Below are 61,969 nucleotides of genomic sequence, written 5' to 3'. Positions count from 1 at the left end.
AGGGAAAGGAAGGACCAGGGGGAAGGAGTCTGAGCAGGAAGGAACAGAGGTGATAAGCAGGTTGGCGGGAAGGCTCGTTGAGGTCAGGGCACTGCCCCCATTTAAGAAACAGCCAGATAGTGTGATGGGAAGACAAGTCAAGTCAGGGACAGGGAGGGTGGGATCAAATGGGTCAAACAGCCATCTTCGTCCAAACATATCTCGTCCATAACAGGGCCCGAGTGGTCTCCCCAGCTCATTGCGGTTAACAGATGTTACATTGCAGCAGAAAGCTTAAAGCATCCCAACTACGAGATCCTCATAGCAGCTAATCGTATCCATTGGTGGCGGGGTGTTAATGTCATTACAGATTGCACAGATTGTGTCCCTTCAGACTCTTGTCCACTTTCCCCAGGCTAAATAAGGTCTGCCTCGAGTACTTTGATAGTGTTTTCGTAACAGTAATTTGGCAGGTTAACTGGTCAAGGTTCTCTTTCCCAATTGGGCTCCATCGCTTATGGGTGGAACCGATATCAATGACCCAATGACACACCATTGGGTCTACCAGAACTCTTGGAGACAGATATTGTTCCAAAGCAAGACTAAAAACAAAGGGGTAAAGTATTGATATCAGATCCCAAGGAGCACCCTTGATAATCCAGTTCCAGGTGTCAGACCTAGCTCAGTGGGTAGCACTCTCTCTCTCAGCCTCTTGAGCCAGATTGTCGTGAGTTTGAACCCTCACTTCAGAGACTCAAGCCCCATAATCCAGGGCTGACACTCCCTGGCGCCAGTACTGAGGGAGCGCCACACTGCCGCCTAGGGGGCAGTGCTGAGGGAGCGCTGCACTGTTGGAGGTGGCAGTACTGAGGGAGCGCTGCACTGTTGGAGGGGCAGGTAACTGAGGGAGCGCTGCACTGTCGGAGGGCAGTACTGAGGGAGCGCTGCACTGTCGGAGGGGGCAGTACTGAGGGAGCGCTGCACCTGTAGGAAGGGCAGTACTGAGGGAGCGCTGGCACTGGTGAGGGGCAGTACTGAGGGGAGCGCTGCACTGTTGGAGGGGCTAGTACTGAGGGGAGTGCCGCACTGTCGGAGGATCAGTACTGAGGGAGCACTGCACTGTCGGAGGGGCAGTAACTGAGGGGAGCGCTGCACTGTAGGAGGGGCAGTACTGAGGGAGCGCTGCACTGTCGGAGGGCAGTACTCTGAGGGAGAGCCGCACTGTCGGAGGATCAGTACTGAGGGAGAGCCGCACTGTCGGAGGATCAGTACTGAGGGAGAGGCCGCACTGTCGGAGGATCAGTACTGAGGGAGCGCCGCACTGTCGGAGGGGTCAGTACTGAGGAGCGCTGCACTGTAGGAGGGGCAGTACTGAGGGAGCACTGCACTGTAGGAGGGGCAGTACTGAGGGAGCACTGCACTGTCGGAGGGGGCAGTACTGAGGGAGCGCTGCACTGTAGAGGGGCAGTACTGAGGGAGCACTGCACTGTTGGATGGGGCAGTACCAAGGGAGCACTGCACTGTTGGAGGGGCAGTACTTGAGGGAAATGCTGCACTGTCGGCGGGACAGTACCCTGGGGTGCGTGCACTGCTCGGAGGGGCCGTCTCTTTCAGATGAGACGATAAACCGAAGACCCTTCTGCCCTCTCAGGTGGACGTAAAAGATCCCACGGCACTATTGGAACAAGAGCAGGGCAGGAGTTCTCCCTGGTGTCCTGGGGCCCAATATCCCCTCAACTAACACCACTAAAAACACATAATCTGGGCATTATCTCATTGCTGTTTGTGGGGAGCTTGCTGTGCACAAATTGGCTGCCACGCTTCCTACAATACAACAGTGATGTCACTGACTACACTTCAAAAAAGTACTTCATTGGCTGTAAAGCATTTTGAGAAATCTCTTTATCTTTTCTCTCTCCCTCTCTCTTTGCTTCTCTTGTTCATTCTCTCAATCTCTTTTTCTCTTTCCTCGCTTTCCTCTCTTTTGTTCTCTTTCTTTCCCTCCTTTGTCTTTCTCTTTCTCTTTTTCTTTCTCTCATTCTTTGTTTCTCTTTCTCTCTTTTTCACTTGCCAGATATTTTCTGAACTCAGTGTCTTGACTTCCGTCGAGTGGTATTTTGACTTGTGAGCATGGTGTTAACTTGACTTATGTGTTTCCTTTTCCCAGGCAATAGGAGATGGAGGAGCCACAGTCAACAACAGTCGAAACAGTCCAGCTTTCGAAGCATCTCACTTTCGTTGCCAAAAAACTCATTAGAGGCAACAGGAGGAAGCTCGTTCAGCCCCCTCGAGCCTGTTCCCATAGGAACAGGGGGAGGCCCGTTCAGCCCCCCTGTTTAAAGAACTGAAAGCTTTTGGTGTAAGAATATATATGTACCTATCCGTCTTGTAATAGTCTTGAGACGGTCTTTTCAGGTATCAGGAGAGAGAGAGCTAGTCACTTCCCCTCATCTTTCTCCGGCCTTCCAGTTAACCTCAGGGCCTGCCTCCGCGTAGTTCGCCTCTAATTGACCGCACAGGAAAGTCACTAGTGTTGTGTATGTACCTTTAAGGGAATAACTGGTCTTAGACTGCTAGTACCGGCAGTGACCACCCCTGTATAAAAGGCCCTAGCAGGCTTCTGTAGTTTCAGTTTCAAGCTGCCTCTTGTTCAGTAAAGTACTTGTTAAACTGTTCTCTTTCCCGAAGTCCGTGTATTATTGAGGCGCTGACTTTACAGTGGCGACGAGTAAGTTCGAACTCACCTGCAGTGTGGCATCATCTCACGGGGATCTCGCCTGAAAGGAAGGTCCTGGAAGGTCGTAGTCTGAGCAACGAGGGCGTCGACCGAGGGCAACCGCCCGAATAATCCATCGGTGTTTGGAGAATTGCGGGAGAGACTGTGGTTCCAGCAAATCGTGCTGGTAGCAGGTAGCGCGCTGACCCTTCCGGACTGCGGCGGGCTCAAGCTCGATCGAGCGGCTCCTACAAATCGGGTCGCCGCGCAGCGTCGCCGGGAAAAGAAAACGAGAGAGAGGGTCGGTGCTTGAGAACAGGATAGCGGAGAGAAACTAAACGGGGGGGAAGGAAAGCGAGACGCGCCGAAGCTGCGGGTCGCTGCCATTACCCCGTAGCTAGAACGCTAGGAGCAGCGTGGCAGTAAGGGGAAGAAGCAAAAGCACGGGAGGCGCCATTTTATCCCGTTGGGGAAGAAGCAAAAGCGCGGGAGGTGCCATTTTATTCCATTGGGGAAGAAGCAAAAGCGCGGGAGGCGCCATTTTAAATCGCCCAAGATGCCGAAAAGTGGCAGTATCACTGCTTTCGACAACGAGGTAGAAGACTGGACCACGTATGTGGAAAGAATTGAAGTGTACTGCAAGGCAAATGAGGTGGCTGATGGAAAGAGGGCATCGGTATTATTAAATCTGATGGGTGTGAGTACGTACGGCCTATTGCGGAATTTAATTACCCCAGCTAAACCAATGGAGAAAAGTTTTGAGGAGATTGTTCATATCTTACAGGAACATCTAAGCCCTACACCACTGCTGATAGCAGAAAGATTCAAGTTCCATAAAAGAAACCAGCACAAAGATGAGAGCAATGCTGACTATCTTATGGAACTACAGCAAGTTATCGAAGCACTACCAGTTCGGAAGCAGGACTGGCAGACACCTTACGGGATAAGTTTGTCTGCGGGCTCCAGAGTGAAGGAACCCAGAAACGACTACTTTCAAAAAAGGACCTGACCGCTAGAACAGGCTTTCAGCGTGGCAGTATCCTACGAAGCAGCAGCACGGGGAGCTGTGGAAATACAACAGAAACCACAAGAATACAGCGCTAGACGAAATGGGCGTATGGAGCCGAAAAGTGCTATCGCTTGCGGCAGAACAACCCATGAGCAGAAGGACTGCTGGTTTAAAGACAAAATATGCAGGCAATGCGGGAAAATGGGACATAGCAAGAGTCTGCAGGTCGGAAAGAAGACCAACACGACAAGAACTACTAAGGAACAGTACAGGAAAGTAAAGAAACTGACAGATAGTAGTTCAGAAGATCAGGAGAGTGATAAGGACTCCGGGAGCAGGCGACTAAGTTGTTTAAAGTTACACAACGTGATCGCAAAAGAAGATCACCGAACCATTTGGGTCACCCTCATGATAGCAGGGTCCCCAGTGAAGATGGAATTGGACACAGGATCAGCCCTAACTGTCATGAATCGACGAGACTATGAGCGGCTATTCTCACACATACCCTTAAAGGACACGTCCATTGTATTGAAGACATACACGGGGCAAAAGGTCTACCCGAGAGGAAAAATAAGGGTGCCAGTTGAATATAACGGAAAGGAAACACAGAAACTATACATGTATATACTACGAGATGGAGGACCACCATTATTGGGACGTGAATGGATCCGAAGACTACAATTGGATTGGCATTCAATTCTGGCACTAACTGTGACTGACAAAAAAGATGATGACGTCACACCTGGACGTCTGTCACAAATTCTATCTGATGCAGAAGAGGTGTTCCAACAAGGACTTGGGACTCTAAAAGGAGTAAAGGCAACCATAAAGATTGAGGATAACGCAACCCCAAAATTTTTCAAGGCCAGACCGGTGCCATACGCGATACGCCCAGCTGTGGAAGCTGAACTGGAAAGTCTGGAGCGCTCGGGGGTGCTGTCTAAGGTGGACTGGAGCGAGTGGGCCACACCCATTGTTCCTGTAATGAAGAAAGCATTGAGCAGCATGCCTGGGGAGCCAAGGAAGGTTCGCATCTGTGGGGACGTCAAGGTGACTGTGAACCCAGTCCTGCACACAGTACAGTATCCGCTTCCGCGGATAGAAGATATTTTCGCCTCACTATCTGGAGGGAAACGTTTTACAAAGATTGACCTGGCTCAAGCGTATCTACAAATGGAGGTGGAAGAAGCATCTAGGAAATACCTCACGATAAACACTCACAAAGGCCTTTACCAGTACAATTGACTGGTATTTGGGGTAGCATCGGTCCCGGCTATGTGGCAGAGGGCAATGGAACAAGTCCTGCAAGGGATCCCGGGGACCCAGTGTTATTTGGACGACATCCTGGTTACGGGTGAAAATGACAATGAACACCTTGCCAACCTGGAACAGGTGCTCACGAGATTGCAGGAATATGGGCTACGAGCCAACCGTCCCAAATGCGAGTTCTTCAGGAGACAAATCTCGTATTGTGGCCACATGATTGATGAGGAAGGGTTGCATAAGTCGCCGGACAAGATTGAGGCTGCAGTCAAGGCTCCAGCACCAGAAAATGTGTCGCAACTGAGGTCGTTCCTTGGGTTGGTGAACTACTACCATAAGTTCTTGCCGAATTTATCTACAATTCTGCACCCACTGAACGCCCTCCTTCAAACTGGTGTAACATGGAAATGGAGTGATGAGTGTAAGCGTGCCTTTCAGGAATGTAAATGCCAAATCACTTCAAAAGAAGTATTTGCCCACTACAACCCAACACTACCGATTCGGTTGGCATGTGATGCGTCACCTTACGGCATTGGAGTGGTCCTGTCACACAAATTCCGTGACGGTTCAGAGAGGCCAATAGCCTTTGCATCGCGCTCGCTAACCTCAGCCGAGCGTAACTACGCCCAGATTGACAGGGAGGCCCTCAGCCAGAGATAGAGTGTTCAATGAGCTTCACGAGGGTCATCTGGGAGGGGTAAAAATGAAGAGCCTAGCCAGGGCGTTTGTGTGGTGGCCGGGAATCGATAAAGAAATCGAGGATATGACCAAGAGATGCACAGGATGCCAGAAGGTCCAAAACGCTCCACCACAGGCCCCGCTACATCCATGGGAGTGGCCCTCATCTCCATGGCAACGGGTACACATTGATTTCGCTGGTCCATTTATGGACTCAATGTTTCTAATCGCTGTGGACGCCCATTCGAAATGGCCAGAGGTCATTAAAATGTCCTCCACCACTACGTAGAAAACTATTGCAGTCCTAAGGACCATCTTCGCCAGGAATGGGTTGCCAGAACAGATCTGTTCCGACAATGGCCCACAGTTTGTGTCTGAGGATTTCCGGAGGTTCCTGAAGAATAATGGGGTGAAACATTACACATCTGCCCCATATCATCCAGCCACAAATGGATTGGCTGAGAGGTTTGTTCAGACCTTTAAAAAGGCCATAAAGGCAATGTATAATGACGACATACCACTGCAACACAAGGTGGATAACTTCCTGTTTGCTTACCGGAATGCGACACATGCAGTAACCAACCAAACTCCAGCCGTACTGTTTTTCAACCGGAGACTAAGATGTCGCCTGGATTTGCTCAAACCAAACATAAGACGAGATGTTGAGGATAAGCAGTTTCAGCACATAAATGAGAAGCCAACCAGGAGCTTCAAGATAGGGCAACCAGTCTTGGCCCGCGACTACCGAACAGAAAAATGGCAGCCAGGCACGATATGCACACAGCAGGGACCACTAATGTACACAGTGGACATTGGAGAGAGCATCGTGAGATGCCATGCTGACCAGATTCTAGAGTCACAGGAACCAGCCAAACCTGTACCACAAGCATGTGCACCTGGTAATGAGCCCGAAGTACAGATTGCGCCTACCTCAGAAGCAGGGGTATTGGAAGCTGACGAACCAACCAATGACAATGAGCCAGAATTGACTCCACCGCCAGAACAGGATACTCGAGAAAGGCGCTATCCAGTCCAGATCAGGAAGCCTCCTCAAAGACTGAACTTATAAATGACTATTTCAGTTGATGTATATATTACTGAGAAAATTGTAATTGTAATTAGTTATTATTTAGTTGTTAAATGAATGTTATGTACTGTTTATCTAAAAGGGGAAGAATTGTTGTGTATGTACCTTTAAGGGAATAACTGGTCTTAGACTGCAGTACCGGCAGTGACCACCCCTGTATAAAAGGCCCTAGCAGGCTTCTGTAGTTTCAGTTTCAAGCTGCCTCTTGTTCAGTAAAGTACCTGTTAAACTGTTCTCCCGAAGTCCGTGTATTATTGAGGCGCGGACTTTACAACTAGTGATGTCATCTTATGCCCTCAAATGGACACACCATGTTACACACAGCTACACCGTAACAGTAGAAACAGGAGTAGGCCCATTCAGCCCCCTCAAGCCTGTTACCATAGGAACAGAAGTAGGCCCATTCAGCCCCCTCGAGCCTGTTACACTGGAACAGGAGGAGGCCATTCAGCCCCCTCGGGCCTGTTAACATAGGAACAGGGGGAGGCCCGTTCAGCCCCCTCGAGCCTGTTACCATAGGAACAGGGGTAGGCCCATTCAGCCCCCTCGAGCCTGTTACACTGGAACAGGAGGAGGCCATTCAGCCCCCTCGAGCCTGTTACTATAGGAACAGGAGGAGGCCATTCAGCTCCCACGAACCTGTTACCTTAGGAACAGGGGGAGGCCTGTTCAGCCCCCTCGAGCCTGTTACTATAAGAACAGGAGGAGGCCCATTCAGCCCCTCAGGCCTGCTCCACCATTCATTCAGATTATGGCCAATCTACTTCAGCTCCATTTACCCAGCCTTTGCTCCATATCCCTTGATACCCTAACCCCACAAAAATCTATCCATCTCAGTATTCAGAATTTCAACTAACGCACAGCCTTTCCCTTCAGTAGAGGGGCCAATAACCAGGGGGCATAGTTTCAAGGTAAGGGGCAGGAGGTTTAATGGGGATTTGAGGAAAAACTTTTTCACCCAGAGGGTGGTTGGAATCTGGAACTCACTGCCAGAAAGGGTGGTAGAAGCAGGAACCCTCACAACATTCAAGAAGCATTTAGATGAGCATTTGAAACACCATAGCATACAAGGCTACGGACCAAGTGCTGGAAAATGGGATTAGAATAGACAGGGCTTGATGGCCGGCGCGGACACGATGGGCCAAAGGGTCTCTTTCTGTGCTGTATAACTCTATGACTCTAGCCCCTACAACCCTCGGTATTTCTGTAACCTCCTCCGGCCCTACAACCCTCCAAGATGTCTGTGCTCCTAGAACCCTCCCTACCTCTGTGACCACCTCCAGCCCCTACAACCCTCCCTATCTCTGTAACCTCCTCCAGCCCCTACAACCCTCCCTATCTCTGTAACCTCCTCCAGCCCCTACAGCCCTCCCTATCTTTGTAACCTCCTCCAGCCCCTACAACCCACCCTATCTCTGTAACCTCCTCCAGCCACTACAACTCTCCCTATCTCTGTAACCTCCTCCAGCCCCTACAACCCTCCCTATCTATCTAATCTCCTCCAGCCCCTACAATCCTCCCTATTTCTGGAACCTCCTCCAGCCCCTACAATCCTCCCTATCTCTGTAACCTCCTTCAGCCCTCCCTATCTCTGTAACCTCCTACAACCCTCCCTATCTCTCTAACCTCCTCCATCTATACAACCCTCCCTATCTCTGTAACCTCCTCCAGCCCCTACAACCCTCCCTATCTCTGTAACCTCCTACAGCCCTCCCTATCTCTGTAACCTCCTACAACCCTCCCTATCTCTCTAACCTCCTCCATTTATACAACCCTCCCTATCTCTGTAACCACCTCCAGCCCCTACAACCCTCCCTATCTCTGTAACCTCCTCCAGCACCTAGAAACCCCCCTATCTCTGTAACCACCTCCAGCCCCTACAACCTTCCCTATCTCTGTAACCTGCTCCAGCCCTACAACCCTCCCTATTTCTGTAACCTCCTCCAGCCCTACAACCCTCCCTATCTATGTAACCTCCGCCAGCCCTACAACCCTCCCTATCTCTGTAACCTCCTCCAGCGGTCCAACCCTCCCTATCTCTGTAACCTCCTCCAGCCCCTACAATCCTCCCTATCTCTGTAACCTCCTCCAGCCCTACAACCCTCCCTATCTCTGTAACCTCCTCCAGCCCTACAACCCTCCCTATCTCTGTAACCTCCTCCAGCGCTACAACCCTCCCTATCTCTGTAACCTCCTCCAGCCCCTACAACCCTTCCTCTCTCTGTAACCTCCTCCAGCCCCTACAACCCACCCTATCTCTGTAACCTCCTCCAGCCCTACCACCCTCCATATCTCTGTAACCTCCTCCAGCCCCCACAACCCTCCCTATCTCTAACCTCCTCCAGCCCCTACAACCCTCCCTATCTCTGTAACCTCCTCCAGCCCTACAACCCTTCCTATCTCTGTAACCTCCTCCAGCGCTACAACCCTCCCGATCTCTGTAACCTCCTCCAGCCCTACAACCCTCCCTATCTCTGTAACCTCCGCCAGCCCCTACAACCCTCCCTATCTCTGTAACCTGCTCCACCCCTACAACCCTCCCTATCTCTGTAACCTCCTCCAGCCCCTACAACCCTCCCCATCGCTGGAATCTCCTCCAGCCCTACAACCCTCCCTATCTCTGTAACCTCCTCCAGGCCCTACAAACCTCCCTATCTCTGTAACCTGCTCCAGCCCCTACAAACCTCCCCATCGCTGGAATCTCCTCCAGCCCCTACCAACCTCCCTATCTCTGTAACCTCCTCCAGCCCCTACAACCCTCCCTATCTCTGTAACCTCCTCCAGCCCCTACAACCCTCCCTATCTCTGTAACCTCCTCCAGCCCCTACAACCCTCCCTATCTCTGTAACCTCCTCCAGCCCCTACAACCCTCCCTATCTCTGTAACCTGCTCCAGCCCCTACAAGCCTCCCTATCTCTGTAACCTCATCCAGCCCCTACAACCCTCCCTATCTCTGTAACCTCCTCCAGCCCTACAACCCTCCCTATCTCTGTAACCTCCTCCAGCCCCTACAACCCTCCCTATCTCTGTAACCTCCTACAGCCCTCCCTATCTCTGTAACCTCCTACAACCCTCCCTATCTCTCTAACCTCCTCCATTTATACAACCCTCCCTATCTCTGTAACCACCTCCAGCCCCTACAACCCTCCCTATCTCTGTAACCTCCTCCAGCACCTAGAAACCCCCCTATCTCTGTAACCACCTCCAGCCCCTACAACCTTCCCTATCTCTGTAACCTGCTCCAGCCCTACAACCCTCCCTATTTCTGTAACCTCCTCCAGCCCTACAACCCTCCCTATCTATGTAACCTCCGCCAGCCCTACAACCCTCCCTATCTCTGTAACCTCCTCCAGCGCTACAACCCTCCCTATCTCTGTAACCTCCTCCAGCCCCTACAACCCTCCCTATCTCTGTAACCTCCTCCAGCCCTACAACCCTCCCTATCTCTGTAACCTCCTCCAGCCCCTACAACCCTTCCTCTCTCTGTAACCTCCTCCAGCCCCTACAACCCACCCTATCTCTGTAACCTCCTCCAGCCCTACCACCCTCCATATCTCTGTAACCTCCTCCAGCCCCCACAACCCTCCCTATCTCTAACCTCCTCCAGCCCCTACAACCCTCCCTATCTCTGTAACCTCCTCCAGCCCTACAACCCTTCCTATCTCTGTAACCTCCTCCAGCGCTACAACCCTCCCGATCTCTGTAACCTCCTCCAGCCCTACAACCCTCCCTATCTCTGTAACCTCCTCCAGCCCTACAACCCTCCCTATCTCTGTAACCTCCGCCAGCCCCTACAACCCTCCCTATCTCTGTAACCTGCTCCACCCCTACAACCCTCCCTATCTCTGTAACCTCCTCCAGCCCCTACAACCCTCCCCATCGCTGGAATCTCCTCCAGCCCTACAACCCTCCCTATCTCTGTAACCTCCTCCAGGCCCTACAAACCTCCCTATCTCTGTAACCTGCTCCAGCCCCTACAAACCTCCCCATCGCTGGAATCTCCTCCAGCCCCTACCAACCTCCCTATCTCTGTAACCTCCTCCAGCCCCTACAACCCTCCCTATCTCTGTAACCTCCTCCAGCCCCTACAACCCTCCCTATCTCTGTAACCTCCTCCAGCCCCTACAACCCTCCCTATCTCTGTAACCTCCTCCAGCCCCTACAACCCTCCCTATCTCTGTAACCTGCTCCAGCCCCTACAAGCCTCCCTATCTCTGTAACCTCATCCAGCCCCTACAACCCTCCCTATCTCTGTAACCTCCTCCAGCCCTACAACCCTCCCTATCTCTGTAACCTCCTCCAGGCCCTACAACCCTCCCTATCTCTGTAACCTCCTCCAGCCCCTACAACCCTCCCTATCTCTGGAACCTCCTCCAGCCCCTACAACCCTCCCTATCTCTGTAACCTCCTCCAGCCCTACAACCCTCCCTATCTCTGTAACCTCCTCCAGCCCTACAACCCTCCCTATCTCTGTAACCTCCTCCAGCCCCTACAACCCTCCCTATCTCTCTAACCTCCTCCAGCCCCTACAACCCTCCCTATCTCTCTAACCTCCTCCAGCCCCTACAACCCTCCCTATCTCTGTAACCTCCTCCAGCCATACGATCCTCCCTGTCTCTGTAGCCCTGAATCCTGGTCTCTTGCACTTCCCCCTATTTTCATCGCTCCACCATTGTGGCTGTGCCTTCAGGCACCCAGGCCCTGAGCTCTGGAATTTCCTCCCTAAACTTCTCCGCCTCTCTCTCCTCCTTTAAGAAGCTCCGTAAAACCTACCTCTTTGACCAAGCTTCTTGGGGTCACCTGTCCTCATATCTTCTTACATGGCTCGGTATCAAATTGTGCTTGATGATTGCTCTTGTGATGCGCTCAGGACCTATTTACTACGTTAGAGGCGCTGTATAAATGCAATTGGTTGTTCCCGTATGACCTCTTTTCCCTCCCCTACTTGTAGGCTACGCAGTTCGTTGCTGGAATAGTTCAGATGGCGTTTGGCATCCCGTTGATTTACACTTCGAACTTCTCAGTTGCAGGCATGCTTGGGACCATGTGGTGGACGGGAGTGTGGGTCTGTCGCCATTTCATTCAAATATCGAGTTACTAAGGTCACATTATCATTGCATTTTGACAACTTGGCAGTCTTCGGTTCTCTGCCACCAACTCTGTTCCCTTCGCCACCGCCTCCATCCTTGGCCACTGTCTGAGGCTGAACCAGACTGTTCGCAACCGCGGCGCTGTATTTAACCCCAAGTTTGAGCTTCCGATCCCTGTATCACTCCCTATCGCTAAGACCGCCTACTTCCACCTCCGCAACAATTGCTTGACTCCGCCCCTGCCCCAGAAACCCTCGTCCGCACCCTTTGTCACCCCCAGACTCCCGGCTATTCCAACGCTCTCCTGGCCGGCCTCCCATTTTCCACCCTCCGTAAGGATGAGCTCATTGAGCACTCTTGCTGCCCCGCATCCTAACTTACACCCAGTCCCGTTCACCCATCACCCCGCACAGTGCTCGCTGACCTACATTGGCTCCCAGTCCAGCAAAACCTCGATTTAAAAATTCTCACCCTCGTGTTCAAATCCCTCCATGGCACACGTGTCCCTCCCTATCTCTGTAACCTCCTCCAGCCCCTACAACCCTCCCTTTCTCTGTAACCTCCTCCAGCCCTACAACCCTCCCTATCACTATAACCTCCTCCAGCCCCTACAACCCTCCCTATCTCTGTAACCTCCTCCAGCCCCTACAACCCTCACTATCTCTGTAACCTCCTCCAGCCCTACAACCCTCCCTATCTCTGTAACCTCCTCCAGCCCCTACAACCCTCCCTATCTCTGTAACCTCCTCCAGCCCCTACAACCCTCCCTATCTCTGTAACCTCCTCCAGCTCCTACAACCCTCCCTATCTCTGTAACCTCCTCCAGCTCCTACAACCCTCCCTATCTCTGTAACCTCCTCCAGCCCCTACAACCCTCCCTATCTCTGTAGCCTCCTCCAGCCCCTACAACCCTCCCTATCTCTGTAACCTCCTCCAGCCCTACAACCCTCCGTATCTCTGTAAACTCCTCCAGCCCCTACAACCTTCCCTATCTCTGTAACCTCCTCCAGCCGCTACAACCCTCTCTTTCTCTGTAACCTCCTCCTGCCCCTACAACCCTCCCTATCTCTGCAACCTCCTCCAGTCCCTACAACCCTCCGTATCTCTGTAACCTCCTCCAACCCCTACAACCCTCCCTATCTCTGTAACCTCCTCCAGCCTTACAACCCTCCCTATCGCTGTAACCTCCTCCAGCCCTACAACCCTCCCTATCTCTGTAACCTCCTCCAGCCCCTATAACCCTCCCTATCTCTGTAGCCTCCTCCAGCCCTACAACCCTCCCTATCTCTGTAACCGCCTCCACTCCCTACAGCCCTCCCTATCTCTGTAACCCCCTCCAGCCCCTACAAACCTCCCTATCTCTGTAACCTCCTCCAGTCATACAACCCTCCCTATCTCTGTAACCTCCTCCAGCCCCTACAACCCTCCCTATCTCTGTAACCGCCTCCACTCCCTACAGCCCTCCCTATCTCTGTAACCCCCTCCAGCCCCTACAACCCTCCCTATCTCTGTAACCTCCTCCTGCCCCTACAACCCTCCCTATCTCTGTAACCTCTCCAGCCCTACAACCCTCCCTATCTCTGTAACCTCCTCCAGCCCTACAACCCTCCCTATCTCTGTAACCTCCTCCAGCCCTACAACCCTCCCTATCTCTGTAACCTCCTCCAGCCCCTACAACCCTTCCTATCTCTGTAACCTCCTCCAGCCCCTACAACCCTCCCTATCTCTGTACCCTCCTCCAGGCACTACAATCCTCTGAGATCTTTGCGCTGCACCAATTCTGGCCACTTGCGCATCCCCTGATTTTAATTGTTCCACCGTTGGCGGCCGTGCCTTCAGCTGCTTAGACCCTAAGCTCTGAATCCCCTCCCTAAACCTCACCACCTCTCTCCCTCCTCTAAGACTCTCCTTAAAACCTACCTCTCACCTGTCCTAATATCGCCTTATGTGGCTCGGTGTCAAATTTTGTTTGATAATCTCTCCTGTGAATCAACTTGGGACATTTTTACTCCGTTAAAGGCGCTGAATAAATGGAAAATGTCGTAAACATGCAAGTTCGTTCTTTCTTACTGAAATGCCAGTCAGAATTAGACATAAAGTGCTGTGATCTCTTCTTTCCCTAACAATATTTCTCCTTTGCTCTTTGACAGTGCTCGATTTCAGGAATAATGAATGTGTTCCTTCATAATTCATCAAACATAACCCTTGTAAGTACACACAAACACATAATCTCTGTAGACAGTTTAATGTCTCATCCGAAAGACCCTGTTCTAACTTCTCTCCATCCACCTCTGCACTAGTAAGAATTAGAACATAAGAAATAGGAGCAGGAGTCGGCCATTTGGCCTCTCGAGCCCACTCGCTATTCGATAAGATCATGGCTGATCTTTCACCTCAGCTCCACTTTCCCGCACAATCCCCACATCCCTTGGTTCCATTAGTCTCCAAAAATCCATCAATCTCAGTCTTGAATGTACTCAGCAACTGAGCCTCCACAGCCCTCTGGGGTAGAGAATTCCAAAGATTCACCACCCTCTGAGTGAAGAAATTTCTCCTCATCTCAGTCCTAAATGGCAGTCTGCACAGAGAGGGATTAAATGGAGTGGACTTGAACAGACTGTTTTATTTGGGAATTCGGAGAAGAGGGGGAAGGAGTTGTTGCTTTTTACCTACACCACTTGTGGTGCTTTGTGTTACAGGTAGATATTTAATTTCAGTACCCTTAATCTAGATCAAGCAAGTAGTCAAGAAACTACACTGTAAACTAAGTTACCTAAATACAAATTTAATTAAATAAAACAAGGTCATATCGGGATGGCAGTGCAGGCGGTGTGCTGCAACTGCAGCATGTGGGAGTTTGTGGAGAGCATTGTGATCTCGGACAACCACGTTTGCAGTAAGTGCCTGCACCTTGAGGAACTTCAGCTCAGAGTTTTTGAGCTGGAGTCTGAGGTGCAGACATTGCAGGGCATCAGGGATGGGGAGAGTTACCTGGACACTTTGATCCAGGAGTCAGTCACACCCCTTAGGTTAGGTAGTGGTACAGGTCTGGTTAGTGGTCAGGGACAGGAGGGTGTGACTGCAACTCAGGCAGGTGAGGGGACCCCAGGTGCAGTGCTGGAGGAGCCTCAGCCTTTGCCCTTGTCCAACAGGTATGAGGTTCTTGCTGCCTGTGTGGATGAGGACAAAGCCTGCAGGATGGATGAGCAAGCTGACCATGGTGCAGGAGGCCATTCAAGTGGGGGAAGTGAAAGGGAATGGAGTTGTGGTGGGGGACAGTATAGTCAGGGGGATAGATACTGTTCTCTGCAGCCGCGACCGAGAGTTCCGAAGGTTGTGTTGCCTGCCCGGTGCCAGGGTTAAAGACACCTCCTTGCGACTGGAGAAGAACTTGGAGTAGATGGGGGAGGATCCAGTTGTCGTAGTCCATGTAGGAACCAATGACATAGGTAGAACAAGGAATGAGGTTCTGCTGAGGGAGTTTGAGGAGCTAGGATCCAAATGAAAAAGCAGAACCTCAAAGGTAATAATCTCTGGATTGTTACCTGATCCAAGCGCAAATTGGCATAGGGACAAATAGAGGTTTAAATGCGTGGCTCAAAGAGTGGTGTGGGAGGAAGGGGTTTCAGTTCATGGGGCACTGGCACCAGGACTGGGGAAAGAGGGAGCTGTTCCGTTGGGACGGGCTCCACTTAAACTGGGCTGGGACCAGTGTCCTGGCGAACCGAATAACTAGAGCAGTAGACAGGGCTTTAAACTAATGAAGAGAGGGTGGGAGGAGTCAGGAAAGAGTAAATTTAAAAGCAGCGAGAGAAATGTCAAGGCTCCAGAGCAGAGTAGAGTTTTGGGTAAAAATAAACAGAGTGGGCCAGGAAGGGACAGAGAGAGTAACAAAGGTAATAAGGCACCAGTGACTAAGGTGACATCAGGGAAAAATAGAAATAAGATAAAGCTAAAGGCACTCGCAACAAAATAGATGAATTAATAGCACAGAGAGAAATGAATAGCCATAGTGGAGACGTGGTTGCAAAGTGGCCAAGGTTGGGAATTAAATATTCCAGGATACTTAACTTTTAGAAGAGATAGGCAAAATGGAAAAGGAGGAGGGGTGGCCCTGATAATAAAGGATGGGATAAAGACAGTAAAGAGAAAGGATCTTGGCTCCGAAAATCAAGAAGTAGAATCAGTTTGGGTGGAGCTAAGAAACAGCAAGGGGCAGAAAACATTGGTGGGAGTTGTTTTTGGCCCCCAAACAATAGTTGTAATGTAGGGCAGAGTATAAATCAGGAAATTAGAGGTACATGAAACAAGGGTTTAATCTACCTATAGACTGGGCAAACCAAATTTGTAGTAATAGTGTGGAGGACGAATTCATGGAATGTATGCAAGATAGTTTTCTAGATCAGTATGTTGAGGAACCAACTAGGGAACAGGCTATTTTAGATCTAGTATTGTGCAATGAGAAAGGGTTAATTAATAACCTTGTAGTAAAGGGGCCTTTAGGGAAGAGTGACCATAATATGATATAATTTTATATTGAGTTTGAAAGTGATTTAGTTAAATCTGAAACTAGGGTCTTAAACCTAAACAAAGGAAACTACGTAGCTGTGAGGGGCGAGTTGGCGAAGGTAGATTGGGAAACTACATTAAAAGGTATGACAGTAGACAAGCAATGGCTAGCATTTAAAGAATTAATGCATAATTTACAACAAATATACATTCCTTTAAGGCACAAAAACCCCACAGGAAAAGTGGTCCAACCATGGCTAACAAGAGAAGTTAAAAACAGTATTAAATCAAAGGACGAGGCTTATAATGTTGCCACAAAGAATAGTAAGCCTGAGGATTGGGAGGATTTTATATTTCAGCAAAGGAGGACCAAGAAATTGATAAAGAAAGGGAAAATAGAATATGAGACTAAACTAGCGAGAGACATAAAAACAGACTGTAAAAGCTTCTATAGGTATGTAAAAAGGAAAAGATTAGCGAAAGTAAATGTGGGTCCCGTACAGGCTGAGACAGGAGAAGTTATAATGGGGAATAAGGAAATGGCAGAGAAATTAAACAAATACTTTGTATCTGTCTTCACAGAAGAAGACGCAAAAACTTCTCGGAAATAGTGGAGAACCAAGGGTCCAGCGAGAATGAGGAACTGAAAGAAATTAGTATTAGTAAAAAAAAGTACTGGAGAAATGAATGGGACTGAAAGCCGATAAATCCCCTGGACCTGATGGCCTACATCCTAGGGTTTTGAAAGAGGTGGCTATAGAGATAGTGGAGGCATTGGTTGTTATTTTCCAAAATTCCATAGATTCTGGAACGGTTCCCGCGGATTGGAAGGTAGCAAATGTAACCCCACTATTTAAGAAAGGAGGGAGAGAGAAAATGGGAAACTACAGACCAGTTAGCCTGACATCAGTATTGCTAGAATCTATTATTAAGGACGTGGTAACAGGGCACTTAGAAAATAATAATAGGATTGGGCAGACTCAACACGGATTTATGAAAGGGAAATCATGCTTGACAAATGAGGTTGTAACTGGCAGAATAGATAAGGGGGAGCCAGTGGATGTGGTGTATTTGGATTTTCAGAAGGCATTCGATAAGGTACCACACAAGAGGTTATTAAAAAGAATTAGAGCTCATGGGATTGGGGGTAACATACTAGCATGGATTGAGGATTGGTTAACGGACAGAAAACAGAGAGTAGGAATAAACGGGTCATTTTCGGGTTGGCAGGCTGTAACTAGTGGGGTACCACAAGGATCAGTGCTTGGGCCTCAGCTATTCACAATCTACATCAATGATTTGGATGAGGGGACCAAATGTAATATTTCCAAGTTTGCTGATGATACAAAGCTGGGTGGGAATGTAAGTTGTGAGGAGGATGCAAGGAGGCTGCAAGGGGATATAGACAGGCTACGTGAGTGGGCAAGAACATGGCAAATGGAATATAATGTGGAGAAATGTGAAGTTATCCACTTTGGTAGGAATAATATCAAAGCAGAGTATTTTTTAAATGGTGAGAGATTGGGAAATGTTGGTGTTCAGAGGGACCTGGGTGTCCTTGTACACGAATCACTGAAAGTTAACATGCAGGTACAGCAAGCAGTTAGGAAAGCAATTGGTATGTTGGCCTTTATTACAAGAGGATGAGTATAAGAGTAAAGACGTCTTACTGCAATTATACAGGGCCCTAGTGAGACCACACCTGGAGTATTGTGTACAGTTTTGGTCTCCTTACCTAAGGAAGGATATACTTGCCATAGCGGGAGCGCAACGAAGGTTCACCAGACTGGTTCCTGGGATGGGGGGATTGTCCTGTGAGGAGAGATTGAGTAGACTAGGCCTATATTTTCTAGAGTTTAGAAGAATGAGAGGTGATCTCATTGAAACATACAAAATTCTTACAGGGCTTGACAGGGTAGATGCAGGGAGGATGTTCCCCCTGGCTGGGGAGTCTAGAACCAGGGGTCAGAGTCTCAGAATAAGGGGTCACCCATTTAGGACTGAGATGAGGAGAAATTTCTTCACACAGAGGGTGGTGAATCTTTGGAATTCTCTACCCCAGAGGGCTGTGGAGGCTCGGTCGTTGAGTATATTCAAGACAGAGATCCATAGATTTTTGAATATTAAGTGAATCAAGGGATATGGGGATAGTGCAGGAAAGTGGAGATGAGGTGGAAGATCAGCCATGATCTCATTGAATGGCGGAGCAAGCTCGAAGGGCCAAATGGCCGACTCCTGCTCCTATTTCTTATGTTCTTATGAGAGACTTAGAGAAGCTGGGGTTGTTCTCCTCAGAGCAGAGAAGGGTAAGGGGAGATTAACCAGAATGGTACCGGGGATGAGGGACTTCAGTTATGTGGAGAGACTTAGAGAAGCTGGGGTTGTTCTCCTCAGAGCAGAGAAGGGTAAGGGGAGATTAACCAGAATGGTACCGGGGATGAGGGACTTCAGTTATGTGGAGAGACTTAGAGAAGCTGGGGTTGTTCTCCTTAGAGCAGAGAAGGTTAAGGGGAGATTTAATAGATGTGTTCAAAATTATGAAGGGGCTTTAATAGAGTGAATAAACAGAAATTATTTCCATTGGCAGAAGGGTCAGTAACCAGAGGACACAGATTGAAGATAATTGGCAAAAGAACCAGAGGGGGAGATGAGGAGAATTTATTTTACGCAGCGAGTTGTTGTGATCTGGAATGCGCTGCCTGAAAGGGCAGTGGAAGCAGATTCAACAGTAACTTTCAAAAGGGGAATTGGAGAAATACTGGGAGGGAATATTTGTACATGGCTAAGGGGAAAGAGCAGTGAGTGGGACGAATTGGATCGGCACGATGGGCAGCCTGGCCTCCTCCTGTGCTGCATTATTCTATGTTTCTATAAGTACACAGACACAAACTTTGAAGGTGGCAGGACAAGTTGAGAAGGCTGTGTTCAACAACAACTGCATTTATATAGCGCCATTAACGTAGAAAAATGTCCCGAGGCGCTTCACAGGAGCATAAATCAGGCTAAATCAGACCCGGAGCCACATAAGGAGATATTAGGACAGGTGACTAAAAGCTTGGTCAAAGAGGTAGGTTTTAAGGAGCTTCTTAAAGGAGGCAAGAGAGAGAGGTTGAGAGCATTAAGGAGGGAATTCTAGAGCTTAGGGACCTCGGAGGGTTGTAGGGCTGGAGGAGGTTACAGAGATAGGGAGGGTTGTAGGGGCTGGAGGAGGTTACAGAGATAGGGAGGGTTGTAGGGGCTGGAGGAGGTTACAGAGATAGGGAGGGTTGTCAGGCTGGAGGAGGTTAGAGAGATAGGGATGGTTGTAGGGCTGGAGGAGGTTAGAGAGATAGGGAGGGTTGTAGGGCTGGAGGAGGTTACAGAGATAGGGAGGGTTGTCGGCTGTAGGAGGTTACAGAGATAGGGAGGGTTGTCAGGCTGGAGGAGGTTACAGAGATAGGGAGGGTTGTCAGGCTGGAGGAGGTTACAGATATATGGAGGGTTGTAGGGGCTGGAGGAGGTTACAGAGATAGGGAGGGTTGTCAGGCTGGAGGAGGTTACAGATATATGGAGGGTTGTAGGGGCTGGAGGAAGTTACAGAGATAGGGTTGTAGGCCTGGAGGAGGTTACAGATAGGGAGGGTTGTAGGGGCTGGAGGAGGTTACAGAGATAGGGACGGTTGTAGGGGCTGGAGGAGTTTACAGAGATAGGGAGGGTTGTAGGGGCTGGAGGAGGTTACAGAGATAAGGAGGGTTGTACGGCTGGAGGAGGTTACAGAGATAGGGAGGGTTGTAGGGGCTGGAGGAGGTTACAGAGATGAGGGTTGTACGGCTGGAGGCGGTTACAGAGATAGGGAGGGTTGTAGGGCTGGAGGAGGTTGCAGAGATAGGGAGGGTTGTAGGGGCTGGAGGAGGTTACAGAGATAGGGATGGTTGTAGAGCTGGAGGAGGTTACAGAGATAGGGAGGGTTGTAGGGCTGGAGGAGGGTCCCGAGATAGGGAGGGTGGCAAGGCCATGGAGGGATCTGAATACGAGGATGAGAATTTTAACTCAAGGCTTTGCCGCACTCAGGTTCTGTGTAGGTCGGCGATCACAGAGGTGATGGGTGATCGTGACTTGATGCAAGTTAAGATACAGGCCAGCTTGAATGATACAATCTACCTTACATAATGCTGCTGTTCTGAGAAAGACAATGCCCACTAGATGATTTAAAAATAAACATTTTCACTTTTAAGATCCCTCTTGAATTTCAACTCGAGCAATTTATTCTACATTGCATCTTTCCCAGGTAAGGGCCGCATTGTTGGTGAACTGCATGAGTATATTAATTACAGGAGCCGGGATCGTGCTGTACGTGACATCGATATTTTTCACGCCCCGCAACGAAGGCATTTATCTCACGGTAAGTCAATAAGAGTGGAACGAGTCGCAGAAATGATAAACCCAGAGCTTGCTCGGTGCTCACGCAGGCTGACAAACTCTTCCCCCCCTTCCTTGTTTTTCTGACCTTTCTTCTGTCCGCCATTTTCGCAGATGCGTTAACCCGCTAAAAGCAAACGGGTTTGTAGTGTCCGGGTATCAATAATACTCGGACTGCAGGAGAACAATAAAACAGGTATTTACTGAACAGAGGGGAACTCAAGACTGAAATACAGAAGCCTGCTATGGCTTTATATACAGGGGTGGTCACTGCCGGTACTGCAGTATAGAATCAGTTCTTCTCTTAAAGGAACATACATAACAATTCCTCCCCTTTTAGATAAACAGTACATAACATTCATTTAACAACTAAATAATAACTAATTACAATTACCATTTTCTCTGTACTATATACATCAACTGAAATAATCATTTATAAGTTCAGTCTTTGAGGACACTTCCTGATCCTGACTGGATAGCACCTTTCTCGAGTATCCTGTTCTTGTGGCGGAGTTGATTCTGGCTCATTGTCATTGGTTGGTTCGTCAGCTTCCAATACCACTGCTTCTGAGGTAGACGCAATCTGTACTTCGGGTTGATTACCAGGTGCACCTGCTCGTGGTATGGGTTTGGCTTGTTCCTGTGACTCTGGAATCTGGTCAGCATGGCGTCTCAGGATGCTCTCTCCAATGTCCACTGTGTACATTAGTGGTCCCTGCTGTGTGCATATCGTTCCTGGCTGCCATTTTTTGTTCGGTAGTCACGGGCCAAGACTGGTTGCCCTATCTTGAAGCTCCTGGTTGGCTTCTCATTTATGTGCTGGAATTGCTTATCCTCAACGTCTCGTCTTATGTTTGGTTTGAGCAAATCCAGGCGACATCTTAGCCTTCGGTTGAAGAACATTATGGCTGGAGCTTGGTTGGTGACTGCATGTGTCGCATTCTGGTAAGCAAACAAGAAATTATCCACCTTGTGTTGTAGTGGTATGTCGTCATTATACATTGCCTTTATTGCCTTTTTAAAGGTCTGAACAAACCTCTCAGCCAATCCATTTGTGGCTGGATGATATGGGGCAGATGTGTAATGTTTCACCCCATTATTCCTCAGAAACCTCCGGAAATCCTCGGACACAAACTGTGGCCCATTGTCGGAGCAAATCTGTTCTGGCAAGCCATTCCTGGCGAAGATGGTCCGTAGGACTGCAGTAGTTTTCTCCATGGTGGTGGAGGACATTTTGATGACCTCTGGCCATTTCGAATGGGCGTCTACAGCGATTAGGAACATTGAGTCCATAAATGGACCAGCGAAATCAATGTGTACCCGTTGCCATGGAGATGAGGGCCACTCCCATGGATGTAGCGGGGCCTGTGGTGGAGCGTTTTGGACCTTCTGGCATCCTGTGCATCTCTTGGTCATATCCTCGATTTCTTTATCGATTCCCGGCCACCACACAAACGCCCTGGCTAGGCTCTTCATTTTTACCCCTCCCAGATGACCCTCATGAAGCTCATTGAGCACTCTATCTCTCAACTTGGGTGGAATTACCACTCGGGATCCACACATCAAGGTCCCCCGGCACACTGACAGCTGTTCTCTCCTTGGCGAGAATGCTGGCAACAGTGAGTCGCCATGTGCTGGCCATCCCTTCACCGTCAAATCATAGACCTGAGAGAGTGTTGGGTCATTTCGGGTTTCCTTCTCTGTACTTGAGTTTGTAACAGGTAGACATTCGACTATGGTCGCATGGAATATCTCAACAGGGTCCACTGCAGGTGCTTCCTCTACCGTAGGCAACGGTAGGCGCGACAGCCCATCAGCGTTTCCATGCTGTTTCGTACCCTTGTACTCTATGTCGTACTGATGTGCCCCTAGAAAAAGTGACCATCTTTGCAGCCGTTGCGCCGTCATCACCGGAACGCCCTTCTTTGGGTTAAAAATGGAGACCAGGGGCTGATGATCAGTCAGTAGGGTGAATTTCTGCCCGTGCAGATAGTGATTGAACTTCTTCACCCCCCACACCAGGCTGAGGGCCTCCCTGTCAATCTGGGCGTAGTTACGCTCGGCTGAGGTTAACGAGTGCGACGCAAAGGCTATTGGCCTCTCTGAACCGTCAGGGAATTTGTGTGACAGCACCGCTTCGATGCCGTAGGGAGACGCATCACATGCTAACCGAATTGGTAGTGTTGGATTGTAGTGGGCCAATACTTCTTTTGAAGTGATTAGGCATTTACATTTCTGAAAGGCACGCTTACACTCATCACTCCATTTCCATGTTACTCCAATTTGCAGCAGGGCGTTCAGTGGGTGCAGAATTGTAGATAAATTCGGCAAGAACTTATGGTAGTAGTTCACCAACCCGAGGAATGACCTCAGTTGCGACACATTTTCCGGTGCTGGAGCCTTGACTACAGCCTCAATCTTGTCCGGCGACTTATGCAACCCTTCCTCATCAATCATGTGGCCACAATACGAGATTTGTCTCCTGAAGAACTCGCATTTGGGGCGGTTGGCTCGTAGCCCATATTCCTGTAATCTCGTGAGCACCTGCTCCAGGTTGGCAAGGTGTTCACTGTCATTTTCGCCCGTAACCAGGATGTCGTCCAAATAACACTGGGTCCCCAGGATCCCTTGCAGGACTTGTTCCATCGCCCTCTGCCAAATAGCCGGGGCTGATGCTACCCCGAATACCAGTCGATTGTACTGGTAAAGGCCTTTGTGAGTGTTTATCGTGAGGTATTTCCTAGATGCTTCTTCCACCTCCATTTGTAGATACGCTTGGGCCAGATCAATCTTTGTAAAGCGTTTCCCTCCAGATAGTGAGGCGAAAATATCTTCTATCCGTGGAAGTGGATATTGTACTGTGTGCAGGACCGGGTTCACAGTTACCTTGAAGTCCCCACAGATGCGAACCTTCTTCGGTTCCCCAGGCGTGCTGCTCAATGATTTCTTCATTACAGGAACGATGGGTGTGGCCCACTCGCTCCAGTCCACCTTGGACAGCACACCCGAACTCTCCAGCTCTGCTTCAATGGCTGGGCGGATCGCGTAAGGTACCGATCTGGCCTTAAAACATTTTGGGTTTGCGTTATCTTTGATTTTTATCGTTGCCGCTACTCCTTTTAGAGTCCCAAGTCCTTGTTGGAACACCTCTTTCGTGTCAGTTAGAATTTTTGACAGTCGTCCAGGTGTGACGTCATCATCCTTTTTATCAGTCACAGTTAGTGCCTGAATGGAATGCCAATCCAATTGTATTTTTCGGATCCATTCACGTCCCAATAATGGTGGTCCTCCATCTGGAATATATATAGATACAATTTCTGTGTTTCCTTGCCATTGTATTCAACTGGCACCCTTATTTTTCCTCTGGGGTAGACTTTTTGCCCCATGTATGTCTTCAATACAATGGACGTGTCCTTCAAGGGTATGTGTGAGAATAGCCGCTCATAGTCTCATCGATTCATGACAGTTAGGGCTGATCCTGTGTCCAATTCCATCTTTACTGGGGACCCTGCTATCATGAGGGTGACCCAAATGGTTCGGTGATCCTCCTTTGTGATCACGTTGTGTAATTTTAGACAACTTAGTCTCCTGCTCCCGGAGTCCTTATCACTCTCCTGATCTTCCGAACTACTGTCTGTCAATTTCTTTACTTTCTTGTACTTTTCCTTAGTAGTTCTTGTCGTGTTGGTTTTCTTTCCCGACCTGCAGACTCTTGCTATGTGTCCCATTTTCCCACATTGCCTGCATACTTTGTCCTTAAACCAGCAGTCCTTCTGATCATGGGTTGTTCTGCCGCAGCGATAGCACTTTTCTGCTCCATACGCCATTTCGTTAGCGCTGTATTCCTGTGGTTTCTGTTGTATTTCCGCAGCTCCCCGTGCTGCTGCTTCGTAGGATACTGCCACGCTGAAGCCTGTTCTAGCATCAGGTCCTTTTCCGAAAGTAGTCGTTTCTGGGTTCCTTCACTCTGGAGCCCGCAGACAAACTTATCCCGTAAGGTGTCTGCCAGTCCTGCTCCGAACTGGCAGTGCTTCGATAACTTGCGTAGTTCTGTAAGATAGTCAGCATTGCTCTCATCTTTGTGCTGGTTTCTTTTATGGAACTTGAATCTTTCTGCTATCAGCAGCGGTGTAGGTTTTGGTGTTCCTGTAAGATATTAACAATCTCTTCAAAACTTTTCTCCATTGGTTTAGCTGGGGTAATTAAATTCCGCAATAGGCCGTACGTTCTCGCGCCCATCAAATTTAATAATACCGACGCCTTCTTTCCATCGGCCACCTCATTTGCCTCGCAGTACACTTCAATTCTTTCCACATACGTGGTCCAGTCTTCTACCTCGTTGTCGAAAGCAGTGATACTGCCACTCTTCGGCATCTTGAGTGATTTAAAATGGTGCCTCCCGCGCTTTTTCTTCTTCCCCAATGGAATAAAATGGCGCCTCCCGCGCTTTTCCTTCTTCCCCAATGGAATAAAATGGCACCTCCCGCTCTTTTCCTTCTTCCCCTTGCTGCCACGCTGCTCCTAGCGTACAGGGTAATGGCAGCGACCCGCGGCTTCGGCGCGTATCACTTTTCCATCCCCTCATTCTATCCTCTCCACGCTGCCCGGTTCTTGAGCACCGACCACGCCCTGTGCGCGCCACCCTCTCTCTCTTCCTCCCGACGACGCTGCACGGCCCCTTTGCAGAGCCGCTCGATCGAGCCCGAGCCCGCTGCAGTCCGGAAGGGTCAGCGCACTACCTGCTACCAGCACGACTTGCTGGAACACCTCGACTGGGGAGCCAGGCCCAGCTCTCCACAGCCTCCCCTGCAACTCTCCGATGGATCCCTGGGCGGTTGCCTGCGGTCGACGCCCGCCGTTCTGACTTCGACCTCCAAGAAGCTTCTCTTCAGGGAAAAGATCCTCGTGAGGTGATGCAGTACTGCAGGTGAGTTCAAACCTGCCCGTCGCCAGTGTAGTGTCCGAGGATCAATAATACTCAGACTGCAGGAGAACAATAAAACAGGTATTTACTGAACAGAGGGGAACTCAAGACTGAAATACAGAAGCCTGCTATGGCTTTATATACAGGGGTGGTCACTGCCGGTACTGCAGTATAGAATCAGTTCTTCTCTTAAAGGTACATACACAACAGGGTTAGTATCCCTCAAAATGACAAGAGGGAGGAATGTTGTATTAATGTGTTAAGTAGTCGTCTACTAATATCGGCAATTAATAACTAGACTTCAATGTCGTTTGTGTATTATTTTAGTATTTAGTTCCATTTACAGAGATGGCTCAACAGTCTCACTAGGATTCAATCTTGGGATGTGTGGGCATCGCTGGCATGGCCTGCATTTATTGCCCACTCCTAGTTGCCCTTGAGAAGGTGGTGGTGGACCTGCTTCTTGATGTAATGTCACTGGCATGGCCTGCATTTATTGCCCACTCCTAGTTGCCCCTTGAGAAGGTGGTGGTGAGCCGCCACCTTGAACCCACTGCAGTCCGTGTGGTGAAGGTGCTCCCACAGTGCTGTTAGGTCGGGAGTTCCAGGGTTTTGACCCAGCGATGACGAAGGAACGGGCCGATATATGACCAAGTCGGGATGGTGCGTGTGTGACTTGGAGGCTGTTGGACATCTTGTAGAGTTAAGGGTTAATAATCAAACTGACTTGTATAACTATACCCGGTCATGGAGCAAAAGGCTTTCTAAAATAAACAGGAAAACAACGGGATGCCTCAGCAAGGAAATAAGTGACAGGGACGACATCGACCACGAGTGATCAAAGTATAACTTTAGTGGATAGTGTAATAAACATAGGTAGAGGGGTGGAGTCTGCACTCTTCCAATTCTTTTTTTAAATTCATTTATGTGATGTGGGTGTCGCTGGCAAGGCCAGCATTTGTTGCCCATTCCTAATTGCCCATGAAAAGTTGGTGGTACTCTGACAGTGCTGTTAGGGAGGGAGTTCCAGGATTTTGACCCAGCGACGATGAAGGATTGGCAATATACTTCTAAGCCAGGATGGTGTGTGACTTGGAGGGGAACTTGGAGGTGGTGGTGTTCCCATGCGCCTGCTGCCCTTGTCCTTCTAGGTGGAAGAGGTTGTGGGTTTGGGAGGTGCTGCCGAAGAAGCCTTGGCGAGTTGCTGCAGTGCATCTTGTAGATGGTACACTCTGCAGCCACGGTGCGCCGGTGGTGGAGGGAGTGAATGTTTAAGGTGGTGGATGGGTTGTCGATCAAGCGGGCTGCTTTATCCTGGATGGTGTTGAGCTTCCTGAGTGTTGTTGGAGCTGCACTCATCCAGGCAAGTGGAGAGTATTCCATCACACTCCTTACTTGTGCCTTGTAGATAGTGGAAAGGCTTTGGGGAGTCAGGAGGTGAGACACTCGCCGCAGAATACCTAGCCTCTGGCCTGCTCTTGTTGCCACAGTATATATGTGGCTGGTCCAGTTATGTTTCTGGTCAATGGTGACCCTCAAGATGTTGATGGTGGTGGATTCGGCGATGGTAATGCCGTTGAATGTCAAAGGGCAGTGGTTAGACTCTCACTTGTTGGAGATAGTCATTGCCTGGCAATTCTGTGGCGCAAATGTTACCTGCCACTTATCAGCCCAAGCCTTAACGTCGTCCGGATCTTGTTGCATGCAGGCATGGACTGCTTCGTTATCTGAGGAGTTGTGAATGGCACTGAACACTGTGCAGTCATCAGCGAACATCCCCATTTCTGACCGGACGGTTTGCACCTGGGCAGGACCGGGACCGATGTCCTTGGGGGAGTGTTTGCTAGTGCTGTGGGGGAGGGTTTAAACTAAAATGGCAGGGGGTTGGGAACCTGAGCAGGGAGACAAAGGAAAGGGAAACAAGGATAGAAACAAAAGACAGGAAGGAGAAAAACAAAGGTGGCAATCAGAGAAATCAAGGGTTTAAAACAAACATGGCCACAGTAAATAATAATTCTAAAATGTCGAAGAGCGTTAAAAAAACAAGCCTGAAGGCTTTGTGTCTTAATGCAAGGAACATTCGTAATAAGATGGATGAATTAGCAGTGCAAATAGAGGTAAATGAATATGATATGATTGGAATTACGGAAACATGGCTCCAGGGGGACCAAGGCTGGGAACTCAACATCCAGGGGTATTCAATATTCAGGAAAGATAGGCAAAAAGGAAAAGTAGGTGGGGTAGCATTGCTGGTTAAAGAGGGGATTAACACAATTGTAAGGAAAGATATTCGCTCTGATGATGTGGAATCTGTATGGGTAGAACTGAGAAATACCAAAGGGCAGAAAACATTAGTTGGAGTGGTGTATAGACCCCCAAACAGTAATGCAGAGGTTAGGGATGGCATTAAAAGGGAAATTAGAGAAGCGTGCAATCAGGGTACAGCAGTCATCATGGGTGACTTTAATCTACATATAGATTGGGCTAACCAAATTAGTAACAATACTATGGAGGAGGAATTACTGGAGTGTATATGGGATGGTTTCCTGGACCAATATGTCGAGGAACCAACTAGGGATCAGGCCATCTTAGACTGGGTATTATGCAATGAGAAAGGATTAATTAGCAATCTTGCTGTGCGAGGCCCCTTGGGTCAGAGCGATCATAATATGATAGAATTCTTCATTAAGATGGAGAGTGAAGTAGTTGACTCAGACTAAGGTCCTGAATTTAAATAAAGGGATCTATGATGGTATGAGACGCGAGTTGGGTAGGATTGATTGGGGAATGTCACTCAAAGGGTTGACGGTGGATAGGCAATGGCAAACATTCAAAGATCACATGGATGAACTACAGAATCTCTTTATCCCAGTTTGGCATAAAAATAAATCAAAAAAGGTGACTCAACTGTGGCTAACAAGGGAAATTAGGGATAACATAAGATCCAAAGAGAGGACATATAAATTGGCCAAAAAAGCAGCAAACCTGAGGATTGGGAGCAGTTTAGGATTCAGCAAAGGAGGACAAAGGGATTAATTAAGAGGGGGAAAATAGATTATGAAAGTAAGCTTTCAGGGAACATAAAAACTGACTGTAAAAGCTTTTATAGATATGTGAAGAAAAAAAGATTGAAGTCAAGCGTAGGTCCCTTGCAGTCAGAATCAAGGGAATTTATAATGGGGAACAAAGAAATGGCAGACCAATTAAATACATATTTTGGTTCTGTCTTCACAAAGGAGGACACAAATAACCTCCCAGAGATGTCGGGGAACATAAGGTCTGATAAAAGGGAGGAACTGAATGAAATCAGTATTTGTAGGGAAATGGTGTTGGGGAAGTTGATGGGATTGAAGGCCGATAAATCCCCAGGGCCTGATAATCTACATCCTAGGGTACTTAAGGAAGTGGCCCTGGAGATAGTAGATGCATTGCTGGTCATCTTCCAGAACTCAATAGACTCTGGAACAGTACCCATGGACTGGAGGGTAGCTAATGTTACCCCACTATTCAAAAAAGGTGGTAGAGAAAAAGCGGGGAATTATAGACCGGTAAGCCTGACACCGGTAGTGGGGAAAATGCTAGAGTCCATTGTAAAAGATGTAATAGCAGAGCACTTGGAAAGCAGTGACAGGATCGGACAAAGTCAACATGGATTTACAAAAGGTAAATCGTGCTTGACTAATCTACTGGAATTTTTGAGGATGTAACTGGTAAAATAGATAAGGGAGAACCAGTGGATGTGGTGTATTTGGACTTTCAGAAGGCTTTCGATGAGGTCCTGCATAAGAGATTAGCGTGCAAAATTAAGGCACATGGGATTGGGGGCGAGGTATTGACTTGGATATAGAACTGGTTGGCAGATAGAAAGCAAAGAGTTGGAATAAACGAGTCATTTTCCGAGTGGCAGGTAGTGACTAGTGGGGTACCGCAAGGATCAGTCCTAGGACCCCAGCTGTTCACAATATATATTAATGATCTGGATGAGGGAATTGGATGTAATATCTCCAAATTTGCAGGCGACACAAAGCTGGGTGGGAGGGTATGCTGTGAGGAGGGTGTCGTGAAACTCCAATACGATTTGGACAGGTTGGGTGATTGGGCAGAAACATGGCAAATGCACTATAATGTGGATAAATGTCAGGTTATCCACTTTGGTGGCAAAAATAGGAAGGCAGATTATTATTTGAATGGCAATAGATTGGGAGAAGGGGAAGTGCAACGAGACCTGGGTGTCCTTGTGCACCAGTCGCTGAAGGTAAGCATGCAGGTGCAGCAGGCGGTTAAGAAGGCAAATGGTATGTTGGCCTTCGTAGCAAAAGGGTTTGATTACAGGAACAAGGATGTCTTGCTGCAGTTGTACAGGGCCTTGGTGAGACCGCACCTTGAGTACTGTGTGCAGTTTTGGTCGCCTTACCTGAGGAAGGATGTTCTTGCCATGGAAGGAGTGCAGCGAAGGTTCACCAGGCTGATACCTGGGATGGCAGGAATGACGTATGAGGAGAGATTGTGTCGATTGGGCTTATACTCGCTGGAGTTTAGAAGATTGAGAGGGGATCTCAACGAAACCTATAAAATTCTGTCAGGCCTGGACAGACTAGATGGATGTTCCTGATGGCCGGGGAGTCCAGAACCAGGGGTCATAGTCTAAGGATAAGGGGTAAGCCATTTAGGACTGAGATGAGGAATTTCTTCACCCACAGAGTGGTGAACCTGTGGAATTCTCTGCCACAGAGGGCGGTGGAGGCCAGTTCATTAAATATATTCAAGAAGGAGTTGGATATATTTCTTGAGGCTAAAGGGATCAAGGGATATGGGGAGAAGGCAGGGACCGGGTACTGAATTTGGATGATCAGCCATGATCTCATTGAATGGCGGAGCAGGCTCGAGGGGCCGAATGGCCTACTCTTGCTCCTATCTTCTATGTTTCAATGTTTCTTATGTTGGAGGGAAGGTCATTGATGAAGCAGCTGAGGATGGTTGGGCCTAGGACACTGCCCTGAGGAACTCCTGCAGCGATGTCCTGGGGCTGTGATGATTGACCTTCAACCACCACAACCATCTTCCTTTGTGCTAGGTATGACTCCAGGCAGTGGAGCGTTTCCCCCCTGATTCCCATTGACTTCAGTTTTACTAGGGCTCCTTGATGCCACACTCGGTCAAATGCTGCCTTGATATCTAGGGCAGTCACTCTCACCTCACCTCTGGAATTCAGCTCCTTTGTCCATGTTTGGGCCAAGGCGTTAATGAGGTCGGGAGCTGAGTGGTCTTGACGGAACCCAAACTGGGCATCAGTGAGCAGGTTATTGGTGAGTAAGTGCTGCTTGATAGCTCTGTCGACAACACCTTCCATCACTTTGCTGGTGATTGAGAGTAGATTGATGGGGCGGTAATTGGCCGGATTGGATTTGTTGTGCTTTTTGTGGACAGGACATACCTGGGCAGTTTTCCACATTGTCGGATAGATGCCAGTGTTGTAGCTGTACTGGAACAGCTTGGCTAGAGGTGCAGCTAGTTCTGGAACACAAGTCTTCAGCACACTAGCCGGGATGCTGTCGGGGCCTTTGCTGTATCCAGTGCGCTCAGCCGTTTCTTGATATCATGTGGAGTGAATCTAATTGGCTGAAGATTGGCTTCTGTGATGGTGGGGACTTCAGGAGTCGGCCGATATGGATCGTCCACTTGGCACTTCTAGCTGAAGATGGTTGCAAACGCTTCAGCCTTGTCTTTTGCACTCACGTGCTGGGCTCCACCATCATTGAGGATGGGGATATTCATGGAGCCTCCTCCTCCCGTTAGTTGTTTAATGGTCCACCACCATTCACGACTGGATGTGGCAGGACTGCAGAGCTTTGACCTGATCCGTTGATTGTGGGATTGCTTAGCCCTGTCTATAGCATGCTGCTTCCACTTTTTAGCATGCATGTAGTCCTGTGTTGCAGCATCCCCAGGTTGGCACCTCATTTTTAGGTACGCTTGGTGCTGCTCCTGACATGCTCTTCTACACTCCTTATTGAACCAGGGTTGGTCCCCTGGCTTGATGGTAATGGTAGAGTGAGGGATATGTCAGGCCATGAGGTTACAGATTGTGGTGGAATACAGTTCTGCTGCTGCTGATGGCCCACAGCGCCTCATGGATGCCCAGTTCCGAGCTGCTAGATCTGCTCTGAATCTATCCCATTTAGCACGGTGGAGGGTGTCTTCAGTGTGAAGACGGGACTTCATCTCCACAATGACTGTGCGGTGGTCAGTCACCAATACTGTCATGGACAGATGCATCTGCGACAGGTAGATTGGTGAGGATGAGGTGAAGTAGGTTTCTCCCTTGTGTTGGTTCTCTCAATTCAATTCAATTCAATTCAAATCGCTTTATTGGCATGATGACAAGTTACATCTTATGTTGCCAAAGCATCGGAAAACATTCATGTTTGTTCACAAAAATACAGATCTATCCATACAGTGTATAAACAGATATATCCCTGGGTGTATAAATATATACTTTCATATAATTTATATATACTATGTCCTTCAGGACTCGGGCAGCTCGGTCAGGAGTGGTGCTGCCGATCCACTCTTGATGATGGACATTGAAGTCCCCCACCCAGAGTACATTCTGTGCCCTTGCTACCCTCAGTGCTTCTTCCAAGTGGTGTTCAACATGGAGGAGTACTGATTCATCAGCTGAGGGAGGGCGGTAGGTGGTGATCAGCTGGAGGTTTCCTTGCCCATGCTTGAGCTGAAGCCATGAGATTTATTGGGGTCCGGAGTTAATGTTGATGTCTCCCAGGGCCACTCCTTCCCAACTGTATACCACTGTGCCACCACCCCTGATGGGTCTGTCCTGCCGGTGGGACAGGACATACCCAGGGATGGTGGATGGAGGAGTCTGGGACAATGGCTGAAAGGTATGATTCTGTGAGTATGACTATGTCAGGCTGTTGCTTGACTAGTCTGTCCCAATTTTGGCACAAGTCCCCAGATGTTGGCCTCTTACAACCATACGAACAATGACGGACAGGTAAAAATCCTCTGGTCCATCCAGACTGTCCCACACAAAGTGATACCTTGTGTTTCACAATCTATACGCTCCCCACCCCACCCGAAACCATGTGATCTCCTGGGAAAGGCAAAAAAAATAACACATTAAAAACCCAGGGCAATCTGGGGGGGGGAAACAATATGGGAAATTCCTCTCCGACCCATCTCGGCGATCGAAACGAGCCCAGGAGATCACTCTGGTCCTGAATTCCCTGCAGTGCCTACCTTCTGTAAGAGGTGATCTCTGCCCTAGACAGAAGCAGGCCCAGGAATTCAACAAGATGGCGTCCACCGCAGTCTGTTCGAGAGGTCCACTATTCTCGCGGAAAACATTTAACCTAGATCTGGCCTTACACAACTTAAAATTGTGACCCCTGGTCTTCCCTCACCTATTTAATGTAACACAATCTATTCCCTTCATCATCTTACAAACTTCCATCAGATTACCTCTAAAGTGTAGCGTCCCAACTCTTTTACCCTATCCTGATAACTAAGATGCTTTATACTGGGAATTAGTCTCTTGTGCATGTTTATTACACTAGCAACGAAATTTCTACTTTGTGGCCGATTTTAATCGATTTTAATTGGCAGCTGTGCCTTCAAACCTCTCCGTCTCTCTCTCTCTCTCTCTTCCTCTGCATCATCTCCAAGGCCTTGACATCCTTCCTAAAGTGTGGTGTCCAGAATAGTATATACTACTTGTGGTAAACCACTTTTATCGTTCACTATCGTTACACTATGGTTATCACTGTTATATCGTTACACTATGGTTATCACTGTTTACACTGTTGTATCACTACACGAGGTCGCCTCTTGTCACGCTGTTATACCTGGGCTGACCACTGCTGACTCCGCCCATGGCTCCACCTACCTGCCCAGGTATAAAGGTGGTCGACTGGCTGGTATTCCTCCTTGTTGGATCCGATCACCCACGAGGGTGGGCTCTGTTATTTAGCCAATAAAAACCTATAGTTACTTTCTTAACTCGTCGCTTTTCATTGGATGAATTGATAGGTATATCAATTTTATTGGCTAAATTTTAAAATGTCGTTACCTGAGCAGCCAAACGACCAGTCAACGGAGCAGCCAAACGACCAGTCAGACGCCCAGCTACAACAGCCACAGCAGCCGGCCTGGCTGCGAGCCCTCCGACCACCGTACCTGGATCTAAACCCACAGGCAGCAAACTCAGCCCTCGACTTCGAACACTGGCTGAGCTGTTTCGAATCCTACCTGGGAGAATCCGGCGTGCCTCAGAGATCCAAGCTAAGAGTTCTGACCGCCCAAGTGAGCCCTAAAGTATTCGCACTCATCCGGGACCTTACTACATACGAGGCCGCCATCAACCTACTGAAACAACAGTACCGGAGCCCGGTAAATTCCATGTATGCCAGACATCTCCTAAGATCCCTCCCGCAACAGCCAGGAGAGTCTGTAGATGAATTTTTACGGGCGCTACAAACACTCGGCAGGGACTGTGACTTTAAAGCGGTAACGGCGGCAGAAAATACTGAAGATAATATCCGCGATGCCTTCGTGAAAGGCCTGCGGTCCGACTACTCACGGCAAAGACTGCTTGAAGCAAAGGACCTCGACCTGAACACAGCTGCAGCCCTCGCTCGCTCCCTAGAAGTGGCCCATCGGGACCTCGAGGCGTACTCCAGGTACTGTAATTCGCGACCCTGGGACTCGGGACCGACCCCGACCGCAATACCCCTCGCAGCGCCGCCCCTGGGACCTACCTCAGCGTCGGCGTCCCGGACCCGATCGGGACCGCCACCCCCGGTACCGGCTGCGACATCGGACCCCCGCGATCGGGCCGCTGGCTGCTTCTTCTGCGGCCAGGCGAAACACCCGAGGTCGCGCTGCCCTGCGAGAAACGCGACTTGCTCCAGTTGCCAGAAGAAAGGCCACTTCGCTAAGGCCTGCAGAGGGAGAGCCACAGACACCAGCAGTGCCTCATGTGAGCTGTGGGGGCGGCCATCTTTCATCAAGGCCACAGATGCCAGTATCCCCTCGTGTGAGTCGTGGGGGCGGCCATCTTTGATCAAGGCCACCGACACCAGCAGTGCCACATGTGAGTTGTGGGGGCAGCCATCTTCTCCGCCATCTTACCCCACCTCGTGGGCGCCGCCATTTTACCCACCACACTCGACCGCCACCTCGCCTCCAGACCCGACCACTGCCTCACCCGCAGACTACAGCAGCTCGCTCAGCCATACACTAGCCTCCGTCACACTGGACCAAGCTCGCCCGCATCACCTGTCCAAGTCCATGATGGACATCGAAGTAAACGGCCATGCCACGACCTGCCTGTTCGACAGCGGAAGCACGGAGAGCTTCATCCATCCAGACACGGTGAGCCACTACTCCCTCACTGTCCGGCCAACGCGCAACCGGGTCTCGATGGCGTCTAGGTCCCACTCTACAGACATCAGCGGCTACTGTGTTGTGACCCTGTCGGTTAGGGGCACGGAGTATAAAAATTTTAAACTTCTCGTCCTGCCCCAACTCTGCGCTGCCGTCCTACTAGGGCTGGATTTCCAATCCCACCTTCAAAGTGTCACTCTAGCATACGGTGGACCCCTCCCCCCACTCACAGTCGACAACCAGCAGCCTTTAAACCACCCACCGCGTACCACCTGCGGCCTATCCACCCTCAGGGTCCCGCCTCCCTCCCTATTCGCCAACCTCACCCGCGACTGTAAACCCGTCGCCACCAAGAGCAGGCGGTACAGCGCCGGGGACAGAGCTTTTATTAGCTCTGAAGTGCAGCGCCTCCTGAAGGAGGGCATCATCGAGAGGAGCAACAGCCCCTGGCGCGCTCAGGTCGTAGTCGTCAAGACCGGCGATAAAAACCGCCTAGTCATCGACTACAGCCAAACCATAAACCGGTACACCCAGCTGGACGCATACCCCCTTCCCCGCATATCTGATATGGTCAATCAGATTGCACAGTACCGCGTATTCTCTACCATCGACCTTAAGTCGGCCTATCACCAACTCCCTATCCGCCCTGAGGACCGCCAGTATACCGCCTTCGAGGCGAATGGCCACCTCTACCACTTCCTGAGGGTTCCCTTCGGCGTCACCAACGGGGTTTCGGTCTTCCAAAGGGAGATGGACCGGATGGTTGACCAGAACGGGCTGCAAGCCACGTTCCCCTATCTAGATAACATCACCATCTGCGGCCGCGACCGGCAGGACCACGATGCTAATCTGGAGAGATTCCTCCGTACGGCCCAGCGGCTGAACCTCACCTACAATAAGGAGAAATGTGTGTTTAACACCTCGCGCCTTGCCATCCTCGGCTGCGTAGTAGAGAACGGAGTCATCGGCCCCGACCCCGAAAGAATGCGCCCCCTCATGGAGCTTCCCCTCCCCCACTGTCCAAAGGCGCTGAGGAGAACCCTGGGGCTCTTCGCCTACTATGCCCAATGGGTGCCCAATTATGCGGACAAAGCCAGACCCCTCATGAAGTCCACCTCCTTCCCCCTGACGGCAGAAGCGTGCGCAGCCTTCTCCCTCATTAAGGGAGACATTGTTAAGGCCACAATGCACGCGGTGGATGAGTCTATCCCTTTCCAAGTGGAGAGCGATGCATCCGACTTTGCCCTGGCCGCAGCCCTTAACCAGGAGGGGAGACCAGTGGCCTTCTTCTCAAGGACCTTCCAGGGCCCCGAGATCCGACACTCTTTGGTCGAGAAGGAGGCCCAGGCGATCGTGGAGGCTGTACGACGCTGGAGGCATTACCTGGCAGGCAGACGATTTACCCTCCTCACCGACCAACGTTCGGTCGCCTTTATGTTTAATAACAAGCTGAGGGGCAAAATCAAGAACGACAAGATCTTGAGGTGGAGAATCGAGCTCTCCACCTATGATTATGATATCTTGTACCGGCCTGGTAAACTGAACGAACCCCCAGATGCTCTATCACGAAGTACATGCGCCAGCGTGCAAAGTGATAGACTGCAGACCCTCCACAACGACCTCTGCCACCCCGGGGTCACCAGACTTTACCACTTCATTAAGGCCCGCAACCTGCCCTACTCCATCGAGGAGGTCAGGACCATGACCAGGAACTGCCAAACCTGTGCCGAATGCAAACCGCATTTCTTTAGGCCGGACAGAGCAAGCCTGATCAAGGCCACCCACCCCTTCGAGCGCTTGAGCATCGATTTTAAGGGGCCCCTCCCATCTTCTGACCGTAATGTGTACTTCCTCAACATTATTGATGAGTACTCCCGTTTCCCCTTTGCCTTCCCCTGCCCAGACATGACCAGTACCACGGTCATCAGATGCCTGAACGACCTCTTCGCCTTGTTCGGGTTCCCGAACTATATACATAGCGACTGGGGCTCCTCCTTCATGAGCGAGGAACTTCGCCAGTTCCTACTAGCGAGAGGTATTGCTGCAAGCAGGACCACCAGCTACAACCCCCGGGGGAACGGCCAGGTGGAAAGAGAGAACGCGACTGTCTGGAAGGCCGTTCTCTTAGCCTTAAAGTCTAAGGGCCTCCCAACCTCTCGCTGGCAGGAAGTCCTCCCGGCAGCACTGCACTCCATCCGGTCACTGCTTTGCACAGCCATTAACGCCACCCCCCATGAACGAATGTTTGTTTTCCCCAGGAAGTCGACTACGGGAACCTCGCTACCAACATGGCTGACTTCTCCGGGGCCCGTCTTGCTGCGAAAGCACGTGAGGGCCCATAAAACTGACTCCCTGGTTGAGAGGGTGGACCTCCTGCACGCCAACTCCCAGTACGCCTATGTGGCATACCCAGACGGGCGGGAGGACACAGTCTCCTTACGAGACCTTGCACCCTCGGGCACCCCTGAGACACCACCATTACCCCCCACCACTCCCCCAGATCCAGCCCAGGTAGACGGCATGCCGGAACCCCACGAGCCTTCGCCGACCACGCAGACACCAGCATTAACGTCGGATACTGCATCACCACCGCCGCCGCTGCTGCGACGATCAGAAAGACTTACGAGGCCTCCGGACAGACTGACATACCCGAACTGGTAGTACACTTCACCCCGCCGGACTCAAATCTGAACAAGGGGTGAATGTGGTAAACCACTTTTATCGTTCACTATCGTTACACTATGGTTATCACTGTTATATCGTTACACTATGGTTATCACTGTTTACACTGTTGTATCACTACACGAGGTCGCCTCTTGTCACGCTGTTATACCTGGGCTGACCACTGCTGACTCCGCCCATGGCTCCACCTACTTGCCCAGGTATAAAGGTGGTCGACTGGCTGGTATTCCTCCTTGTTGGATCCGATCACCCACGAGGGTGGGCTCTGTTATTTAGCCAATAAAAACCTATAGTTACTTTCTTAACTCGTCGCTTTTCATTGGATGAATTGATAGGTATATCACTACTCCAGCTGAGAATCATTGAATCATAGAAAGTTACAGCACGGAAGGAGGCCATTTCGGCCCATCGTGTCCGCGCCGGCCAACAAAGAGCTATCCAGCCTAATCCCACTTCCCAGCTCTTGGTCCGTAGCCCTGCAGGTTAGAGCATCCCAAGTGCACATCCAAGTACTTTTTAAATGTGGTTAGGGTTCCTGCCTCTACCACCCTTTCAGGCAGTGAGTTCCAGACCCCCACAACCCTCTGGGTGAAGAAATTTCCCCTCAAATCCCCTCTAAACCCTCCACCAATTACTTTAAATCTGTGCCCCCTGGTTTTTGACCCCTCTGCTAAGGGAAATAGGTCCTTTCTATCCACTTTATCTATGCCCCTCATAATTTTATACACCTCAATAAGGTCTCCCCTCAGCCTCCCCTGTTCCAAGGAAAACAGACCCAGCCTATCCAGTCTTTCCTCATAGCTAAGATTCTCTACTCCCGGCAACATCCTTGTAAATCTCCTCTGTACCCTCTCTAGTGCAGTCACATCTTTCCTGTAATGTGGTGACCAGAACTGCACGCAGTACTCTAGCTGAGGCCTAACTAGTGTTTTATACAGTTGAAGCATAACCCCCCTGCTCTTGTATTCTATGCCACGGCTAATTAAGGCAAGCATTCCGTATGCCTTCTTAACCACCTTATCTACCTGGCCTGCTACATTCAGGGATCTGTGGACATGCACCCCAAGGTCCCTTTGTTCCTCTACACTACTCAGTGTCCTACCATTTAATGTGTATTCCCTTTCCCTGAGGCCTAACCAGCGATTTGAATGAGGCGATTGATTTGATTATTCTTTTGCAGAAAGCATCATTCGCAATAACAGGCATGCTGCTGCTTTTTGCCATGGTTTCATTCGTCATATCATCTGCGGTTTTTGTGCTCTACTGCAAACATGTCCTTCGGTTGTGAAGAGCTCACAGTTGTCTGGTAAGAACACGAAGCGGCAAAGGGGAGAAATAGGATATAGTAAAACAGTCAAAGATTGGCAGGCAAAACTGTAATGGAACAATGAATGGACTGCCTTTAAAGAGGAAATAGTTCGGGTACAGTCGAGGTACATTCCCACTAGGGGGAAAGGTAGGGCAATTAAAGTCAGAACTCCCTGGATGATGAAAGAGTTAGAGATTAAGATGAAGCGGAAAAAAGAGCGTGTATGACAGATGTCAGGTCGAGAATACATCTGAGAATCAGGCTAAATATAGAAAGTTCAGAGGAGAAGTGAAAAAGAAAATAAGAGGGGCAAAGAGAGTGTATGAGAATAGAATGGCAGCTAACATAAAAGGTAATCCAAAAGTCTTCTATAGGCATATAAATAGTAAACGGGTAGTAAGAGGAGGGGTGGGGTCGATTACGGACCAAAATCTAGACCTACGCATGGAGGCAGAGAATATGACTGAGATGCTAAATGAGTACTTTGTATCTGTCTTCACCAAGGAATGGTGTGGAGATGCCGGAGTTGGACTGGGGCGGACAAATGTAAGAAGTCACACAACACCAGGTTATAGTCCAACAGCTTTATTTGAAATCACAAGCTTTCGGAGCGCTGCTCCTTCTTCAGGTGAAGTGGAGAAATGCATAAAGACACAGCTTATATAGTCAGAGAATCATGTCAGATGTTTACAGGTAACCTTTCCAACTGCCATTTATCACACCTCGGCAGAGAGATAATCACAGCAGTCAAAGGTGTGAATGGTGTCCAAACAGGTCAGTCAGGGAAAAATTACATCAAAGAACAATGAGGTGGGGTCACAAGGGGTCAAATATTGCAGATGCTGGGGTCTGTATGAAAAACAAAAAAACAGACAAAAAACATTTTTTTTGGCTGGAAACCACAGCAGGTCCGGCCGCATCTGTGTAGAGAGAACAAGCCAATGTCGACTCGAGTCTGGATGACCCTGCGTCAGGTGGGGTTACATGTAGTGTGACATGAACCCAAGATCTCGGTTGAGGCCGTCCTCATGGGTGCGGAACTTGGCTATCAGTTTCTGCTCGACGATTTTGCGTTGTCGTGTGTCTCGAAGGCCGCCTTGGAGAATGCTTACCCGAAGATCGGAGGCTGAATGTCCTTGACTGCTGAAGTGTTCCCCGACTGGGAGGGAACACTCCTGCCTGGTGATTGTTGCGCGGTGTCCGTTCATCCATTGTCGCAGTGTCTGCATGGTCTCGCCGATGTACCATGCTCCGGGGCATCCTTTCCTGCAACGTATGAGGTAGACAACGTTGGCCGAGTCACATGAGTATGTACCATGTACCTGGTGGGTGGTGTCCTCACGTGTGATGATGGTATCTGTGTTGATGATCTGGCATGTCTTGCAGAGGTTGCTGTGGCAGGGTTGTGTGGTGTCGTGGTCGCTGTTCTCCTGAAAGCTGGGTAATTTGCTGCGAACGATGGTCTGTTTGAGGTTAGGCGGCTGTTTGAAAGCGAGTAGTGGAGGCGTGGGGATGGCCTTAGCGAGGTGTTCGTCGTCATCGATGACATGTTGAAGGCTGCGAAGAACATGGCGTAGTTTCTCCGCTCCGGGGAAGTACTGGACGACGAAGGGTACTCTGTTGGTTGTGTCCCGTGTTTGTCTTCTGAGGAGGTCTATGCGATTTTTCGCTGTGGCCCGTCGGAACTGTCGATCGACGAGTCGAGCGTCATATCCCGATCTTACAAGGGCGTCTTTCAGTGTCTGTAGGTGTCCATCGCGTTCCTCCTCGTCTGAGCAGATCCTGTGTATTCGCAGGGCTTGTCCATAGGGGATGGCTTCTTTAACGTGGTTAGGGTGGAAGCTGGAGAAGTGAAGCATCGTGAGGTTGTCCGTGGGCTTGCGGTAGAGTGAGGTGCTGAGGTGTCCGTCTTTGACGGAGATTCGTGTGTCCAGGAATGAGATCGATTCTGAGGAGTAGTCCATGGTGAGTTTGATGGTGGGATGGAACTTGTTGATGTTATCGTGTAGTCTTTTCAGTGATTCTTCACCGTGGGTCCATAGGAAGAAAATGTCGTCGATGTATCTGGTGTATAGCGTTGGTTGGAGATCCTGTGCAGCGAAGAAGTCTTGCTCGAACTTGTGCATGAAGATGTTTGCGTATTGGGGTGCGAATTTGGTCCCCATGGCTGTTCCGTGTGTTTGGGTAAAGAACTGGTTGTCGAAGGTGAAGACATTGTGGTCAAGGATGAAGCGGATGAGTTGTAGGATGGCGTCTGGAGATTGGCTGTTGTTGGTGTTGAGTACTGAGGCTGTCGCAGCGATGCCGTCATCGTGGGGGATACTGGTGTAGAGTGCCGAGACGTCCATCGTGGCGAGGAGTGTTCCTGGTTCAACTGATCCGTGGGTGCTGAGTTTCTGTAAGAAGTCTGTAGTGTCGCGACAGAAGCTGGGGGTTCCCTGTACGATGGGTTTCAGGATGCCCTCGACATATCCAGAGAGGTTCTCACACAGGGTTCCATTGCCTGATGCGATAGGACGTCCAGGTGTGTTGGCTTTGTGTATCTTTGGGAGGCAGTAGAAGTCTCCCACGCGGGGAGTACGTGGGATGAAAGCATGTAGGATGCTTTGAAGGTCTGGATCGAAGGTTTTGATCAGTCTGTTGAGTTGGCGGGTGTGTTCTTTGGTCGGATCTGCGGGTAACTGTCTGTAGTGTTCCTGGTTGTCCAGTTGTTGGTATACTTCTTTGCAATAGTCCGTTCTGTTCTGTATGACGATGGCACCTCCTTTGTCTGCTGGTTTGATGACGATGTTGCGGTTGGTCTTGAGAGCGTGGATGGCGTTGCGTTGTGCTCGGGTGACATTCTGGACTGTCTTGTGAGTGCGGCTGATGAATCTGGTGTTGATGCATCTCCTGACAGCTTGAGCATACATGTCAAGCTTAGGGCAGCGACCCTCCGGAGGGGTCCAATTTGACTCTTTCTTCTTCGGGGGACACTTCAGCAGTCAAGGACATTCAGCCCCCGATCTTCGGGTAAGCATTCTCCAAGGCGGCCTTCGAGACACACGACAACGCAAAATCGTCGAGCAGAAACTGATAGCCAAGTTCCGCACCCATGAGGGCGGCCTCAACCGAGATCTTGGGTTCATGTCACGCTACATGTAACCCCACCTGACGCAGGGTCATCCAGACTCGAGTCGACATTGGCTTGTTCTCTCTACACAGATGCGGCCGGACCTGCTGTGATTTCCAGCCAAAAAAAATGTTTTTTGTCTTTTTTTGTTTTTCATACAGACCCCAGCATCTGCAATATTTGACCCCTTGTGACCCCACCTCATTGTTCTTTGATGTAATTTTTCCCTGACTGACCTGTTTGGACACCATTCACACCTTTGACTGCTGTGATTATCTCTCTGCCGAGGTGTGATAAATGGCAGTTGGAAAGGTTACCTGTAAACATCTGACATGATTCTCTGACTATATAAGCTGTGTCTTTATGCATTTTTCCACTTCACCTGAAGAAGGAGCAGCGCTCTGAAAGCTTGTGATTTCAAATAAAGCTGTTGGACTATAACCTGGTGTTGTGTGACTTCTTACATTTGTTCACCAAGGAAGAAGATGTTGCCATAGACATAGTGAAGGAGGAGGTAGAGGAGATACTGGATGGGATAAAAATTGCTAAAGAGTGTTATGTTCATAAATAAATAGATGTTTTCATTATGAACAGCTAGCTTGAGCTAGTCATTTATTCAGCCATGTGGACTAGTGTACAGGCATCCATCTTGACTACTGCCTTGTGGGTAGCCCCCTACTAAACATACAGCTCCACCTAGTGTACCATTCTAGAATGACATGTTACTGATCATTGCAAAGAGGAGGTACTAGAAAGGCTGGCTGTACTTAAAGTAGATAAGTCACCAGGACCAGATGGGATGCATCCTAGGATGCTGAGGGAAGTGAAGGAAGAAACCATGGAGGAACTGGCCATCATCTTCCAATCCTCCTTAGAAATGGGGATGGTGCTAGAGGACTGGAGAATTGCAAATGTTTACACCCTTATTCAAAAAATGGTGTAAAGATAAACCCAGCAACTACAGGCCAGTCAGTTTAACCTTGGTAGTGGGGAAGCTTTTAAAAACAATAATCAGGGACAAAATTAACAGTCACTTGGACAAGCGTGGATTAATTAAGGAAAGCCAGCACGGATTTGTTAAAGGCAAATCGTGTTTAACCAACTTGATCGAGTTTTTTGATGAGGTAACAGAGAGAGTTGATGAGGGTAATGCGGTTGACGTGGTGTACATGGATTTCCAAAGGCGTTCGACAAAGTGCTACATAATAGGCTTGCCAGCAAAGTTGAAGCCCCTGGAATAAAAGGGACAGTGGCAGCATGGATACGAAATTGGCTAAGTAACAGGAAACAGTTGTGGTGAACAGTTGTTTTTCGGACTGGAGGAAGGTACACAGTGGTGTTCCCCAGGGGTCGGTACTAGGACCACTGCTTTTCTTGATATATATTAATGATGACTTGGACGTGGGTGTACAGGACACAATTTCAAAATTTGCAGATGACGTAAAACTTGGAAGTATAGTGAACAGTGAGGAGGAGAGTGATAGACTTCAAGAGGATATAGACAGGCTGGTGGAATGGGCGGACACGAGGCAGATGAAATTTAACACAGAAAAGTGCGAAGTGATACATTTTGGTAGAAAGAACGAGGAGAGGCAATATAACCTAAAGGGTACAATCCTAAAGGGGGTGCATGTGCACAAATCGTTGACGGTGGCAGGGCAGGTTGCGAAAGCAGTTAAAAGGGCTTACGGGATCCTGGGCTTCATAAATAGCGGTATAGAGTACAAAAGCGTGGAAATGATGATAAACCTGTATAAAACACTGGTTCGGCCCCAACTGGAGTATTGTGTCCAATTCTGGGCACCGCACTTTAGGAAGGATGTGAAGGCCTTAGAGAGGGTGCAGAAAAGATTTACGAGAATGATTCCAGGGATGAGGGACTTCAGTTACGTGGATAGGCTGGAGAAGCTGGGGTTGTTCTCCTTGGAGCAGAGAAGGTTGAGAGGAGATTTGATAGAGGTGTTCAAAATCATGAGGGGTCTGGGCACAGTAGATAGAGAGAAACTGTTCCCATTGGCAGATTGGTCGAGAACCAGAGGACACAGATTTAAGGTTCTGACGAAGGGTCATCGACCTGAAACGTTAACTCTGTTTCTCTCTCCACAGATGCTGCCTGACCTGCTGAGCATTTCCAGCATTTTCTGTTTTTATTACAAATTTAAGGTGATTGGCAAAAGAACCAAAGGCGACATAAGAAAAAACTTTTTTACGCAGCGAGTGGTCAGGATCTGGAATGCACTGCCTGAAAGGGTGGTGGAGGCAGAATCAATCACGGCTTTCAAAAGGGAGTTGGATAAGTACATGAAGGAAAAAAAATTGCAGGGCTACGGGGAAAGGGCGAGGGATTGGGACTAGCTGAAGTGCTCTTGCAGAGAGCCGGCACGGGCTCGACGGGCCGAACGGCCTTCTTCTGTGCTGTAACCATTCTATGATTCTATGAAGGTGGCTCACTTAGTGAGCTCTCCAGACCAGGGAACAGGCCCAGGGTCTAATCCCCGGACATGTGCTGATATGGCTGATCTCGCAGAGACCAGGGAGAATATTCCTGCTGTGTTTAAAATGTCACTGACACACACACACACAAACACATTCACTGACGCACACTCACATAAACACAAACAAACACACACACACACACACACACACACACACACACACTCTCACATACACACACACTCACGCACGCACAGACCAGAGGGAATCTTCCTGCTGTGTTTATAATGTAACTGACTCACTCACACATACACACACATGCTCACACTCAAACTCACACTCACACACGCACACACTCAAACTCACTCCCTCTCACACACTCTCAAACTCACACACACTCACACTCTCACTTTCACTCTCACACACTCTCAAACTCTTACACTCACACACACTCCCAAACTCTCTCACACTCACTCACTCACACACTCTCAAACTCACACACTCCCAAACTCTCTCACACTCACTCACTCATTCACACACACACTCTCAAACTCTCACACTCACACACTCACACATCCACTTACACACACTCAAATTCACTCACTCTTATACACTTTCAAACTCACACACACACACACTCACACATATATATTCTTAGGCAGTCCCTCGGAACCGAGGATGACTTGCTTCCACACTAACAATGAGTTCTCAGGTGACTGATGAGTCCAATGCGGGACCTACAGTCTCTGTCACAGGTGGGGCAGACAGTGGTTGAAGGGGCGGGTGAGTGGGGTGCTTGGGTTAACGTGCGCTCCTTGCGCTGCCTGCGCTTGGCTTCCGCTTGCTCCCGGCGAAGAGACTTGAGGTGTTCGGCGCCTTCCCGGATGCTTCTCCTCCACTTGTGCGGTCTTGGGCCAGGGATTCCCAGGTGTCAGTGGGGATGTTGCACTTTTTCAAGGAGGTTTTGAGGGTGTCCTTGAAGCGTTTCCTCTGCCCACCTGGGGCTCTCTTGCCGTGTCGGAGCTCCGAGTAGAGCGCTTGTTTTGGGAGTCTCGTATCGGGCATGCGGACGATGTGACCCGTCCATCGGAGCTAATCGAGCGTGGTCAAAGCTTCGATGCTGGGGATGTTGGCCTGAGCGAGAACATTGACGTTGGTGCGCCTATCCTGCCAATGGATTTGCAGGATCTTGCGGAGGCAGCGTTGGTGGTAACTCTCCAGTGCTTTGAGGTGCCTGCTGTACATGGTCCATGTCTCTGAGGCATACAGCAGGGCGGGTATCACTGCTGCTCTGTAGACCATGAGCTTAGTGCTGGGTTTGAGGTCCTGGTCTTCAAACACTCTCTTCCTCAGGTGACCGAAGGCTGCACTGGCACACTGAAGGCAGTGTTGGACTTCGTCATTGACGTCTGCCCTTGTTGACAGTAGGCTCCCGAGGTATGGAAAGTGGTCCACGTTGTCCAAGGCCTTGTCGTGGATTTTGATAATCGGGGGGCAGTACTGTGTGGCAGGGGCAGGTTGGTGGAAGACCTTTGTCTTACGGATGTTTAGTGTAAGGCCTATGCTCTTGTACGCTTCGGTGAAGGTGTTGACGATGGTTTGGAGTTCGACCTCCGAGTGAGCACAGACGCAAGCATCGTCTGCATACTGTAATTCGACGACAGAGGATGGGACGACCTTGGATCTGGACTGGAGGCGACGGAGTTTGAACAGTTTCCCGTTTGTTCTGTAAATTAGCTCCACTGCAGCGGGGAGCTTACTGAGGGTGAGATGGAGCATTGCAGCAAGGAAGATCGAGAAGAGCGGTGGTGCGATGACACAGCCTTGCTTGACCCCGGTCCGTATGTGAATTGGGTCTGTGGTGGAACCGTTGGTCAGGATCACAGCTTGCATGTCATCATGAAGCAGGCGGAGGATGGTGACAAACTTTTGAGGGCAGCCGAATTTGAGGAGGGCACTCCATAATCCCTCACGGTTGACAGTGTCGAAGGCCTTTGTGAGATCAAAGAAGGCCATGTACAGCGGTTGGTGCTGTTCCCTACATTTCTCTTGTAGTTGAAATGCAGTGAAGATCATGTCCATTGTGCCCCTTAGTGGGCGGAATCCGCATTGTGACTCTGGGAGGAGATCTTCGGCCACTGGGAGAAGGCGATTGAGGAGGATTCTTGCGATGACTTTCCCTGTGGCAGACAGCAGGGAAACTCCTCTAATTACCGCAATCGGACTTGTCACCTTTCTTGAAGATGGTCACAATTACGGCATCTCTGAGATTCCCTGGCATGCTCTCCTCCTTCCAGATAAGAGAAATGAATTCATGAATTCGCGCCAGTAGTTCTTCTCCACCATGCTTTAGTGCCTCGGCAGGGATTCCATCTACTCCTGAGGCCTTGTTGTTCTTCAGTTGTCGGATGGCCTTTTCAACCTCATGCCGGGCTGGGGTTGTGCGGAGAAAGCGCAGGCGATCCAGCATCTAGCCAACAACCATGACGTGCGTGGATTCTTTAGCGCAGTCAAGACCATCTACGGCCCAAGCACCCAAGGTCCTACCCCACTTCGGGCCAAGAACGGAGAGGTACTCATCAAGGTCAGAGAGGCAGTCAGTGCCCGCTGGAAGGAGCACTTCGAAGATCTCCTTAACCGAGACTCTGTCTTCGACGCGAGTGTCCTTAACTCCATCCCGCAGCATGCTACCCACCACCATCTCAACATATATACACTCACACACACACTTTCAAACTCACTAACTTTCACACACTCTCAAACTCTCACACACACACACACCCACACTTACACACACACTCTCACAAACACTCACTCACACACACACATTCATACACACACACACACCCACTCAAACTCACAGACACACACACACAGACTCACATTTATACACACACACACACACTCACACAAACACACACTCACACAAACAAACACACACGCACTCACACACGCTCTCACACACAGACCAGAGGGAATCTTCCCACTGTGTTTATAATGTAACTGACACTCACACACTCACTCACACATACACACATATGCTCGCACTCAAACTCACACACAGACTCAAACTCACACACATGCACACTCACTCTCTCAAACACACACACACACTCAAACTCACACTCACACCCTCACACACACACACACACTCAAACTCACACACACACACACACTCAAACTCACACACACTCCCAAACTCAGTGAGAAACAGAGAAACAAAAACTCCACAGGAAAAGTGATCCAACTGTGGCTAACTAAAGAAGGTAAGGATAGAATTAAATTGAAAGAAGAAGCTTATAATTTTGCAAAGAATAATAGTAAGCCTGAGGATTGGGAGAGTTTCAGAAACCAGCAAAGGTTGACCAAAAAATTGATAAAAAGGGAAAAAATAGAATATGAGAGAAAACTAGCAAGAAATATAAAAGCAGACTGTAAGAGTGTCTACAAGTATATAAAAACGAAATGATTAGAAAAAGTAAACGTTGGTCCCTTAGAGGCTGAGACAGGAGAAATTATGATTGGGAATAAAGAAATGGCAGAAACATTAAACAAATATTTTGTATCTGTCTTCACAGTAGAAGACACAAAAAGCATACCAAAAATGGTGGGGAACCAAGGGTCTAATGAGGGTGAGGAACTTAACGTACTTAATATAAGTAGAGAAAAAGTACTAGAGAAATTAATGGGACTAGAAGCTGACAAATCCCCTGGACCTGACGGCCTACATCCTAGGGTTGTAAAAGAGATGGCTGAAGAGATAGTGGATGCATTGGTTTTGATCTTCCAAAATTCCCTAGATTCTGGAATGGTCCCAGCAGATTGGAAGGTCGCAAATGTAACACCGCTATTCAAGAAAGGAGGGAGAGAAAAAACAGGGAACTCCAGGCCAGTTAGCCTGACAACAGTCGTCGGGAAAATGCTGGAATCCATTGTTAAGGAAGTGGTATCAAGTCACTTAGAAAATCATAACATGTTTAGGCAGAGTCAACATGGTTTTATGAAAGGGTTATCGTGTTTGACAAATTTATTAGAGTTTTTTGAGGATTTAACTAGCAGGGTAGATAAAGGGGATGTCTAAAAAGTGAGTATGTAAATATCTCCAAATAGAAATGTTCATTCCTTACACATAACAACTGGAGCCTTCGTTCTCTGCTTAGTGTTGTCAGTACTTGTATACTTATGAACAGGAGAAGGCCGTTCAGCCCCTCGAGCCTGTTCTGCCGCTCAGTGAGCTCATGGCTGATCTGTATCCTAACTCTACCCACCCGCCTTGGCTCCGTATCTCTTTATACCCTTGCCTAGCAAAAATCTATTGATCTCAGATTTAAACTGATTCACTGAGCTCACATCTTGCTGCTTTATGTGGGAGAGCGCTGCACACGTCTACCACCGTTTGCTTGAAGAAGTGTTTCCTATCTTCTCTCCTGAATGGCCTGCCTCTGATTTTAAGTGATGTCCCCTTGTCCTAGACTGCCCCCCACCAGCGGAAAATGTCTCTCTCTATCTAACCCTATTAATTCCTTTCAAAATCCTAAAAGACCTCAATTAAATCAGCCCGTAACCTTCTATATTCCGGGGAATACAAGCCTAGTTTATGTAATCTCTGCTTGTAATCTAACACTTTGAGCCCTGCTAACATTCTAGTGAATTTGCACTGCACTCCCTCCAAGGTCACTATTTAGATTCTAAGATGAGGAGTCCAGAACTGCTCACAGTACTCCAGATGTGGTCTAACCAGGGCTTTGTACAGCTGTTGCAAAAACATCCTCCCCTTTATATAAGGTCACTATTTAGATTCTAAGATGAGGAGTCCAGAACTGCTCACAGTACTCCAGATGTGGTCTAACCAGGGCTTTGTACAGCTGTTGCAAAAACATCCTCCCCTTTATATCCTACGAACTCATTTTTAATGTGGAAGCAAGTCATCCTCGGTTCCGAGGGACTGCCTAAGAAGGACTCTAGTTATGAAGGCTAACATTCTATTAGCCTTCTTGATTATTTATTGTACCTGACTACTACATTTTAGCATTGCAATTATTAACAATTCCTACCTTTTTTGGCAAACTAATCTTTCAGCTGAAAATATTGCTGGATGTCCATCGAAGACAGAGACTAGAAGACTGTTCCTGGGGTTTACAGAGGTGCTACGTAATGGTGAAATTTAAAGATTCTCATCCTTGTTTTCAGATCAGTCCATGGCCTTGATCCCCGCCCACTCCCTCGCCCCCCTCCCTATCTCTCTAACCTCCTCCAGGTCCTACAACCCTCCCTATCTCTAACCTCCTCCAAGTCCTACAACCCTCCCTATCTCTAACCTCCTCCAAGTCCTACAACCCTCCCTATCTCTAACCTCCTCCAAGTCCTACAACCCTCCCTATCTCTGTAACCTCCTCCAGTCCCTACAACCCCCCCATCTCTGTAACCTCCTCCAGTCCCTACAACCCCCCCATCTCTGTAACCTCCTCCAGTCCCTACAACCCTCCCTATCTCTGTAACCTCCTCCAGCCCTACAACCCTCCCTATCTCTGTAACCTCCTCCAGCCCTACAACCCTCCCTATCTCTGTAACCTCCTCCAGCCCCTACAGCCCTCCCTATCTCTGTAACCTCCTCCAGCCCTACAACCCTCCCTATCTCTGTAACCTCCTCCAGCCCCTACAACCCTCCCTATTTCTGTAACCTCCTCCAGCCCCTACAACCCTCCCTATCTCTGTAACCTCCTCCAGCCCCTACAGCCCTCCCTATCTCTGTAACCTCCTCCAGCCCCTACAACCCTCCCTATCTCTGTAACCTCCTCCAGCCCCTACAACCCTCCCTATCTCTGTAACCTCCTCCAGCCCCTACAACCCTCCCTATTTCTGTAACCTCCTCCAGCCCCTACAACCCTCCCTATCTCTGTAACCTCCTCCAGCCCCTACAGCCCTCCCTATCTCTGTAACCTCCTCCAGCCCCTACAACCCTCCCTATCTCTGTAACCTCCTCCAGCCCCTACAGCCCTCCCTATCTCTGTAACCTCCTCCAGCCCCTACAGCCCTCCCTATCTCTGTAACCTCCTCCAGCCCCTACAGCCCTCCCTATCTCTGGAACCTCCTCCAGCCCCTACAACCCTCCCTGTCTCTGTAACCTCCTCCAGCCCCTACAACCCTCCCTGTCTCTGAGCTCCTCCAATTCTGGCCTCTTGAGTATCCCCACGACTTTAATCGCACCAGCATTGGAGGCCGTGCCTTTTGTTGCATCGGCCCTAAGCTCTGGAATTCCCTCCCTAAACCTCTCCGCCTCTCTACCTCTCCCTCCTTCTTTAAAACCTGCCTCTTTCATCCAGCTTTTTGTCACCTGTCCTAGTCTCTGCATATGTGGCTCGGTGTCAATTTTTGTTTGATAATCGCTCCTGTGAAGCGCCTTGGGACTTTTTTCTATGTTAAAGGTGCCGTTTAAATGCAAGTTGTTGTAGTTGTTGATGAATCTCAGGCACGATCGCGGTGAAAAGTATTTGCAATTGCTGAAATGTCTTTTCATGTTAAATGCGTTGAGTGTTTGTGCTCCACCTGAGAGAGCTCACACTCTGTACTTAAATATTAAATTTACACGAATGAAGATTATAAGATCTGGTATGTCTGCAATGTGTTAGTGGGTGGGGAGGATCCTCGGAGAATGGGTAACCCAGTGGAGCCTTCAAAGTGCAAATCATTGCCCAATTTCCATCGCTCCACCATTGGAGGCCATACCTTCAGCTACCTGCGTCCTAAGTGCTGGAATTCCCTCCCGAAACCCCTCCGCCACTCTTCTCCTTTAAGACAGTCCTTAAAAAGTGTCGGCCATGGCAGCAGTCTCGCCTTTCAGGCAGAAGTTTGTGAATTCACGTCCCACTTCAGGGACTTGAGCACAAAAATCTAGGCTGACAATCCAGTTCAGTACTGAGGGAGCGCCGCACTGTCGGAGGGGCCGTACCGAGGGAGCGCCGCACTGTCGGAGGGGCAGTACTGAGGGAGCGCCGCACTGTCGGAGGGGCAGTACTGAGGGAGCGCCGCACTGTCGGAGGGGCAGTACTGAGGGAGCGCCGCACTGTCGGAGGGGCAGTACTGAGGGAGCGCCGCACTGTCGGAGGGGCAGTACTGAGGGAGCGCCGCACTGTCGGAGGGGCAGTACTGAGGGAGCGCCGCACTGTCGGAGGGGCAGTACTGAGGGAGCGCCGCACTGTCGGAGGGGCAGTACTGAGGGAGCGCCGCACTGTCGGAGGGGCAGTACTGAGGGAGCGCCGCACTGTCGGAGGGGCAGTACTGAGGGAGCGCCGCACTGTCGGAGGGGCAGTACTGAGGGAGCGCCGCACTGTCGGAGGGGCAGTACTGAGGGAGCGCCGCACTGTCGGAGGGGCAGTACTGAGGGAGCGCCGCACTGTCGGAGGGGCAGTACTGAGGGAGCGCCGCACTGTCGGAGGGGCAGTACTGAGGGAGCGCCGCACTGTCGGAGGGGCAGTACTGAGGGAGCGCCGCACTGTCGGAGGGGCAGTACTGAGGGAGCGCCGCACTGTCGGAGGGGCAGTACTGAGGGAGCGCCGCACTGTCGGAGGGGCAGTACTGAGGGAGCGCCGCACTGTCGGAGGGGCAGTACTGAGGGAGCGCCGCACTGTCGGAGGGGCAGTACTGAGGGAGCGCCGCACTGTCGGAGGGGCAGTACTGAGGGAGCGCCGCACTGTCGGAGGGGCAGTACTGAGGGAGCGCCGCACTGTCGGAGGGGCAGTACTGAGGGAGCGCCGCACTGTCGGAGGGGCAGTACTGAGGGAGCGCCGCACTGTCGGAGGGGCAGTACTGAGGGAGCGCCGCACTGTCGGAGGGGCAGTACTGAGGGAGCGCCGCACTGTCGGAGGGGCAGTACTGAGGGAGCGCCGCACTGTCGGAGGGGCAGTACTGAGGGAGCGCCGCACTGTCGGAGGGGCAGTACTGAGGGAGTGCTGCACTGTCGGAGGGGCAGTACTGAGGGAGCGCTGCACTGTCGGAGGGACAGTACTGAGGGAGCGCTGCACTGTCGGAGGGGCAGTACTGAGGGAGTGCTGCACTGTCGGAGGGGCAGTACTGAGGGAACGCCGCACTGTGGGAGGGGCAGTACTGAGGGAGCGCCGCACTGTCGGAGGGGCAGTACTGAGGGAGTGCTGCACTGTCGGCGGGGCAGTACTGAGGGAGCGCTGCACTGTCGGAGGGGCAGTACTGAGGGAGTGCTGCACTGTCGGCGGGGCAGTACTGAGGGAGTGCTGCACTGTCGGAGGGGCAGTACTGAGGGAGTGCTGCACTGTCGGAGGGGCAGTACTGAGGGAGTGCTGCACTGTCGGCGGGGCAGTACTGAGGGAGCGCCGCACTGTCGGAGGGGCAGTACTGTGGGAGCGCCGCACTGTCGGAGGGGCAGTACTGAGGGAGTGCTGCACTGTCGGAGGGGCAGTACTGAGGGAGCGCTGCACTGTCGGAGGGACAGTACTGAGGGAGCGCTGCACTGTCGGAGGGGCAGTACTGAGGGAGTGCTGCACTGTCGGAGGGTCTGTACTGAGGGAGCGCTGCACTGTCAGAGGGACAGTACTGAGGGAGTGCTGCACTGTCGGAGGGACAGTACTGAGGGAGCGCTGCACTGTCGGAGGGGCAGTCCTGAGGGAGTGCTGCACTGTTGGAGGGGCAGTACTGAGGGAGTGCTGCACTGTCGGGGGCAGTACTGAGGGAGTGCCGCACTGTCGGAGGGTCAGTACTGAGGGAGCGCTGCACTGTCGGAGGGTCAGTACTGAGGGAGCGCCGCACTGTCGGAGGGGCAGTACCGAGGGAGCGCTGCACTGTCGGAGGGTCAGTACTGAGGGAGTGCTGCACTGTCGGAGGGGCAGTACTGAGGGAGCGCCGCACTATAAAGGCATTATATAAATACAAGCTTTTGTCCAATGACTGACTGACCCTTCTTTCACCATTACCTGGGGACAGAGGTGGGGGGAAATGGATTGTGTCGCCCTTCCCGCCGCCCCCCCTCTCCACTTATTTGATTCCTCAAGCTCACCATTAAACATAGGAACAGGGGGAGGTCATTCAGCCCCTCGAGCCTGTTCCCCCATTCAATGAGGTCACAGCTGATCTGTATCTTCACTCCATCCACCCGCTTTGCCTTCATATTCTTTTATACCCTGGGCTAGCAAAAATCTTTCGCTCTCAGATTTAAAGTGATTAATTGAGCGAGCATCTACTGCTTTCTGTGGGAGAGAGTTCCACACTTCTACCACTTTGTGTGAAGAAGTGTTTCCTAACCTCTCTGCTGAATGGCCTGGCTCTGATTTTAAGGTTATGTCCCCCTTGTCCTAGACTCCCCCCGCCACCAGCGGAAAAAGTGTTTCTCTATCAAACGCCATCAATTCCTTTCAAAATCCTAAAAAAAATACTCAATCAAATCAGCCCTTAACCTTCTATATTCCAGGGAATACAAGCCTAGTTTATGCAATCTCTCCTCATAATCTGACCCTTGGAGCCCTGGCAACAGTCTGGTGAATCTGCGCTGCACTCCACCCAAGGCCAATATATCCCTTCTAAGGTGTGGTGCCCAGAACTGTACACCTTCCACTGGGTGTGGCCTCACCATTGGAAGATGATGGCCCTGTACCATGAGTGAGGATACAGATCATGTGAAATCATTGGCGTTTGCTTGACATTTTCCCGCACATGCGAGCGGATTCCCTGGTTGGTTGTTTCTAAAATGGCCACCGTGATTGCATGCGTGACACCAATTACTGTATCTCCAAGTAATTACATAGAATATACAGCACAGAAACAGGCCATGCCAGTGTTTGCGGTCCACACGAGCCTCCTCCCTTCCCTACTTCATCTCACCCCATCAACAAAGCCTTCTATTCCTTTCTCCCTCGTGTGTTTATCGAGCTTCCCCTTAAATGCATCTATACTATTCACCTCAACCACTCCCTGTGGTAGCGAGTTCCACATTCTCACCACCCTCTGGGTAAAGAAGTTCCTCCTGAATTCCCTGTTTGATTTATTGGTGACTATCCCATATCGATGGAAACATCTTCTCTACGTCTGCCCTATCGAACCCTTTCAGACTCCCCAAATCCTTTCCACCATCTACGAGGCACAAGTCAGGAGTGTGATGGAATACTCTCCACTTGCCTGGATGAGTGCAGCTCCAACAACACTCAAGAAGCTCGACACCATTCAGGATAAAGCAGCCCGCTTGATTGGCACCCCATCCACCACCTTAAACATTCACTCCCTCCACCACCGGCGCACCGTGGCTGCAGTGTGGACCATCTACAAGATGCACTGCAGCAACTCGCCAAGGCTTCTTCGGCAGCACCTCCCAAACCCGCGACCTCTTCCACCTAGAAGGACAAGGGCAGCAGGTGCATGGGAACACAACCACCTCCAAGTTCCCCTCCAAGTCACACACCATCCTGACTTGGAAATATATCGCCGTTCCTTCATTGTCGCTGGCTCAAAATCCTGGAACTCCCTCCCTAACAGCACTGTGGGAGTACCTTCACCACACGGACTGCAGCGGTTCAATAAAGGTGGCTCACCACCACCTCCTCAAGGGGCAACTAGGGATGGGCAATAAATGCCGGCCTGGCAGCGACACCCACATCCCTCAAACGAATCAAAAAAAAGTATCTTAAAACCTCTATCGGGTCACCCCTCAGCCTTCTCTGGTGTCATCCTGGTAAACCTCCTCTACACCCTCTCAAAGGCCCTGACATCCTCTCTAAAGTGCGGTGCCAAGAATTGGACACAGTACTCCAGCTGAGGCCTAACCAGAGATTTGTAAAGGTTTCGCAATGACTTCCTTATTTTTGCATTCAATGCCACGATTTACCAAGCCAGGTATCCCGCACGCTGTCTTAACCGCCTTATCAATTTGCCCTGCCACCATCAAAGATTTATGTTAGGGTTACCTCCCCCACATCCCCTTCCCTCCCAATGGTCCCTGATTCACTGTGACTATTACAAGAATAGAAATACGTTTTATATCCGTCGGTACCCCATGCCATCTTGGCCCAGGAGATCACCCTGGCACTGATTAACGTCACCAGTAGCTGTTATGTTCATTAATAACTAGTCGTTTTTATTAAGAACAGCTAGCTTTTGCTAGACACTTTATTGAGCACATGTGGACATGGTACAGTATCTGTAGAGGCCTCCATCTTGACTGCTGCCTTGTGGGTAGCCTAGTGCATCCTGGGTAGCCCACTCTTATATACATACAGCACCACCTAGTGTACCATTCCAGAATGACAGGTTACTGATCATTACATCCCCCTTTCTTTGAGGTTAAACAAAATCAGTATCAATCAATATCAATCAATAACAACATAAACATCTTCAACAGTCAATACATTTTCAATGTAGTTTTCTTTGTACTCAAAGATTAAGGCCTAGAAATTCAGTCTAGCCACTTTTGGGGCGGTAAAGTCGGGCGGCCGCTAAAGTTAGCGCCCGCCGGAAAGTGGAGGCCACTTCGCCGAAATTCAGTAGCTTTGGCCAAGGAGTTTGGGCGAGCACTAAAACTGGCGTTGCACACCTATCTTTAGGCGCTAAGCCAGCGGTGCGGACTGATAACGCCGAGGCCGGGCGCAGCGCAGGTGCGGTCATGTTTTGATTGACAGCAGACACCCTGACGCCGGCCAGCTCTTAAAGGGGGAAGGGTCGACTTTGTCTGCTGCCACGCCCTGGATAGTGGAGCCCTGCAGCTAGGCCTGAACACTGCTGGTGGACCCAAATAGCGCCTGAAGCCATGCAGAAGGCCCGTGAACGAGCGCAGCGCTTCTCAGAGCATGCTTTGAGGGTGCTGCTTAGGGGGTTGGAAAAGAACAGAGAGATCTTGTGCCCGGACAGTGGCAAGAAGGCTCCCAGGAGGCAGTACAGGAGAGCCTGGAGGGAAATCGCCCTGAGGGTGTCAGCCAACAGCGATGTCCCCAGGACTGGTGACCAATGCCGCAAGAAGTACAACGACCTCACTCGGTTGGTCAGGGTGAGTACCCTTTCCAGTGTCCTCCTCATCCTTGCATGTGCACCTCACATTATGGGCAAAGGAACCTCAAAGGCCTAATGGCCAGCCCTCCTCCCGCAGCTATGGCACTGGCATGATCATCAATAGCACTTTCTGCACTTTACACACTGGCCAAGCTATTCCACCATGGGAGGCAGTGCACACAACAACAGGGCACCACACTGGCCAAGCTATTCCACCATGGGAGGCAGTGCACACAACAACAGGGCACCACACTGTACTTAGAGGCCATCCTTTCTCTTGCAGGCCAAGCTGGCGCAGAATCTGAGGAGCCGCACTGTCACCGGGGGAGGCCGTGCCCAGTTCCAGGAGCTCAGTGACCTGGAGGAGTGCGTGGCTCGACTCATGCGTGCCCGGGTGGTTGGCCCCGTCGCTATTGGAGATGCCGACCCTGTGCTGGGCCCCAATGGTAAGGACATGACCGTTTGCACCTCTCTCGTTCCCCTTGCGCTTCAGATCTACATCCTTTGCCACTGTCCGACCAATGCGCATAATGCCACCAATCATGCCTCCCTCACTGACGCCCTGTCCTCACTCTAAAGCTACTCTTGTGCCTTCCTGCTTTCAGCTGGTGAGGAGGAGGTCCCTGAAGCTGAGAGTGCCAGTCCCTCGGAAGAGGAGGACGACGAGGACCAAGAGGAAGGCGGCACATCGGGGGAACCCTCATCCGCGCCAGGGGATGGCAATGGAGGGGACACGTCTTGCCTGGAGGAGAGCCAGAGGGAAGTGTTGCAGGGGGGTGTAGCTCCTGGGCCCAGTGGCGTCCAGGCACGCGGGAAGGGTCGGGCAGCACGGCTGCCTTCTCCACAGAGGGGGGAAGCGTGCAGGGGGGTGTAGTTGCTGGGCCCAGTGGCGTCCAGGCACGCGGGAAGGGTCGGGCAGCACGACTGCCTTCTCCACAGAGGGGGGAAGTGTTGCAGGGGGGTGTAGTTGCTGGGCCCAGTGGCGTCCTGGCACGCGGGAAGGGTCGGGCAGCTCGGCGGCCTTCTCCACAGAGGGGGGAAGTGTTGCAGGGGGGTGTAGTTGCTGGGCCCAGTGGCGTCCAGGCACGCGGGAAGGGTCGGGCAGCTCAGCGGCCTTCTCCCCAGAGGGAGAGTCCGCCCTCCAGTCCGGAGACGGTCCTCGCCCAGGAGGTGCGCCTCCTTGATGAAATGTCCGCGGCCTCGGAGCGGCGCCACAACGAGTTCATGGGGGTTGTGGGACAGTTGCCTCAGGCCATTGAGTCCCTGGCTCATAGTGTGGCCGATTTCGGGGACTCACAGGCCAGGGGTGTCGAACAACTCGCGGCAGCACAGGACGCGAGTCGACAGTTCATGAGTGGTGCCGTGCAGACACTGGCTGATCTGATGCGGGCACAGACCAGGGCAGTTCGGGCACTCACTTCTGCCACACTCGCTGTGTCACGGAAGCATCGCCAGGGCACCCGCCGCCCTGCTGCAGCACAGCGGTCTGGCCTTCACCAGATTGCTGCGCTTGCTGCAGTGCCAGCCCGGCCGAGTGCCAGTGTCTCTGGCGACCAGCGAGCGCCTGGCATCAGGCAGCTTGCCCCCATTGATGCAGCCGCCACTGCCACTCCCCCAGCCAAGCTGTGACGAACTGCTGGAGAGACTGATGCTGCCCAGCCACAGCTGCAGCAGTCAGCAGCCGGCCCCTCCAGGGCCGGACCTCGTCTAGGCCGACCCCCAAGGGCATCTGCCGTCACGCATTGTGCCCCTCAGGAGCCTTCCCCCAGCCTTGCAACACCCACAGGGCCCAGGTTGAGGCGGAGCAACAGGTCGGGCAGGGGCCGGAGAAGCCTGCACAAGGACTCGCCCTGTCAGCACACCAAGTAGAGTGTGTTGCCAACTGTTTTTTTATATGGGGGTGTTTGTGTTCTGTATGGGGGGGGCTTATTTTGCTAAGGCCGAAGATGAAGGCAAATGTTTTTTTATATGGGGGTGTTTGTGTTCTGTATGGGGGGGTTTGTCTTGGTTAGGCCGAGGATGAGGCCAATTGGATGGACAAGTTTTGTTATTCCTCCCCAGGTTGTGGGAGTGAGAGATGTTTGTGACTGTTTTTTGGGGGTGTTGTCTGTTTTTGTGTTTCATGTGGGAAGGGCCCTGAGTTTGTTAAATAAAGCTGTTTATTTATTCAGCTTGTCCAGGTGTCATGTTTCAAGTGGTTGTTGCGTTAACCGGCTGAGGGCTTGCGGAGCGGCTGCATTCAGGTGCGTTCATTGCCACAAGCCATTCCCTGACAGGGGGCCTAGAAGTGTCGTTCAATAAGCCGCCGGCGGACGGCCCTTGGACCTTGTGGCTCCCTCCTGGGCTGGTACACCTCCTCCTCCTCCTCCTCCTCATGGTCCTCCTGCTCGTCCTCCTGAGGTGGTGGTCCAACGTGAGGTGGCAGTGCCTGAGTCCTGCGGATAGCCAGGTTGTGCAGCAGGCAGCAAACGACGACGAACTGGGAGACTCTATCCGGCGAATACTGGAGAGATCCGCCGGAACGATCCAGGCAGCGGAACCGTTGCTTGAGGATGCCAATCGTTTGCTCTATGATGTTCCTTGTGGCTTGATGGCTTTCGTTGTATGCCTCCTCCGCAGGGGTCCTGGGCGCGCGGAGCGGGGTCATGAGCCATGTACACAAAGGGTAGCCCTTGTCCCCAATAAGCCATCCCCTTGGTGCAGGCTGTGCCTCGAACATGTCAGCCACAGTAGTCTGGCGCAGGATAAATGCATCGTGGCTGCTTCCTGGAAAGCGGGCATTGACAGCTAGGATGCACTGCCTGTGGTCACACACCAGCTGTACATTGAGGGAATGGTAGCCCTTCCGGTTGCGGTAATCCTCGGCATTGTCGATAGGTGCCCGCATAGCCACATGCGTGCAGTCAATGGCGCCCTGCACCATGGGGAAGTCGGCGATCCTGGCAAATCCGACTGCACGCTGCTCCTGCCTCTCTAGGGTCATGGGGAAGGAGATGAATTGGTGTCTCCTTGCGAAAAGGGCATCGGTGACCTGCCGGATGCAGCGATGCACGGCGAACTGGGAGATGTTCGCTATGTCCCCAGCAGCGGCTTGGAATGAGCCACTTGCATAAAAGTTCAGAGCCACCGTGACCTTCACTTCCACCGACAGAGACGTCCTGCACATCAGCTGTGGACGCAGATCTCTGTGAAGCAGCTGGCAGATCTCTGCAACCACCTCCCTTCTGAAGCGCAGCCTCTTAACACAATGCGCGGCAGTCATGGTGAGATAGGACACCTGCTGCCGGTATTCCCTGAGTGGGTAAGGCCTACGTTGCCGACGCCTGATGGCCCCTCTGCGTCTAGGCATGGCTGGCCCTCTCACACAGCGTCTGCGAGCCCTTCGCACATAATGCTGGAACTGAGGGTTGGAACCCCATGCAGCCCCCATAATAAACTTGCAAACAGTGAAATCACAAAGAGTCAAATGTCCAAGCTCTGGCCAGAAGCCAAAAATACCTCTCCTATGTTGTCCCAAATCAGTAAGGTATGTTCCTTGGTCTCTGTCCAGAAATCCAAAGCACTCAAGTCATTGCAGCAAAATGGCTGGCCTTTATAGTTCAGTGTAAGTGCCCTTTAATTAGCGCTCCCCGAGGCCCGCAGGGCCTCTGCTGCGTTCCACTTCACAGTTCTTAACAGCGCCACGCCCACATTGGGCGGGCGCCACTGAATTTCCGGTTTGGGGCGCACAAACAGCGTTGCACGACGAAATGACGTCATAAGCTGCGCGCGCAGCTGAGCGCGCGCAAACACTTTGCGCCAGCGCTAAATGTCAACTGAAGTTGGGCGTAGGCACAGATCGGCCTGCACCCGGGCGCTAAGTGCCTAGCGCTGGAAATCTACCCCTCTTATGGCGCTAACGGCTGGCGGACGCAACTGAATTTCTAGGCCTAAGTCTATCAGGCTTTTTTACTTCACGTGTGGCTCTTCTCAGCACAGGTAAGTCTGATGTGCTTTCATGAGAGCCTGTATGTGTATTTGTGTTAGATTGTTCTGGTGGTGAGTGACAAGATTCAGTTGCGGCATTGTCATCGATTTGCTCTTCGATAGTCTCTTGTGTTTTTAGGAGGGAACGGTGGTTCCTCCTGAGAATCTGTCCTTCCTCAGTTCTAACAGTGTATGACCTTGGTCCTACTTCCTCAAGAACTGTAGCTTTCCTGTTCCATGCATCTGGATCCTCAATCCTGACAACATCATCCCTTGTCAATGGTTTCAGAGTTTTGGATGACTTGTCGTAGTATGATTTCTGTTTCAGCTTTATCAGTTGAAGTCTCTGTCTCAGTTCCTTACTCTGCTTTTCTTTTGCACAGCAGGGTAGCGTGGTACGCAACTTGCGACCCATTAGGAGTTCAGCAGGTGAAGAACCAGAGTCTAAAGGTGAGGCTCGGTAGCTCAGCAGGGCGAGATAAGGATCAGACTTGCTTTCTGTCGCTTTCTTCAGTAGCTGCTTGAGAACTTGAACACCTTTCTCTGCCTTACCATTCGACTGAGCATACAAAGGACTGGATGTGATGTGTTGAAAGTCATAATGTGCTGCAAACTGTTGCCACTCCTTACAGTTGAAGCATGGACCATTGTCGCTAACGGCAATCCTGGGAATTCCATGTCTGGCAAAGATGGATTTCACATGCATTATGACACTGCTTGCTGTGGTGCTTGAGAGCAGTGCCATCTCAGGATAGTTAGAATAGTAGTCAATCACTATTAGATAGTCTTTACCATTTAAATGAAAAAGGTCCATACCAACCTTTTGCCATGGTGCTGTTGGTATGTCAGCTACTATCATTGGTTCCTTTGCTTGTTTGTTTTGGTGTTTCTGACATGTCTCACATTTGCCTATCATGTTCTCAATGTCCTTATTTATGCCAGGCCAATAAACAGTGTCTCTTGCTCTCCTTTTGCATTTTTCAATTCCGAGGTGTCCCTCATGAATCTTTTTGAGCATGTCTTGACGTAGAGCCTGTGGAATGACTATTCTGTTCTGTTTTAGTAATAGTCCACTTGCGACACTCAATTCTGACCTTATGTGAAAATATTTTGGACAGGAACCTTTTGGCCAACCATGATGAATGTTCTCTATTACGGTTTGTAACACTGTATCTTTTACTGTTTCTTCTGCTATTTGCTTTGATTTTGTGTCTGACACGGGCAGCGCAGCAGTGACCATACTCACATGAACATCCACGTCTTCTTCAGTAGAGCTCACATGACTCATTGTGGGTGCTCGGGATAGTGCATCTGCTAACACTATGTATTTGCCTGGTGTGTAGATCAGTTCAAAGTCATATCTTTGCAGCTTCATCCTGAGTCGTTGAATCCTTGGAGACATCTCATTC

At 50.4% G+C, this 61,969-nt stretch overlaps 1 protein-coding gene across 1 annotated transcript; it reads left to right on the top strand.

The window, feature by feature from the left end:
* Nucleotides 1-1,615: 1,615 nt before the first annotated feature.
* Nucleotides 1,616-51,197, top strand: LOC147092075 (uncharacterized). Its single transcript, XM_085975820.1, has 6 exons — nt 1,616-2,338; nt 11,684-11,797; nt 13,973-14,029; nt 20,599-20,712; nt 38,921-39,046; nt 49,674-51,197. The coding sequence occupies exons 2-5, from the start codon at nt 11,714-11,716 to the stop codon at nt 39,026-39,028; spliced, it is 363 nt and encodes a 120-aa protein (XP_085831946.1). The 5' UTR covers nt 1,616-2,338; nt 11,684-11,713; the 3' UTR covers nt 39,029-39,046; nt 49,674-51,197.
* The last annotated feature ends 10,772 nt before the right edge of the window (nt 51,198-61,969 follow it).

Source organism: Somniosus microcephalus, unplaced genomic scaffold, assembly GCF_052327205.1.
Source record: "Somniosus microcephalus isolate GS21.2 unplaced genomic scaffold, FLI_Smic_1.0 unresolved_chr2, whole genome shotgun sequence".
Taxonomy (NCBI): domain Eukaryota; kingdom Metazoa; phylum Chordata; class Chondrichthyes; order Squaliformes; family Somniosidae; genus Somniosus; species Somniosus microcephalus.
The sequence above is the reverse complement of the archived record's forward strand: the minus strand, read 5'-3'. Positions and strand labels throughout refer to the sequence as shown.

What these genes read in the sequence shown, in the direction of transcription:
- LOC147092075 (XM_085975820.1), top strand. Translation starts at nt 11,714, where the DNA reads ATGGCGTTTGGCATCCCGTTGATTTACACTTCGAACTTCTCAGTTGCA. An exon ending in TGTGGTGGACGGGAGTGTGG is followed by an intron (nt 11,798 to 13,972) that starts GTCTGTCGCCAT and finishes GCTCTTTGACAG; the next exon opens with TGCTCGATTTCAGGAATAAT. An exon ending in ACGAAGGCATTTATCTCACG is followed by an intron (nt 20,713 to 38,920) that starts GTAAGTCAATAA and finishes ATTCTTTTGCAG; the next exon opens with AAAGCATCATTCGCAATAAC.